General features: G+C 51.8%; 3 protein-coding genes, 1 long non-coding RNA gene and 1 other non-coding gene across 19 annotated transcripts; 2 read left to right on the top strand and 3 right to left on the bottom strand.

Moving 5' to 3' along the window:
• Positions 1-14,065: 14,065 nt before the first annotated feature.
• On the bottom strand, positions 14,066-14,614 carry LOC140597771 (uncharacterized). Its single transcript, XR_011999699.1, has 2 exons — positions 14,469-14,614; positions 14,066-14,320 (listed from the first exon to the last, which is right to left on the bottom strand). It is a non-coding gene; the product is annotated as an uncharacterized lncRNA (long non-coding RNA).
• Positions 14,615-17,418: 2,804 nt separating this feature from the next.
• PHOSPHO1 (phosphoethanolamine/phosphocholine phosphatase 1) lies at positions 17,419-24,633 on the top strand. Of its 11 annotated transcripts, none has more exons than XM_072747429.1 (6): positions 17,419-17,629; positions 18,103-18,203; positions 18,861-18,963; positions 21,088-21,198; positions 22,008-22,126; positions 22,820-24,633. In XM_072747429.1, the coding sequence occupies exons 4-6, from the start codon at positions 21,154-21,156 to the stop codon at positions 23,700-23,702; spliced, it is 1,047 nt and encodes a 348-aa protein (XP_072603530.1). In that variant the 5' UTR covers positions 17,419-17,629; positions 18,103-18,203; positions 18,861-18,963; positions 21,088-21,153; the 3' UTR covers positions 23,703-24,633. The 11 variants fall into 11 exon arrangements, with proteins under 11 accessions (XP_072603530.1, XP_025851632.1, XP_072603533.1 ...); XM_072747432.1 differs by having other exon boundaries at positions 17,491-17,629; positions 21,070-21,198; positions 22,820-23,910; XM_072747431.1 differs by having other exon boundaries at positions 17,600-17,738; positions 22,820-23,910.
• A 308-nt stretch (positions 24,634-24,941) lies between these two features.
• Positions 24,942-35,271, bottom strand: ABI3 (ABI family member 3). 3 transcript variants are annotated; one of them, XM_072747422.1, is made up of 8 exons: positions 35,003-35,271; positions 30,292-30,459; positions 28,640-28,816; positions 26,987-27,072; positions 26,756-26,851; positions 26,434-26,585; positions 25,792-25,929; positions 24,942-25,458 (listed from the first exon to the last, which is right to left on the bottom strand). In XM_072747422.1, the coding sequence occupies exons 1-8, from the start codon at positions 35,117-35,119 to the stop codon at positions 25,295-25,297; spliced, it is 1,098 nt and encodes a 365-aa protein (XP_072603523.1). In that variant the 5' UTR covers positions 35,120-35,271; the 3' UTR covers positions 24,942-25,294. The 3 variants fall into 3 exon arrangements, with proteins under 3 accessions (XP_072603523.1, XP_072603524.1, XP_072603525.1); XM_072747423.1 differs by having other exon boundaries at positions 26,434-26,582; XM_072747424.1 differs by lacking the exon at positions 25,792-25,929.
• Positions 35,272-35,281: 10 nt separating this feature from the next.
• GNGT2 (G protein subunit gamma transducin 2) lies at positions 35,282-38,957 on the top strand. Of its 3 annotated transcripts, XM_025995844.2 has the most exons (6): positions 35,282-35,404; positions 35,648-35,804; positions 35,906-35,944; positions 36,802-36,910; positions 37,776-37,873; positions 38,301-38,957. In XM_025995844.2, exons 5-6 carry the CDS (start codon positions 37,790-37,792, stop codon positions 38,424-38,426), a joined length of 210 nt encoding a protein of 69 aa, XP_025851629.1. In that variant the 5' UTR covers positions 35,282-35,404; positions 35,648-35,804; positions 35,906-35,944; positions 36,802-36,910; positions 37,776-37,789; the 3' UTR covers positions 38,427-38,957. The 3 variants fall into 3 exon arrangements, with proteins under 3 accessions (XP_025851629.1, XP_025851630.1, XP_072603535.1); XM_025995845.2 differs by lacking the exon at positions 35,648-35,804 and having other exon boundaries at positions 35,283-35,404; XM_072747434.1 differs by lacking the exons at positions 35,282-35,404; positions 35,906-35,944 and having other exon boundaries at positions 35,668-35,804.
• Positions 38,958-52,566: 13,609 nt separating this feature from the next.
• On the bottom strand, positions 52,567-52,638 carry TRNAQ-UUG (transfer RNA glutamine (anticodon UUG)). Its single transcript has one exon. It is a non-coding gene; the product is annotated as a tRNA-Gln (tRNA).
• Between the last annotated feature and the right edge of the window lie 8,310 nt (positions 52,639-60,948).

Below are 60,948 nucleotides of genomic sequence, written 5' to 3'. Positions count from 1 at the left end.
AGCCAAACCACTCTTGGCAAAAAGTCTGGCTGTCCTTAGCGCAAGGGTGGATTTGATTTAATTTGAAGCTGGGTGCCGGGTGTGGGAGAAAGGGCCCTAGGCGCGGCGACAAAGGTGTGGGCCAGGCGCTCGCTCACTCACAGCGGGGACCTTGAACGAGGCAGGGTCCCTCTGTGGGCCCGCCTGCACCCTCCCCCTCCGCCCCGGGGTGTCGTCCCGGTCCGAGGCAGGGAGACAGGCTCTCCGGCGGCCGGGCAGCGGAGGGAGGCCCCCCACCCCCCCACCCCCACCCCCCACCGCGGGGACAGCTCCCGCGCGGGGACGTGGCGCCCGCAGAGGCGTGCCCGGGGCCGGGGGAGTGGGGGAGGCGCTGCCCGCCGGGCGCCGGGTCCCCCGCCGCCGCCCGGCCAGTCCTTCCCGGACGTGACCTGCCCCGGGCTCCGGGCCGCACGCCAGGCAGCGGGGAACGCCCGGCGGGGAGCCGGATCCGAGCGCGGGGAGGAGCGGCCGCGGGCGCGGGCGCGGGCGGGGGCGGGGGCGGGGGTGTCCGTGCGACACGCGCCTTGCTCCGCCCCCCCCTCCCAGACTGGCCGGCTCGCTGCCGCTTGCAGACGCCCCTTGGGGACGGGCCCCGGGGGAGCGGGGAGGAGCCGGCCTGCGCGCTCCTCTCCTTTGATCCTCTTGGGCCACCCCGGCCCCGCGGCGGTGCGGCACCGACCGTGACCCCATTTTGGAGGTGGCAAAACTGAGGGGAGACGGGACGCGCGGCCAGAAACGCGGGACGAGAACTTAACGGAACAGAACTACCAGACGGGAGAGAAGGCCTAACCCTCCCCGTCACCTCCCCCAGGGTGAGGCTCTGGGCTCAGAAGCGGCCGGCCCAGCGCCCTCTTCCCCTGCCCGCACCCTCTGGGGGGGAAACGGCAGTGTTCAAGGGTCTCTACGCCTGAGGACGGAGGACCCAGGCCCCGGACCGCGTTCTGGGCTCCTCGCCTTCCTCCTGTAGGATGACACCACCCTTCCTCCACCCTCGCCCTCCTACCTGTCCCGGGGCTCCACCACTCCCTGCTTCCCTCTCTGAGAACCAATGCTCCCATGTTCTCATTAATAAATCCGATTACAGGCCACATGAGTGTTCTAACTTGTGAAATATGCCTGGATTCTTTCTCTGCAGGCGAGGGCCTGCCGTAAGGCGTTAAACGTTCTTCCTTTTTTCTGTGTCATACTTAGACTTGCCTGCCCAGCACCCATGCACACGGGAGTACACAATAAAAGGTCACTAAATAAGCATAAAGGTACGCCTTTGCCTGTCCCTCTCTCCTAAAAAATTCCTCATAATGCCCAAAGCAACAAGAGTAAATAAGTGTGGTGGGGGGACGCCTGGGTGGCTCAGTGGGTTAAGCATCGGCCTTCCGTTCAGGTCATGATCCCAGGGTCTTGGGATGGAGCCCCACGTCGGGCTCCTTGCTCAGTGGGGAGTCTGATTCTCCCTCTCCTTCTGCTGCTCCCCCTGCTTATATTCTCTTTCTCTCTGATTGATTTAAGTAAAATCTTAGAAAAAATAAGCGAGTTTATCAATGCTTTCCAAGTGTCGCCACATCACCTTGTGTGATATAAGGAGTGGTGGCCACCTCCCCAGGCTGATGGGGCTGTAGAAATATTCCAGTTCAGAAGCTGGTTTGAACTGGATCTCTGCCCCTCCCTTACCTCTTCCAACCACCACATCGCCTCTTTGAACCCCTGGATTCTCAGGTGTTCCCTGGCATGTGGCTAGATCAGAAACAACAGCTCCCCTTTTACAGATGACAGAACCAGAGAAGTGAAGTGACTTAGCCAAGAGCACACATTCGAGATGGTAGATGCAAGACCATTCCCTCATTTCTGGATGAAGGTGATAAGGCCTGCCTGGCAGGGTGACAGGAAGCCCAGCTGGAATGGAAAAGGCTGCATGTAAGCTGTCAGCTGCTGGGTGGCAGGTGCCATGGCTGCAGCACCACGAGGCCTGGGGAGGCCGCCGGGAGCCTTCTCAGGCACGTGCATGGGGCACAGGACGCAAGATACACGGGACCAACAAGACGTGGGCTGTGCTTTGGAGGAAATGACATTGGAGGTGGGCACTGGCCCAGCGCACAGGGTAGCAGGACACCTCAAGGCAGTTTCTATAAAGCCTACAGCCCAGCTCCGGTGGGAGGCAGCAACTCCCCTCCGGGTGTCCTGGCCTATTTGTTGGTTTGTTTTGTTGCTTTAACACCTCAACCGTCACTGGCAGCTCGCTCAAGGGAAACATGCATGCATAGCTCAGAACTCACCAGCCCTCTCGCCCATCTTTTGCTACACCTGAAGGAGACGCTGGTTGGGTGAGCTGGTTGGGTGACTCCCCCCGCGCCTTCTCTCAAGATCGCTGGGTCACCCTGTCCTCCCAAAGGCCTCAGGAACTAGTTGCTGGCTTTCCCTCTGGTTCCGCTTCAATCTGCAGTGGGAATAAAGGAGGGTTATATTTGGGGTGTTGGGTGGTTGTTGTTTTTTACCTTGTGCTTGAATAACACTTTAAACACTTTCAATGTATTTTTCTAATAAACTACCATTGATTTATACATGTAGGCGGTTCAACAACACACGCATGTGGCACAAAATTCACAGGGGACAAGAGAGAAGATGGTGGGGGTAAGTCTTCCTGCCTCCCCCACCTTCGAGCCTTCCAAACCACCCCTCCTCCCCCAGAGGTAACTGCCCTTACTAGGGCCTTACATATCCTTCTAGAAATCATGCTTTTTAGGAATTTCTGTAAAAGCCATGTTTGGCAAGACATGGCGTACGGATTACCTGAGTCAGAATCACCAGAGTATCTGCTCCCAGGTCACAAACATTGAAATCAGAAAATACTGTTCTGAGGAACGAGTCAGCTACCATCCTGTGCTTGGAGAAATATTGCTATATGTTCCTCCTATTTCTAGATGAGGAGGCTGAGGCCAGACCTGGTCAAATAATGTCAGCCCTAGAGCCAGGGGTTTTTATCACTTTCAGCTACGTGGATGTTTTGCAGAATCCGTGTGCGTGAGTGTGTGTGTGTGTGTGTGTGTGTGTGAGTGTCCTTAGAAGGAAATCCTCTTCTAAAATGAAACCATCCAGGGAAACACACATGCAAAAGAAATAAAAACAGAGTTCCTTCCCCTGTTGGAGTGAGAGTGGGGCAGAGGGAACTCACGGAGCCTCTCCTGCCTTACAGCTGCCCCTGTGGTACACCCTGGGAACCCGGGGGTTGAAAGACAACAGTCCCATCTTGCAGGACATCCTAGAAGTGACAGGAACTTGGTATGCAGATGGTCAAATCCATCCAAGGAGAGAGAAGGGAATCAGCAAAGCCAGCACAGCTTTCAGCACAGGTGTGAGCCCCCCAATACCTACCCCCCGAACCCACTCCTCCTTCCTCCAGCCCCCCTCATGTCCCTCAAGCCCACAGGAGTGCTGCTAGACATAGAAGCTGCCTGGAGCCCCTGTGTCCCCAAGAAGAGAATTGGCCTGCTTTGAGCATCCACATCCTAATCAATTCAGGCATATTTATGGAGACCTCTGTGCTGCCCAGTGCAATAAACTCCACACAGTTAAAAACTCTGTCCCGCTTGCCTGTGCTCTAGTGTAGCCAGAGAGAGAAGACATAGAGGTGGTAAGGATATTAGGCAGGTGTGTGCTAGGGGAGAGTAGAGGCAGGTGGGCAGGCATGTAGATCATCCTTGAATTCTTGGATGGGGGAGGTGGGAAGGGGGGGCAGGGGGACTGGGGTGGCGGGGAGGGGAGAGGCAGAAAGAAGGCAGGAGCTGGGCAGGAACTCAGGAAACACTGCCTTCCAGGGGAAGCTCAGCCACTCTCCCTGGAGATGGGAGATGAGGTCAGAGTCGAAGAAACAGCATATCAAGACTTGAACCCTTAGCCCACCTTAATTAAACTAACTAGCTTGAGAGACTTGAGATAGAATTTAGGAAAATCGGGATGCCTAGGTGGCTCAACAGTTGGGTGTCTGCCTTTGGCTCAGTGTGTGATCCTGGGATCCTAGATCAGGATCATGTCTCATGTCTGGCTCCCTGCAGGGTGCCTTCTTCTCCCTCTGCCTGCGTCTCTGCCTCTCTCTGTGTGTCTCTCATGAATAAATAAATAAATCTTTAAAAAAAAAAGTATTTAGGAAAATCTTCACAGCACTGAACTTCCATCCTTCAAACCTGCTTCTCCCTAGACAATACCTCTATCCTTCCAGCACCCCCACCCCTACCCCAGCTCGCTCTACTTCCTGCACACACTGGCCTCCTGCTGCTTGTTTGTTTGTTTGTTTGTTTTTAATTTAAAGGTTTTATTTATTTATTCACACAGAGAGAGGCAGAGACACAGGCAGAGGGAGAAGCAGGCTCCCTCCGGGGACCCCGATGCAGGACTCGATCCCGGGACCCCAGGATCACAATCTGAGCCAAAGGCAGATGCTCAACCACTGAGCCACCCAGGTGCCCCCTACTGCTGGTTCCCTATGCAGGAAGGCTCTTCCCCAGCTGTCTGCACCGCTGGCTCCCTTGTTGTGCCTCACACCTCATCAGTGAGGCTTCCGACTGCCCTTAAGGATCACCCATCCCTCCCTCCCTCTCAGTACCCTTCCCTGCTCAGAGTTCCCCAGAACACACATCACCTTCTGGCATTCCATATATTGACCGCTTGGTTGCTCCTCCCATTAGATCTGAGCTGGGAAAGGGCAAAACTCTCTGTGCCCCCGGGGCCTGGAATAGGTCCAGATACACGATAGATATGCAATAAACACTCATGCATGAATGAATGACTGCACGAGGGACTGTCTTGGTAATTCTCCACAGTAAGCTCCCCAGGATAGTCCGGGTGCTCGTGTCAGCCAGGAGCTGTGATTCTGTGGACAGCGGTAGGAGCCAGCTACACCTGGTGCAATTTCACCAGGCCGGGAGCAGTCTAACTGCTCTGATTATAAACGTCACAGGGGGCATAGCTGCCAAGTTGAAGCAGCCCCACAGGGCAGATGTCAAGCTCCTATGGGGAGAGGGGAGGACCTGACCTTGGAAGGGGACCCCACAAAGCTGGGGGTGAGCAGGTGGATGGGAGCAGAGCTGCTCCCTGCATGGTGTGTGAGACAGAGACATGGAGCCAGGGAGAGAGAGAGAGAGAGAGAGAGAGAGAGAGAGAGAGAGAGAGAGAGAGAAAGCAGCCAGGCAAGAGGGGAGTGTTGGGTTGGCTGCCAGACAAGGTATCACCTCTTTTTCCAGGACTCAGTCCCCTTACTCTGCCCTTGGCTCCCCAGATGAATCAGCAAGTTCCAGTCTCAGGTTCATTGCAGCACTTCCCCTGGGGCAGACCGGAGGATCTTGCACAACAGTTAAGTAAGCCACCTGGGAAGACAGGAGGCTCAGAAAGCCAGCAGTAGCCTGGGAACAAGGGTCATCCACCCCAAACCTATGTCTCCCTATTGAGACACCCCGGCCCAGGAAACACTTGGTGCTGGGAACTTGGGGATGGGGGGAGGGGGCGCAGTCCTCAGTCTCAACTGAAAATCAGTGCCTTGGGTACACCAGTTGAAGAAATACAGTCTCAAGGCAGCAAATCCTCATCAATAAATAAACATATACATACATAAGGAAATAATTTTTAAAAAAATTGTAAATGCAGGTGTGCCTTGCTTTAAGCTACAACTCATAGGAAAACTGAATATCTACCAGGGATAAACAAAGGTGGTGATTCCTCATTTTATTTTATTTTTTTAAGTTTTTATTTATTTATGTAATTTCTACACCCAACATGGGGCCTGAACTAACCACCAACAGATCAAGAGTCACATGCTGGGACACCTGGGTGGCTCGACGGTTGAGCATCTGCCTTTGGCCCAGGGTATGATCCCAGGATGCTAGACTGAGTCCCACATCGGGCTCCTTGTGGGGATCCTGCTTCTCCATCTGCCTGTGTCTCTGCCTCTCTCTCTCTCTCTGTCTCTCATGAATAAATAAATAAAATCTTTAAAAAAAATCATTCTCAGAAAATTGACTTAAAAAAAAGAGTCACAAGCTTCTCAGATTGCACCAAACAGGCATCTCTGATTCATCATCTTGTTCTTTTTTTTTTTTTAAAGATTTTATTTATTTATTCATGATAGAGAGAGAGAGAGAGAGAGGGAGGCAGAGACACAGGCAGAGGGAGAAGCAGGCTCCATGCAGGGAGCCTGACGTGGGATTCGATCCCGGGTCTCCAGGATCGCGCCCTGGGCCAAAGGCAGGCGCCAAACTGCTGCGCCACCCAGGGATCCCTCATCTTATTCTTTTTTAATATTTTATTTATTCGATAGAAAGAGAGAGAATGAGCAGGGGGAGGGGCAGAGGGAGAAGAGGAAGCAGACTCCCTGCTGAGCAGGGAGCCGGATGCGGGGCTTGATCCCAGGACTCTGGGATCATGACCTGATCCAAAGGCAGATACTTAACCAACTGAGCCACCCAGGTGCCCCATGATTCCCCATTTTAAGGAGGATGTTCCAAGGGTGCCTGGGTAGCTCAGCAGGTTCAGTGTCCAACTTTTGACTTCAGTTCTGGGCATGATTTCAGGGTCATGAGATTGAGCCCTGCATTGGGCTACAAGCTCAGTGCAGCATCAGCTCCCATCTTAATTCCTCGCTCACTAGCTCTATGGGGCACGTACTTGACCTCCATGGGCCTCGGTGTCCTCATCTATAAAATGGGGCTTCTAACCCCTACGTCAGGGGGACCCGGGAGAGTGACCCGCGCCGGTGTCTGTCATGGCTCCGAGCAGGGCCTGCCTGGCTGCCGTGATGATCCCTGCCGTGCTTGTCCCTGTACAGGCTCTCTCCCACTTCTGGGAAATATCCGCAGAGGTGTGTGCCGGGGCGTCTCTTCCAGGGGCCCGCAAGATGGCAGCCCCTCCCTCAGCCCAGCCTTGTCCTCCCCTCAGCACCCTCGCCCCTTCCAGAAGGTGACCCGGGGCTGGTTCTCTCCCAACCCCCAGGGGCCACGGCCTGGCTCCACCTCACCGCCACTGGCCCGTTGGCCACCCCGCCTCTGCCCACAGGCTGGAGCCGGACTCGCCTGGAGGGCCGCCAGCACTTCCCTGGTAGGATGCCCTGCCGCTCCCTGCGGGCCCCTCTATTCTGGGAGCTGTAATTTAGAGCCTTCCCCGCCCCACTATCTGTGGCAGCAGTCGCTGCCCCACAGGCCCTGCCCACCCCCTCCCAGGCTGCCTTTTCATAAACAGCTCCCAGGCAGCCCTGTTATCTTGGGTTCCACAGCTCTGGGGAGGAGGCCCTGCCACCCTGAAGATACAAATAACCCCTCAATCCGGGGTGAAGCCGGCCCAGTGTGGACAGAGGCGGGATGGAGCCCTCACCCACGAGAGCCCAATATAGCAGCCCTCCGAACCTCACCCCGAAGTCTGCTGAGGTGAGGTGGGGATGCAGAAAACAGAAGAGCCTGCCATTAAGCTCCGCCAGCACTCTGAGAACTGGGTTGGCCTGGGCTGTGGTCTCCTCACAGGCCCCTGCTCAGCCACAGGGCCATGAAAAGAAGGAGGCGCAGTCAATAACAGCGACAAAAGTGATCTTTTCAGAAACACAGCCATGATTGTGTCGATCCCTAGCTCCAAACTTTCTGTGGCTCCCAGTGGCTCTTAGGGATGAAGCTCACTAGACCCTCCATCTTCTGTTCTTTCTACCACCTGTCTTGCCTCAGGACCTTTGCACAAGCTCTCTCCCTGCCTGGACACAGTTCTCCTCTTCCTCTAAATCCTACTCATCCTGCAGGTTTTGGCTTAGAAGTCACTTCTTGGGGCTCCTGGATGACTCAGTTGGTTAAGTGTCTGCCTTTGGCTCAGGTCATGATCCCAGGGTCTGGGATCAAGCCCTGTGTCAGGCTCCCGGCTCAGCGGGGAGTCTGCTTCTCCCTCTCCCTCTGCTTCTCCCCACTGTTCATACTATCTCTCTCTCTCTCTCTCTCTCTCAAATGAATGAATAAAACCTTAAAAAAAAAAGTTCCTTCTCATAGAACCTTCCCCCTGACATCAACACACATATATATTCCTCTCTGGTCCTCCCCTTGAACTAGGATGGGCGTCCCTCCCATATTTGCCAGAATCACCAGGCCCCTGCTGATGCATCTGGCTGTCTCACCAGAAGACTATAAGCTCTCCCAGAGCAGGAACTCTTGCTTATATCGTTTCTCCAGCAACAAGCCCAGTCCTGGCATACAGTAGGTTCACGAAAAATTTGTTGAAAGAAGGCATGAATTAACAAATGAATAATTCCTCTGCCCCCCCAGGATGAGTGGGTCTCTTAGAGAGGTATTTGCTACTTTGTGCCGAGAAAGCCTCATCTTCAGGTCCTGTCCCTCTGTCCTCTACATATAACTTCAGGCTTGCTGCACTGGGCTGCCCACCCTGATCTGGAAAATACGGTTGCTATGGCCATGGGCCCACTTGTGGGGAGTCTTGAGGGGCTCTGAGGATGTGCTATAGGACAAGGCAGGCATCCCTGGGGTGAGAAGGAAGAGGCCCCAGAAAGAAGCAGTCCGGAAGAGGCCCCAGAAAGAAGCAGTCCTTGGGCCATGGGTCCCTTATAAGCAACAAATCTGTTATCAAGGAGCAAGGCAGGGACGCCTGGGTGGCTCAGCAGCTGAGCATCTGCCTTTGGCTCACGGTGTGATCCTGGAGTCCGGGATGAGTCCCACATTGGGCTTCCCTGCAGGGAGCCTGCTTCTCCCTCTGCCTGTGTCTCTGTGTCTCTCATGAATGAATAAATAAAATCTTAAAAAAAAAAAAAAAAAGGAAGAAGAAGAAGCAAGGCAGGTGTGCATATCAAATGGGCAGCCTTGGGCATTTCTACTGTGGCACAGAGACACACTTTGGATTTTGCTTGCTCCAAAAAAGTAAATGGCAAAGAATAACCTACAATTACAGCAACAGGCTTGAGTTCGATGATTCTACCAATTAGCCCTGTGCATTATTGGGGGACCTTTGAAATTGGAGTATTTCTGCATCCAAATTGTATTTCCTCCATCATTTCTCTTGTCCTACAGTCTCACTTGGATTTGCCCCACATCATGCTACTTCCATCTCCTGAGAACATGAGACCCACTCCCAGGAATATAGCCATGGAGCCAAGGCCAAGGGCCCAAGCCTTCCAGGGAGAAAACGAGAACAGTGGGGACTCAGTATGCCACCTCTCCACTCTTGGGGGCCATAGGATGAGATGGCCAAAGACAGGCCTAGTGAGGACAGTCAATCTAGTGGCCAAATATACAAAGTCTGTGCTCTGCGTGGGTCACATGATCTAAACATGCTCCCACCTCAGGGCCTTTGCACGTGCTGTTCGTGCTGCCTGACGTTCTTTCCCCCTCAGATTTCTATAAGGCTCACTCCCTCAGATCTTTGCTTAACTGGCCCTTTGTCCGTCAGACTTTCCTTGGCCACCCTATTTAAATCAAAGCTTCCCCCCGCCCTCCCCGCCATTTCCCTGCTTTATTTGTCTTCATAGTGCTTCCTGCTATCTGACATGCTGGGCTCTTTCCCTCTCCCCCCACTCCCTTCCTTCCTTCCTTCCACTGTCTGCCTCCTTCAATAGAATGTGAGAACCATGGCAATTGTGTTTACAGAGTATCTCTTGTTCTCTCTTGCTGTGTAACCGATCACCCTAAAAACTCAGCAGCTTCAAACTGTGTTTATTATCTCCATGGTGTCCGTGAGCCAAGAGCCAAGAGCCTCAAGATTGTAGTCATCTCCTGACTGGGGCTGGAGGGTCTGTGCCCAAACTCACTCATGTGGTTGTTGACAGGCTCAGGCCTACACTGGCTGCTGGCCCGAGGCTTCAGTTCCCTGCCTTGTGAGCTGCCCACAGGATGGCAGCTGGGTGAGTGACCCCCAAAAGGGGGCAGGCAAGAGAGTGAGAGGGCACCCAAGACAAAGCTCAGTCTGTCATAACCCACACTGGGAGAGCTGTGCCTTTGCTTCTGCCCAAAGCCACGGGTCACTCAGAACAACGCTGGTACCGTGTGTGAGGGGTCTGCAGGAGGGTGTGGACACCAGGATGTGGGCATCCTCGGAGCCATCTTGGAGGCCAGCTACCAATCCTCCACACAACCCCGGCACATAGAAGATGCTCGAGAAATTATAGAAAGAAAGAATGAAGGTAGGAATGATTCCAGCAGAATGGGCTTCATACCCATGGGGACCTAAGAGCCCTGACCGCTGCCCCATCCCCGAAGGATCTTAAGCACATTCAGCTTTCCTCAAACCCCACCCCATGCCCACCTCCACCTCTCCCCAGCTGAGTGACCTGGGACAAGTTCCTCAACCCAGAGACCTCCTGTGGAGATATAAAAAGATGAGAAGGATGTTAACTAACTAGAATTTAAATACAAATTAAAAAAAATAAAAGATGAAGGGCACATGGGTGGCCCAGTTGCTTAAGCATCTGCCTTCAGCTCAGGTCATGATCTCAGGGTCCTGGGATCGAGCCCCACATTGGACTCCCTGATCTGTGGGGAGCCTGCTTCATCCTCTCCCTCTGCCGCCCACCCCTCATGCCCCACTCATGCTTTCTTGCTCTTGCTCGCTCTTTTTCTCTCTCTCAAATAAATAAATAAAATCTTAAAAAAAAAAAAAAGAGGAGGTAGGCATCACAGAGTCTGACACACACAGGGCCTCAGTAAATGTCGCCATTGTGGGAAGTACTGTGTGTTACTAATATTGGAGGGAAAAACCAAAGTATCTCCCTGGAGTCAGAACAGTTTTAGAGCTGGGGGTGTTGTGTGTGCGCGCATGTATGTGTTTCTATAGGGTTCTCTCCCCAGAGCAGTGGCTGAGAGCAGCTGTCCCAGGTCGGCGGTGCCTCGAATGACTCATGTGGTCCAGACACCAGGTTTATCACTTGGGCCAGAGATGATCACGTGTCGGGGCCTTAGTCACGCAAACAGTCAGGACAGATTGATGGCACATGGGCTCCTGTCCATTTATACTGAGCATGTATCACACCAGTGTTCTTAAACTGTTTGCAGAGAGGGGAGGGAAGGATAGGTGGTGTCACGGAACCTTTTGAAAGTTTACACGAAAAATGCACACGTATATGTAAACACAAAAAAGTATCCATAATAAGCTCAGGCCATTCACAGACGGACCCCTGCTTCACGACGCTAGCTCTGGACTGTGGCCTTCGTGAAGGCAAGACCAGAGCCCATGCTGCCTGAACAAATGAATGCCTGCACTCATGCATGGGTGAATGAATAAGAAAAGACCAAAAGCGTCAAATAAGGGCCCTAAAGGCCAGAATCTTGGCATCTTTGCTGGCTGGCAGCACATCTTCTCTGAGCATACAACTGCCTCAGAAAACCTGGCTGGGGACGCCTGGGTGGCTCAGTGGTTAAGTGTGTCTGCCTTCGGCCCAGGGCCTGATCTTGGGGACCCAGGATCAAGTCCCACATCAGGCTCCCTGCAGGGAGCCTGCTTCTCCCTCTGCCTGTGTCTCTGCCTCTCTCTGTGTCTCTCATGAATAAATAAATAAAATCTTGGGATCCCTGGGTGGCGCAGCGGTTTGGCGCCTGCCTTTGGCCCAGGGCGCGATCCTGGAGACCCGGGATCGAATCCCACATCAGGCTCCCGGTGCATGGAACCTGCTTCTCCCTCCGCCTGTGTCTCTGCCTCTCTCTCTCTCTGTGTGTGACAATCATAAATAAATAAAAATTAAAAATAAATAAATAAATAAATAAATAAATAAATAAATAAATAAAATCTTAAAAAAAAAAAAAAAAAGCCTGGCTGGTTTCAAAAGACCTGCATTCAGGTTTCGCCTTGGACTTGTCACCTGGCCTCTTTCAGCTTCATTTTCCTCATCAGGAAAAGAATGTGCATTACAGACAGTGTTTTGTAAACTACGAAGCCTACTGAAAACACAAGGGACTCTGATTTTGAGGGTGTCCTATTCTGAAGGTGCATCCTGTCCAGCTCCCATCAGCACAGACCTGCCTTGGGGATAGAAGGTTCCTCTGTGGGGCTGTTTGCTCAGGGGAAGCTGTAAAAACACCTTGAGCTGCCTGCCCTTCTTTGTTAGCATACCCCCAGTCAGACAGCTCAGGTTAAGCCTGGAAGCCTGCTGTGCTGTCATTCCAGGCCTCAGGCCACACCCCACACAAGTAGCCTAGATTGAGAGGCTTACAATAATTCAGGCAACAAATGCTTTTTGAGCAGCTACTCCAGATCAAGGCTTGAGCTAGGTGCTGGGGACACCATGGTTCCTATACTCACCGAGCTGACAGTCTGATGGGTACAGATATTACTCAATCAGCTAGAAGCCCAGGGTGCTGTGGAGGTGTGTAAGAAGAAAGGGAGGGTAGGGTGTCTGGGCAGCTCAAGTTTCCTTTTAGAAGTGACAGATGGATGAGCATAACCCTGAACTCAGTGGGAAACCATGGATGTGGTGGGAAGTACTCTGGAAAGAGGCTACAGCAAGTGCAAAGGGCCTGTGGTAGCACATTTGAAAGCCAGAAAGAAGGCTGTTACACACTGTGAGTGGAAGAGGGATGCAAGAAGTAACCAGGGACACGAGGCAGGCAGAGGCAAAATCACTTTGTTCTCTTTAAGGTGACATTTGCAAAAAATGGAGGAAATGGAGTGGCAGATTTTAAGTCTCTGAAAGCCATTACACAGGAGGGTACCTTGGAAGACAAATGAGAGGAAATATTCCAGCAAGTGGGATTTGAGTCAGATCTCAAGGACTTCTTTGAGTCCCCAAAGGTGACCCCAGGGCAGGGAGGAGGTGACTTTCTGGACTTTCTCCACCAACTGCTGTGTCTGCCAGGCAATAGAAAGGATGTCTGCACATTTACTTCTCTCATTCCCTCTCTCTCTCTCTTTTTTTTTTAAGATTTTATTTATTTAAGAAATAGCAAGAGAGAATGAGAGAGTATGAGCGGGGGGGGGGGCGGGGGGGAGCGGGGGGGGGTGGATAGAGGCAGACTCCCCACTGAGCAGGGAGCCCAGTGCAGGGCTTGATCCCAGGACCCTGGAATCATGAGCGCAGCCTAAGGCAGACTGAACTAACTGAGCCACCCAGGCGCCCCTGCACCTCGTCTTTACCTGGTTCTCTCTGCCACATGACTCCCCATCCTTGCGGTTTACTGGAGGGGGACAGTGGACAGCTCTGTCTGGGTGAGTCTGTTGTGGGAGATGGGCTGGACTGGGGAAGGCAGGGAGGAAAAGATGCAGGGTGGGGAGAAAGTGGTTCTGGAGTGTCTCCAGGCTGGTCAGGGGGTGTAGAGGAAGAGGAGAGTGGAAGCCAGCAGCAGGCAGGACCAGAAGTTAGGGTGGGACAAGGAAGGAGAGTGGTCAGGATGGAGCATCTTGGCTGGAGGGGAACCCGACCCCTGAATTATGAGTCTCCTCCTTATCCCAGAGGTATCCCAGGTCCCAGCTGCTTTACCCGCTGAAGTCCAAGACAGAATTGCCCTGGTAGTCACAGGTACAGCAGATCTGCCCGCTGTTCGCTGTTCTCGGACACAGTTCTGGGAAGGCCCGTTCCCTTATCTGCGTCTCCTCTCTAGACTGGAAGTTCCCTGAGGGCAGGATCTGTGTCTTCTTCAAGATCTCATCTCCCAGCACCTGACACAGTTAATAGCTGTCGAATGAAAGAAAGTGCAAAGGAATACCGCATTGCAGGGCTGCCCAGGAGAGCAGGAGACTGTCCACAGCTACCGACGGGACACAGCTCTGAAAATCTGAACCTCCACCTATGTTATTGCCAGATTCTTCCAAGCACCAGGGTCGGGGTGGGGCAGCCAAGTCCTATCCACAGAGAAGGGCAACTCAAAACTCTGGAAACTTCTGAGGCCGGCCACGTGATATTCTGGTTAAAAATGAAACTCTGCTGCTGACTGCCTGGATTCAAATCTTGCTTCTGCCACTCCCAAGCTCTGGGACCTTGAACAAATTACATACATACTCTGTGCCTCCTTTTTCTCATCTGTAAAATGGAGGAACTAAGAGATCATACGGCTGATGTGAGAATGAAGAGAGTTGAGCCTTTATTTTTTTTTTAAGATTTTATTTATTTATTCATGAGAGACACAGAGAGAGAGAGAGGTAGAGACACAGGCAGAGGGAGAAGCAGGCTCCATCCAGGGAGCCCGATAGGGAACTCGATCCCAGGACTCCAGTATCACGCCCTGGGCCAAAGGCAGGCGCTAAACCACTGAGCCACCCAGGGATCCCCCGAGTTGAGCCTTTAGAACACTGCTTGGCACACAGTGAGCACTCCATCGACACTAGCGGCTGTTGTCTAGGAAGGAGAGGAGAGACTTGAAAGGGGATTTATTCAGCTCTGGTCCCTACGCCCCAGCACAAGGCCTTAGACCCAGAGCAATGACAATAGAACTTGTAGAACTGCCCGAACGGGGCAGTCCCCGTGGCGTCTTGCGCCAACCCACCTGTGTGGTCAACAGGTCCCTGAAGCCTCCTACAGAGAAGTCGTGACCCAAACATCTGGGCGGATCACCACTTGCTACACAGCGTCCTTGGGCAAGGCACTTTCTTAATGTCCCCACGCTTCTGCTTTTTCATTGGTATGAGAATACTAAAAAAAGAAAAAGAATACTAATACCATCTGCCAGGGTTGTTGTGGGGACTATGGACCAGATAGAAAATCGTCCTTCCCCAGGTGGAGTGTAGGGAGGAAGAAGGCCATCTGCCCCTCCTGCTTCAGCCTTGCACCCCCCACCCCCCACCAGGCCTGAGAGCCAGAGCCCCTAGTCCCAATTCCTGGCCTCCCCGGCTCTACACCAAAACCTTCACACCCTCTTTGTCAAGGCCAGCTTGAGAGCCCCATTCCTGGCCACCTGAATCAGGCTTCACTGGAGACTCCTGTCTCTGTCACCTCAGATGACCCCATAAGCTCTCTGCCAGAATGACTGCCTGGAGTTCTAAGGTGAACCCCACAGGAAGAGAGGAAGTTCTGCAGCTGAGTGCTGAGCAGAGGCCTCACCCTGCTGGGGGCCAGGAGGAGGTGGGGGGTCGGATTCCCCTTCCCTTCCTGTCCCTGTCTTTAGACATGTGGCTGATCACTCATCTTGTCCAACTGTCCAACTGTGTTCATTGGCACAACAAGAGGGGAAAGTTTAAGAGAGGTAGGATTAGGGACACCTAGGTGGCTTAGCAGTTGAGCATCTACACCTTTGGCTCAGAACGTGATCCTGGAGTCCCGGGATCGAGTCCCACATCGGGCTTCCTGCGTGGAGCCTGCTTCTCCTCTGTCTGTATCTCTGCCTCTCTGTGTGTCTCTCATGAATAAATAAATAAAATATTTTAAAAAAGAGAGATAGATAGAGAGAGGTAGGATTGTGTCCTGAAACAGTGTAGGGGGACCTGGGAGTTTCTAGATTTATTCCACAAAGGCACTTTGCACAAATATCCCGGTGAGCTTTGGTCCTCCCATGGCTGGAAGGCAAGAGGTGGATAGTAAGAACTGGCTTAGGCCGCCACAGAAAGTTACCTGCCCACCCCAGCCCCATTAGTGAATTTGGAAATAGCTGAAAGGATGTTAATCACCAGGATCTTGATTTGAATCTAGTGCCTCCTTGGGGACAAGGATGTCCCCAGGGATGACCTTGGACAACTCATCTGGTCTTTCTGAGCCTCAGTTTCCTTGTAGGAGAATGGGGATAACCCTGGAGTGCCCTGCTAGGTGAAATGAGGAGACACAGGGCACTAGGTTGAGCCAAACACAGCAGGCAACGTGCTTCACCACAACGAACATCTAAGGCCTACAGTGTGCCACAGTCTCTGTGCTGGGGGCCATGGGGTACACCACTCCATAAGACAAATGTGGTCCCTGACCCCTACTGCTGACAGGAGAGAAGGGGTAGCAGACACCGAACGAAGGGCATGGTGTGGGGTAAAGGCGAAGGCAACCAGGCTGGGAGCCCAGCTCTACCATTCACCTGCTGGGTGATCCTGGGCAAGCTCAACTGCTTGTGCCTTGATTGCCCAACAGCAAGAGACGCCACGTTTCATAGAGTGGTGCGGATTATCTTTACTGACACGTGAGAGTATACTGACAGCATTTACCACGTGCTTTGGTAGCACACAAGTGATCGGTGTAATAAAAGGAGCTTCAGAAAAAAAAAAAGGAGCTTCAGGATGTGTGACAGAGGTCGGGCTCACCCGGCAAACAGGGCAGGTGTGTTCCCGAGGAGGGAAGTCCCCAGGAAACATCACGTAAACGCTGTGAAGCATTCATTCTCCTTTGTACATGTGGAAACAGCACACACCTGTCCTGTTCTTTTTTTTTTTTTTTCTTTTTTCACCTGTCCTGTTCTTTAAGGGACCCCTAGGCCCTGCACAGAATTCCTTGCGGACCGCAGTTCCCTGTCTGGTTTTCAGCGCCAAGGGCTCCCAGATCATAGAGGGCCTTTCCACCCACTGGCTCTCTTGGAAGAGCGGGGCACGGGGAGATTTTGACCCAGGCCTGAGGGCGTCTAGGCTCTGCATCCGCAGCTCCTTTGTGACCCCATGGGCCAGGTGTGCCTAGGTTTGAACTCCAGGCAAATAACTGCCCCTTTGTGAATGAATATTCAACCATAAGTGCAGAGACCTAGTACCCTAGTGCCTGGTTCATAATAGGTTCTCGGTATATACAACTTTCCGCTCTCCGCTGTCGTCGAAGCATAAGCTTCTCCTCAACCCCTCAACCATGGGAGGGAGGGAGGGCAGATGGAGCTTGCGGTGGCCGCGGCTGGGCTGCTGGGGCGGGCGGGACGCAGGGGAGGGTGGCTCGGCACCAACTCTTAACCAAGCACAAGAGAAAGTGGGTTTTTTATTTACATCACTTGCAAAAGGCAAACAACTGGGTCCTTAAATCACTGCTCACGGGGCAGGGGAGTGGGCGAGCCCCTTTCTCGGCGCTCCCCTGTCACCTGTAAGGGAGGAAGGGTCCCAGGAGTGCCGCGACTCGGCGCGCAGGGCAGAGCTAGGCGCACGTGCGAGACGACGCGGTTCCCCGGCTGGGCCGACCGGCGCCTACCGCTCCGCGGAGGAGCGAAGAGGAGAATGGGGGCTGGCGGCAGGGGTGCATTTCTGCAAATCTCGGGGCTCGGCGCCCCGGAGGCACAGCCCCGACACTTCTGGGCGTGTAGGCAGGGACTCCGGCGGAGCCCCGCAGCCGCTCCAGCGAGGGTGCCCCCCACGCTGCTCCCGAGGGAGGCGCTCCACATCCCCTGTCCTCCCCTCTCCCCCCTGCGCGCCTCTCCACCTGCGCGGGCGCTCCGCGAGCCTGCGGGGCAGCCTGAAGGCGTGGCCCGCAGGCGGCCCGCCCCTTTGATGTGCGCCGGCGCCGCTGTGATTGGACAGTCGCTTGTGACGTGCGGGGACTGCGGTGGGCCCGGGTGCTGCGGCAGCCGCAGCGCCAGCCGCGGCTCGGGCTCCGGCTCCCGGGCATTTAAAGGGGACGCGGCGGCGGCCCGGGGGGATGGGGGGCAGGTGGAGGGGGCGGCCCAGACGCACATCATCCACGGGCCCTCGGGACTGGAGGGACTCGTGAGCCGGAGCCCAGAAATCCGGGGGTGGATAAGACACCGCGTCCCCTCCAATTCCCGTAAGCACCCCTTGCCCCATCCTGCGCCCAAATACCTCCGCTAGCCCCACTCCCCCACTCTTTACACTCCAAACTAAGCCGGGACAGACCTGCCGCCGCCGCTCCCCACGTGAGTCCTGGGCTTCCCGAGGCAGGGCGGGCTGGGGTCCCCGCGAGGGGTGGGGGCTGTGTGGAGTTCGAGGGCGCTCCTTCACGTGTGTCAGTGGGGGAGTCCCCTGGAGCGAGGACAGGAGTCCTCCTTTCTCCCACCCAGGAACGCGGTGCCCAGAGAGCCCTCTATCCCCGACTCGGACAAAGCGAAGGCATCAGTGCCCCCTTGCTCCCCGCCACCCACCGGTCCCCTGGGCTCCCCGAGCTGCGCGCCGCCCCCCCTGCCCCGCATTGGAGCGAAGCACCCGCCAGCTGGGGGTGTGCCAGAATGCCTGCTTTCCAGCCACCTCTAAAAATATCTCTCCCCCCCACTCCACCGGCAGCTGCCACCTCCCTGTCCACTGAGGATCCCCTTCCAGCTCATCCACCCAGGCAGGGCGAGCCCGGAGGGGACTCCTAATCCCAGCATCTTCACGGACACCAGGTCTGCAGGTCCTCGCGGCCAGCTAGCTACTCAGAGCCCAAGAGGGTCTCCAGGGCAAGAGGGGGAGCTCTGGCTGCAACTTTGCCTAGAGGCACCCGGGGACTCCTGAGTTCTAATCCCGCATCTGATTTTGTGCCCCCTCCCCCCCACCGGGATGTTAGCTTTACCTCCCTTCGCCTCTGTTTTTCCTATTTGCTGCTGGTGGTGGTGAGAAGGAAGAAACCATGGTGAAGTTGGGAATACCGTCCTGGGGAGGGAGAAAACTTCAGCTTAGTTGTGGGATCGGGTTCCTAGTGATTGCTACAAGAAGACCTGGTCTTGGGCAGGGGGATTATAACTGTGGTATCTACAAGTCCTGGTTCTCCATCCCCCACCCCTATCCTGAACATTTCCTGGGGAAAACTGCCCTAGAACTGTCCAGTGGGCTCCATTCCCCTCATTAAGGGGGGGGGGGGGGGGACTACAAACTGTTTCCCCTCCCCAGTCCCCATTCCTACAAATGTCTTCTGAAAACATTTTTTAAAAGGCGGGCGGAAACAAGGAGGAATCCAGTGATCTGATGTGGAATCGGGGAGGTGGGCACCGCATTTAGGTGGGACTAGAATATGGACTCCCTGCCACCCCAAAGAAACCCCTTTTCTCCTCTCTCTGCTCTAGCCATCTATCTGGAGAAGCTCAGAGATCCTGTCCCCCTTTTCTCCAAGGGACTCTTTTTTGTGACCACAAAAGGATTTGGTCACTTAGGACAAAGCTGCCAGAGGTGAGTAACCTTTCTGAACATCATGAAAACCACATGCCAATGTGGCCTGGGAACTGTGGGGTAAGGGTGGTGTGGCAGCACAGCCTTCTGTTCCTGGGGGAAGAAACTCAGGATGCCTGGCTTTCTGCTCTGGGGATTAAAAGAAACAAAGGGCAATTCACTAAACGATGAATGTGGAACTGATGTCCCTAAATATTGTTAGTTAAAAAAAATGTATGTCTTCTGCTCTAATGAATGATAATTTTTGCACATGATTGAAAATCAGTATAACATTCCACTTCAATTTTAAAAAGGAAAAAAAGAAACAAGGGCAAAACAAGGAGACCCTTTTCTGTGGGATGAAAGTTGGTCTCTGGGTGGCTGCTTGAAGAGCCTGTGTATCTACCTCCCGCTCTCTTCTCCCCAAGCCCGGTTCATTGTCTGTTTGGGCCCCTGCTTGCTTTTACCACAGAAGTGGGATCCCCTGACCTTTCTCCTCAAACTTGCTGGGCCCCAGGGGGTGGGGAGGGTGGGGATGGGCTGGACATATGATATCAGACAGGATCCTGGAAGTTTGGAACTCCCTCCAGATAGGGCCTGGGGGACAGCCCTCCCATTCTCCAGAACATGCCATTCCAGCATCCCCATGCTCTCCCATCTACTCTTTGATTCCTCCCCTGGCCCCCTCCTATTTTTGCCCCCACCCTCCCCCATGTGCCCCATTCAGCTCTGGCAATCTTTCCCAATTCCTAGATTAGATTAAGAGTTCTTACGGGAAAGGCTGAGACCCGCATCCATCCCTATCCAAAGGGCTTAAAGCATATCTGGTTAGGGAGTAGGGAGGGGTGAGGTAGCTCCAGGTGATAGAACCTCTCCTTCTGACCTATGCCCTATTCCTGGGATGTCCCAATCTGTCTCAGGGCCACAGCTTCTTCCTGATGTTCTGGGATGGTCTGGGGAGAGTGTCACCTTGACAAAGTCAGGGGTTTCCAGTATCATCCACTGTCACCACCAGAGGGCAGCAACCAGCCAGAACTTTGCTCCTTTCCCGGTCTAGTCTCCGGTTCTCAATATCTTTCCAGATCTGTCCCAGAGGCTTCTATTTTTTTTTTTTTTTTTTAATTTTTTTTTATTTATTTATGATAGTCACACAGAGAGAGAGAGAGAGGCAGAGACACAGGCAGAGGGAGAAGCAGGCTCCATGCACCGGGAGCCCGACGTGGGATTCGATCCCGGGTCTCCAGGATCGCGCCCTGGGCCAAAGGCAGGCGCCAAACCGCTGCGCCACCCAGGGATCCCCAGAGGCTTCTATTCTCTCATTCAACCACAAGATGAGAGGGGAGGAATGGGACGTGGGGAGGCCCTGGGAGCTGTAGGAGGTATCCTTTGTAGCTGAGTTGGTGAAGTCCCCACGGAGCCAAACCCTGTGCCCAAAGTCACACAGCAAAGCCACACAGAAATTTCAAACTGACTCCTGGCAGATTGCCAGCCTCTGAAAGCACCAGGGAGGCCAGTCCCAGATCATTGGTTATGCTCAGGGGTCCTGGCCCGCCGCTGTGGTACAATGAGCCTGGTCATCTGCCCCTTCCCTTTTAAGGGCAGAGAGTATACAAGGCTGTAGCCAGATGTTCATGAATCAGGCTCCCTGGGGAAACAAGCACACAGCCTCAGGCAAGTTAACCTCTCTGGGCCCTTCTCACCTGCTGAACTCATGGGACTGCACTGAGCAATGGGGAGAACATGAGTGCCGGTGACGGGTAAACCATGATGTGCCATACACAAGAAAGGTGCAAGGATCATACTGGAGAAAATTAAAGCACTGGTCTCAGACCCTAAGTTCCAGTCTTCAGACCTGTCTTTGGCACCACTCACAGTGGTGACCTTTGAGTAAGTTGGCTAACCTCTCTGGGTCTCCAGTTAATATCACTTGTAACCTCTCAAAGATCACAGGGGATTGGTAGGAGGATACCAAATGAGGGCTTTGTGGTCTGTGAGCCCTGTATTTGAGGGATTTTTATTGAGCCCCTGGGAGTGGGAGTGGTTGGTTCCCGGGGGCTCAGCAGACAGGACACAACCAGGTGGCCATTGGTGGTAGAAACAAAGCTAGCCTCTGGCCCTCTCCAACAGACCTTGTGTGGTTGTCAGGAGCTCTGGACAACGGCTGGAGGCCAACAGAATCCCTAAGGTGGTGCCCAGGGTGATGCACTGACAATGAGCGGGTGTTTTCCAGTTGCTGGCCTCCGATGCCTGTCTAGGGTAAGTGGGTCCCTCCAGGGGTCTCTTAGGCTGAGGCCTCAGTCCCCTTCCCATGATTAGGTGGAAGGAGCCCTATCCAGCCCCTTTTAGGCCTACCCTCATCTCTACCACTAATCCCTGGAAGCTTCCATCCCAGGCATGGGGTCCTGATGCTTTACATTCTCAACTTAAGGGATCTTGGTCCACTGAGACTCCCAGAAAGATGTTGGTGAGACCAGAGGGTGACTCTAGGCCGAGCTCAGGAAAACAGTTCTAGTACTGGAGGCAGAGAGCTGGGTCCACATCCCGGCTCTGAAATTAAATTAGGAGCTTGGACTCTGTTTCACAAGGTGTACCAGGCCATAAACACCACAGGACTATCAAGGGGCGAGTCAGGATGAAGCCAGGAGGAGAGTGCTTGGGTCTGGACTGATTAAGGTGGGAGGCCAGGAGGGAGAAAGGCAGTGTGGATATCCAGAAGCTGTACCTGGTTTGCTCTCTGCCCCTCGGCCATGCACAGCAGCCAGCAGGCAACAGTGGCAGAGACAGGCTACTGGGGGTTTCTGCGGTCCCCAAGTGCTTTGCCTTTGCACCTCACACTTGCACTGCTGTCCCCCACCCTCTCCCTTGTCCTCTGTAGGTGAGACTCTGGCCCCAGGGCTCCACCTCCTGGAGCCACCCTTCCCAGCCCCACTCTGTCTCAGGCTTCCCTAGCATGACGGCCTCCTCCCGGCCTTCTCCTTCCCCACCCTGTATCCACTCCCTGCTCCTTCCCCCTCTGCCTTTTCAGCCACCGCTGCTCTCTTTCCTCTCCCCTACCTATCTCCCAGGTATGTCGTGGCCTGGTGCGGGAAGCTCCTACCTCCCCAAGCCCCACTGCTTCTGCTGCCCGCTTACTTCGGACTCTGGCAGAAACCCCACCCGCTGACGTGTACCTCCCAGGGAATTGGCAAGTGATTAGTGATGAGCTGTTAGAACAGGGCCCAAAAACCTCCCTGGAGAAGCAGTGTCCCATCCTTGGACCCCTGCCAGGTGGGGTCCATGGGGCTGGAAGCAGCTCCCAGAGAGCCCTCCTGGGTTAACCCACCAACCTGGTTATTCCAAGAGCTTAGAATCCAGTCCTCTGGCCAATGCAGAGGCCCAGCCCTTAGCCACCAGCCAGGCCACAGGACCTAGCATTCACAGTCGCATGCCTCGGGCGATACCAGCAAGTGTTGCCTGGAGCCTGGCTCCTTACTGTCCACAGTCCCATCAGCTGGGCATGGCCCAAAAAGGGAATGAGGAGGCTGCTGCAGTTGGGTGAATGCCTGGTTTCCGTGGTCTTCGTTTCTTAGGGAAGAAGGGGGTGGAGAGGACGCCACACCGACAACAGGGGTCACTGGAAGTCTCCAGAACGGCCTCATCCATAAACCTCCCCCAAAGGGGTGCTCTTCCCCTCCTCTAAGCTGACCCCGTTAGGCCCCAATGGCCCCAGACAAGAGTAGCAGAGACAGGTGCCAAGGAAGCCCTTCTGGGTTAAACCCCAGCTCAGTTCACCGAGAGGGGCGAGCGGGGAGGGCGGGGAAGGCGGGGGCGGGGGCGGCGGCGGGGGCGGCGGCGGCGGGTCCTCCGCCCACCTTAACCTGCCTCGGGTCCTCCTCAGGTCTTGGACGAGCCAGCGCCTCTGGCCGTGGCCCGCTAACCAGCCTCTCCCCGGCCGGCTCGCGCCGCGCCCCCTCTCGCTTGCTCCCTCCTCCTCCTCCTGCTCCTCTCCCCCCCGCTCCCAGGACGGCGGGATGGCCGCGCAGGGCGCGCCGCGCTTCCTCCTGACCTTCGACTTTGACGAGACCATCGTGGACGAGAACAGCGACGACTCGATCGTGCGCGCCGCGCCGGGCCAGCGGCTGCCCGAGAGCCTGCGGGCCACCTACCGCGAGGGCTTCTACAACGAGTACATGCAGCGCGTCTTCCAGTACCTGGGCGAGCAGGGCGTGCGGCCGCGGGACCTGCGCGCCATCTACGAGGCCATCCCCCTGTCGCCGGGCATGAGCGACCTGCTGCAGTTCGTGGCCAAGCAGGGCTCCTGCTTCGAGGTCATCCTCATCTCGGATGCCAACACCTTCGGCGTGGAGAGCGCGCTGCGCGCCGCCGGCCACCACGGCCTGTTCCGCCGCATCCTCAGCAACCCGTCGGGGCCCGACGCGCGGGGGCTGCTGGCGCTGCGGCCCTTCCACACGCACAGCTGCGCACGCTGCCCCGCCAACATGTGCAAGCACAAGGTGCTCAGCGACTACCTGCGCGAGCGGGCTCACGACGGCGTGCACTTCGAGCGCCTTTTCTACGTGGGCGACGGCGCCAACGACTTCTGCCCCATGGGGCTGCTGGCGGGCGGCGACGTGGCCTTCCCGCGCCGGGGCTACCCCATGCACCGCCTTATCCAGGAGGCGCAGAAGGCCGAGCCCAGCTCCTTCCGCGCCAGCGTGGTGCCCTGGGAAACCGCCACCGACGTGCGCCTCCATCTGCAACAGGTGCTGAAGACGTGCTGAGGATGGTGGCCTGCAGGGGGCGCCCGGGCGCAGGAGGGGGACGCGTGGGGGGGGGGTGGGGGCGAACGGGAAAGACAAACCTAGTTTTACGACTCCCTTTTTCCCTTTCGCTTCGGTATGTCCCTCTGGGAGTTTCGGGAATTTTTCCGGGATCTGCCATGGGGGGGGGAGGGCTGGGGGAGGGGAGTTCGGAGCCGTCCCTATCTATGCAGTTAACCCAGCTCGGCTGCCTCCCCCCAGTTCCACGGCAACGTTAAAATCTGGAGCCTGGCTCCCCCGAGGTGGTGCGCATACCTGGGAAGGCAGCGGTGTTTCCAAAATCCGTGTCCTCCCAAGTGGGAGGAAAGGGTTCCCTGGCAGGGGAGAGAAGAACATCTTCCGCGGCTTTAACTGCTGCCTTGAGCCGCGGAACCTCCCCTCCCCCAGTCTTCCGTTAAGGGGACTCCCGTCCCGAAAGCCTCCCGGCTGCCCCGGAGTCCCAGCCGAGAGAAGTGAAGCTCTCCACCGACTGCCTCAGGCCTAGATCTTGCTTCATCTACCATGCCCTTCCCCCCACCCAGCCACTACACCCTTTTTCCTCCAGCCTCCCTTCCCGCGCCCCACCCCCACCCCTACCCCCGCCAGCATTCCCCAAAGGAAAAAAAGCCAGAGGGTACAGTCGCCTCCTGGTGGTGGAACGAGGTAGCACTGTTCGGCGCGGGTCCGTCCAGCCTGGGACCTCGCAGCGCGCGACCGTGGCTCCTCTCACCCCAGCCTCGTCTATGCAGCAAGAGACCAGGGACTTTACCAAAGTCGCCCCGCGGGCTGGGCCCTCTGCGCCCCCCCTCCCGTATGGAACAGAAAGCCATGATGTTTTAAAGCAGAGCCAGCGAAAGCCAAGCCCCTCCTCCCTCTTTGGTGTTTTAGAGCTATAAAGGAGGTGAAGGGGGAAGAGCTGACTTGAGATCTCTCGCGCCGATGTCTGAAGGGTGAGGGTGAGGCGATGTCGGCTCTCGGGGAGACCCATCTAAGGGTGGCAGGAGTTGGTCCCCACTCTGGGAAGAGTGCCCAGCTGGAGGCACCCAAGCCGAACTTCACACAGCAAACAACGGGCAAAAGAACAAGTCGTTGCGGAGGAGTCAGGGGTCTAGTGTCCAGGGCACACAGGACCGAAGGGACGGCAAGGGACTGCTGCGGGGGTGTGTGGGGGGGTGGGCGGCGCAGGCAGAGGGGGCTCAATAATTAGCAGGAGCCTTGCACTCCCTCCTCTCTCTCTGGCCCCCTAGCCTTGCAGGGCAATCACCAGGAGGTCATCAGAGTTTTATTCAAAGTTGGCACTTGCAGCTGGAGACCCCATCCTGCATGGAGTAGGGTGTCCTCTGTGGACAAGATCATCAAACTCTTTGGCTTCCAGTACTTTCCTGTCTGCAGCAGGCCTTTGGGTCCATCTTCTGTCTCTCCCCGGGACCCCTTCCCACCAAAAGGAGGGGAACGGATAGGCACAGCTCGCAGACCAAGAAGTGGGCAGCCCTAGTCTAGCCTTGACTGTGGGGCTGGCTTTGTACTGGAGCTCAAGGGGTGCCCGGATCGGGAGCCCAGAGAGCCCTCAGCTGTCAGCAGCTGGGCTCCACATAGTTCCCTGGGAAGAATCCAGTCCCGTCTGAGCTGACGCCCTCACACCAGCCATCTGAGTAGCGGCGTGTGATGCAGATGACGGTGCCCTTGGAGAAGGAGAGCTCGTTGTCTTTCTGGCGGGTGTATGGGTACAATGTCACCACTGCAGGATGGGAGGAGAGGTTGCCATGAGATGTGTCTCCTGTCCTACCATAAGGCCAGGGAACATCTAGGGGGATGGCTACAGGGAGTAGGGCAGGAGGTGCCTTCGCCAAAGCTCTTGGGACCGCCCCTGCTTCCCCACCTGGGTTAATAGTATTCAGTGCCAGGCCAGCTGCCTGTTTTTCCATCTTGGTCACCACTCCTGGAGGAACGTTTGGTCAGTTCATCAGGAAATAGGGAGGGGTGTGTGTGTGTATAATGGGCTCATACTCATACCGTTCCAGATTCTAGTGTAGAAGAGGAGAGGGGATCCCTAGTCCCAGGAATCAGGTACCTTTCTCCAAGTATGCAGCAGGGACCCAGCTAGGCTCTTCAGGCCCAAAGTCTGGTGGGGGCAGTGGTGGCAGCCCCAATTCATCAACATCCAGGGGTAGAGGAGGGGGCAGATCCAGGGGCGGGGGCAGCTCTGGTGCTGGGAGGGGAAGTAGAAAGCCTGCAGGGGTGGCACAGGAAACCCCCCTTCATCTGCCCCCAGGAAACTCCACTGTTCAAAATCCGGGCTCCAGCATCCACCCATTTATGTAATCTTTCTCCAGCCTGGGCCCATCAGGGTTCCCACCACAAGGCCTCTAGTAGGTTCTCAGTAAACACACAAATGTTGAGCGGTGTACGGTAGTCAGGCTCTGCCACTCAGCTGGGTAACCCGCAGGCAAGTCACTGAATTTAACCTGTCGGCCTCAACTTGCATCTGTGCAGAGTGTGAAGATCCTCTTAGGGTTTTTGAGTTAAGTGAAAAAAGAGACGAGGAGCTTGAACACAGAGCCTGGTGTAAAGCAGGCGCTAAATTAGCGCACTTCCTCTCCTGTTACCCCCTACCTAGGACGTCCACTGAGCTGGCCGATCGGATGGGCGGGGGGACCTGGGGGACGTGAGCAGCGACCCCACAGGGGAGCCTGGAGGGGGCGGAGCTCCTTACCCGGCGGGGGCAGGGATACTTCCTCCAGCGGAGGGGGAGGCAGGAAGACCTCCGGGGCCGGTGGCGGGGGTGGGGCCATGCCGGGGAGAGGTGGGGGTGGGGGTGCTGCCTGCCCCTTGGTCGTGGAGCCCCCACCGACACCTTCGGCGCTGCTGAGGACCAGAGAAAGAGGGCTCGGCTAAGTTGGGGGACCCCTTCCCTAACTCGGCATTACCCCCCCCCACCGGCCCCGCCCCTTCAGTCATCAGCCCAGGCCTGTGCTGCGAGTCGTCTCCACCCTAGTAGTCACCGTGACACCCCCACTTGGACTTGTGGGGCTCACCCTGCCGAGGCCAGGGAAGAGGCAGATGAGGCGGCGGAGAGTTTGCCCTCGGGCACCACTGGGAGCTGCACCGGCTCGGGGATCCGCGGCGGCCTCCTGGGGTGGGGGAGGGGTGGAGTTAGGGTGGGGAAGGAAGGCTTCCGGCCAGCGGGGTCAGGTGCGGGGAGGAGGAAGTTTGGCTCCTCTGCACTGAGGGTGGGGGAGGAGAGTTTCGGGATCTCGAGGCCTCACCCCAGGGTGGCGGAGGCGGGTGCCGCAGGCGCCTTGATGCTCTTTCGCGAAAGAGTCCCGGTCCGCGACAACTGCGTTGTCAGATCCTGCGGGGGAGCAGGGGGCGGGGTTGACGTCTATGGGGCTCCCCCTCCCCAGTAGCCCCCTGGTCCCAGAAGGGAAATGAGAGGCGGCCGCGAACTGGAAGGGAGCGCGCGGGGACAGCAAGTTCTACTTCCCAGCCCCCCACATCGCACCCCACCCCACAGCCACCCCCTCTTGCTGCTGCCTGGGCCCTGGGCCTCTGGTCGACCGCGGGCCCGACGGAAACCTGGAGCAGACGCGGTCTGAAGGCCACTTCCTCTGCACAGCCTAGCATCCGCACCTCGCACGCTCGCATGCTCGCAGAGCATCTCAGTGGCCAGCTTGGTGGGCTCTAATCCTCATAGACCCCAAGCAACCCCAGGCAGGGCTGAGGAGTTGGCAGGAAGGAGGGGGGAGAGGGGACCGTCACACCTAGAGGTATACCCCTGCCATTTTTAAAAAATGATTTTATTCATCTATTTGGCAGAGAGAGAGCACAAGTAGGGGAAGAAGCAGGCAGAGGGAGAGGGAGAAGCAGGCTCCCCGCTGAGCAGGGAGCTGGATGCCAGGCTGGATCCCAGGACCTTGGGATCGTGACCCCAGGGGAAGGCAGCCGCTTAACCCACTGAGCCACCCAGGTGCCCCCCACCTGTCATTTTGACTGGCCTGCAGAACCCGGCTTTGGGAAGCTCAGGACAGAGGGACAGAGCATTTAAAATGCACAAGTGGCAAGGGCGAGCCCACATGCCAGAGAGCGCTTCTGTCCCTGGCGGGGTGTCCCTGAGCTTGGGCACATGAGGGATGCTGTCCTCTGCTATACTCCGCTAGGTACAAGACAAGGGGGACTGAGCTGAGTCCAAAAGAATGGAAGCTGGGCAATGGGAACTCACTGGTGGGGAAGCCTGGTGACTGAGGGAGGGGAGTATATATAGTCTGTATGCTATGGTATGTTGAGGGTTTCAAGGGGTCGCTGAGATCCAGGGGAGCTTTAATCTCCCCTGGGATGTTGGCATGTGGGAACTGACTACATGGGGTTAGGGATGTGTGCTCTCCCACCTCTCAGGAGATGAGCGGAGAAGGAAATGCTAGTGGCATGCTCCCCATCTTCACCAGGCCCCCTCCCTTTTGAGTGGCTGCATCCCCACCCCTTCCCACCCAACAGCAAGCAGCTCTGGGGGGAGTACTCAGTGCCCTGACCTCAAACCTCCAGACAGAGGAAGTTACTGTTCTCATGTGGCTGGGGAGCAATTCTCATGTACACCCTGACGCCTTCCCTTCCTCTCTTCCCCTTCACACACACACCCAGCCCCCGTGGAAGGGGGTGCTCAGATGCACCCTCAGCCAACCATCTGAGGACAGAGTAAAGGCCAGTTATGGAGGGAGGGGTCAGGAAAGACTTTTAAGGAGGGAGGCTTGGAGAGGAGGGGTCCCCTAAGGGTGATGGCTTCAGGGAGTGAGGAAAGATCAGGGAACAAGACTGGATGGAACAAGAATGTGGATGTGGAAGAGAATGAGGAGGAGGCTGAGGAGAAGGGAACCCACGAAGCTGAGGGAGTGGGTTGTGGAAAAGAGGAGGGGCCCTCTCTCTACCTTAATCCCATGGCCAATGTCATCCAGGCAGCCGAAGTTGAGGGGTCTCCTGTAGTAAGGCGTGAGGGGAGGGAGGCTCTCGGGGGCGATGACTTTCTGGCCAGGGGGCAGCCGCTGGACGGTGGCTAAGGTGCCAATCTCCCTTCGGGCCACCTTCTCCATATGCATATTCACCATCTGCCATGACAGGGTTTGAGGTGACAGGGGGAGTCTCCATACAGTGCCCCACCTCTTATTTTGTTTTGGCTTGGGTTTTTTTAGATTTTTTCATGAGAGACTCAGAGAAAGGCAGAGACACAGGCAGAGGGAGAAGCAGGCTCCCTGCAGGGAGCCAGATGTGGGACTCCATCCCAGGACCCTGGGATCACAACCAACGGACCTGCCAGAGCCAAAGGCAGGCACTCAACCAGTGAGCCACCCAGGCACCCCCAGTACCCCTCCTCTTACAGGAGGAAGAAGATAGAGGCTTTGGAATGGGAGTCAGGACCATGGGAAGCGGTGAGGTCCAGAGAGAGAATAAATGTCCCCAGGGTCACACAGCATTTGGGAAAAGAGTTGCCAGGGGAGGATGGAGCCACTTTGGAGCAGCTTCCTGGTGGAAGAGAATGAGGGTTATTATTAGCTGATCAGGCGCCAGAGGAAAGGAGGAAACACGGCACCCCTGGGGCTGCTGGGAAGAGACCAGTGCACTCGGTTGGCTCGGAAGCAGAGGTGGATAATGCCTAGATGGTAGAGAACCGTGACTGGATCAACTTGTCTCTTTTAGGGGACAAAAATGTGAATTAAGTTCCTCTTGGAATGTTCAGCGGGGAAATTCAAGACACAGAGAGGGTGGGGACTCCGGTCTGCTGGGGTGAGAGTCACACCCTGCAGGGAACATGTGGGTGATGCACGGGCCAGGCTGCTGTGTGAGTGGATCTGTGCATGTGGTTGATGGGGCAGTTCCTCAGCCAAGGATCCAGGAAGGAAGGAGGGTGTGTATGCTAGATGGGCGGGAGGCACCATAGGGTGGTGGCAGCGCTCTCAGGGCTGAAGATGACCTTGCCAAGCAAACACTCTGGGAGGAGGACACTTATTAAGTCATTGCCTGTGTTTAGATGGAAACAAGTCCTCTTGCCTCTTTACCGTACGAGGCAGCCACCGTGATTGGTAAGCAAGTCCTGCTTGCTACCTGTGGGACAGAATTCAGATAGAATTCAGAAAGAAGGGATCCCTGGGTGGCGCAGCGGTTTAGCACCTGCCTTTGGCCCAGGGCGCAATCCTGGAGACCCGGGATCGAATCCCATGTCGGGCTCCCGGTGCATGGAGCCTGCTTCTCCCTCTGCCTATGTCTCTGCCTCTCTCTCTCTGTGTGTGTGACTATCACAAATAAATAAATTAAAAAAAAATAAAAACACTAATTAAAAAAAAAAAAAAGAATTCAGAAAGAAAAAGGACTGCCTTCAAGGAGTTCCTAGTCTGGTAGGGCAGCAAGCCCAGCCCTGAGACACACCCACAGAGATAGGGAGGTTTGAAACTCTTGGGAAGTGCCAAGCTTCCATGGCCAAGTGAGGCACTTGGAGGAAGGCGGGAGAGAGCTTTTGCTGGAGAAAATGTCTGAGTGGGGCCAAAGAATTGGAAGCCCACACAAGAAGCCCTCCCATACCCCTTACCTGGCCCAGTGTGTTCACACGCGCTTCCACCTGCCGTAGCGAGGCCGCCTGCAGGTCCAGCATACGCAGAGTATGTCCAGCCAGGTTGCCTACTTGGTAGGCCACACTGGCCAGTGCCTGGGTGGTAAAGGCCATGGTCTCTTCCAGTGCCTTCCTCTTGTCTGTGGCCTGTAATACACATAGCTCTGGTCTGAGGACGGCCCCTTCCACGGGATCCGTGGGTAGGATAGGAGAGGGCATAGGGATCACGGGAGAAAGCAGTAACTCAAGATGTTTGATGTGGTCTCCATGAGAAAGACACTGTAGTAAGAGGGACTCGGGGACATTAGGAAAGCAAATCTGTGGCCCCAAGGAATGGGTGCAAACGGAGGAGGAGATCTCCGTCCTCGAAGAGTCCAGCTGAAGATTGACCCCACCACCTTTGGAGGACCTTTGGAAATCAAGGGTGAAGAGTAGAAAGGAAAGAGGAAGGCAGTAATTTCAAACTTAAAAACCAACCCAATCGACATCAGGCCCCCTGTCCTAGACCTTCTTACTGGAATCTGGGAGTGAGGGGGAGTGAGGGGGAGTGAGGGTGATAAATCTGTGCCTTTAAGAGCTCCCCAGGTGACCCCTGTGCTCCTTTCTCCAGTCTGCAGAATAGTGTTTGGGTACCAATGATCTAGTCCATTTTATAGATAAGGAAATTGCAGCCCAGGGAAGAGGGACTTCATTCATTCCCTCCAGTAGCTTCCCAATACGTGAGAATAAAATCCAGACTTCCAATCATGGCCTGTATAGGGTCCCCACAAGGCTGACTCTGCTTTTCTCTCCCCATTCTCCTCCACCACTCCCTCTCACTTCCTCCCCTCCAGGCACATTTGCCTTTAGGTTCCTGTTCTCCATCAAGTTAAGATTGTTTCGAGCTCAGGGCCTATGCACTTGGTGTATTTCCTTCTAGAACCCTTATTATTAAATCTCAGCTCCCCAGAGACACATTTCATCACCACCCTAAGATTCCCCTAGCCTACATCTGTATTGGCTCTCTACTATACTTACCCTGTTCTCTTTTCCTCATAGTACTTAGGACTATCTATCAGAAGTGATTTATCTATTTACTTCATTATCTACCCCCCCATACTAAAATGTAAGCACGGTGAGGGCAGAAAGGCTGTCTGTTTTATTCTGTATCCTACCCTGGATTAGTGCCCAACACAGATAATACTTAATAAATATGCATTTGTGAGTTAATGAATGTGAAACCTATACTTTCTGGGCATCTCCTTACTGCATGCCAGGCACTGTGCCAGGCAGGGTCACACTGCCAGTCAGCAGTAAAAGGGTGGGAAAGAACAGCTAAAGACAGAAGAAGGGGTGTTTTTTTTCAGTTCCAGATCAGACTAAGGGCTAGAGCAAAAGTTCTCTGGCCATTTGGTTCCCTAGGCAGCTTCCTCATCTCAGGTCAGATCATGGAGCTGCTGCAATTTAGCCTGTAGCCTTCTCTAGAGGGGAGGGAGGAGCCCAGGGCAGGTCTGGGCCAGGCCCGGGCATGGGCAGACAAGGCTGCAAGCAGTGTCTTTGCAAAGACCCTGGGTGCTCCCTAGAGCCTGTCAGTGGAGAGCGGACCTAGAACCTATCAGAGCAGGGTGCTTCCATTGGAGCCTGAGCCAAGCTGAAGTCTAAAGGCAGGCCCCCAAAAATTAAATAAATAAATAAAAATAAAGGCAGGCCCAGAACCTTCTGGGCAGCCCTGCTCTGCTTTTCAGTTCCAACAGCTAGGTGCTCATTTGCATGCAATTTACATTTCATCAGCATATGTATCCAAAAGCTTTAGAAAAGGCAGAGAAATCAACCCAGGATGTTTGAACCAGAAAGGAGAACAGGTCTTATTCTAGTTCAAGACCATTCTTCTTCTTCCTTCTTCCTTCTTCTTTTTCTTCTTTCTTCTTTCTTCTTTCTTTTCTTCTTTCTTCTTCTTCTTCTTCTTCTTCTTCTTCTTCTTCTTCTTCTTCTTCTTCTTCTTCTTCTTCTTCTTCTTTTTTTAAGATTTTATTTATTTATTTATGAGAGACCCAGACATAGGCAGAGAGAGAAGCAGGCTACCTGCAGGGAGCCTGATGGGGGACTGGATCTCAGGATCACACCCTGAGCCAAAAGCAGACACTCAACCACTGAGCCACCCAGGTGTCCCTAGCTCAAGACCATTCTTTAATAGACAAGGAAAGGAAAGCCCAGAATGGGGTAGTGACTCCTCCTCCTTTGGTCTGCACCCAGACTTCCTAGCTTGCCTCATCAGTGCTGTCCCCTGGTTGGCCTGCCATGTGGAACTGTCAGCCCAGATGGTCCGCTTGGGCCCAGCTCCAGGAGCCTGGAGCTGGATACCTACTGACCCCTGGTTTGGGGCTTGGCCCAAAGTTAGGTCCAGAGGTACAAAAATATGAGATCCATTGTCAAAGCTGTCTGCTTATTCATCATGCAAATTACCTTGTCTGTAAACTCAATGGACTCTGACAGAGAGAACTCTGAAGTCAACCCCAGTCTGCCTCCCCCCATTCCCCATGGGCTTCCTGCACCTGACTGGGGTGAAGGGAGGGGCTGAGGGAAGGACAGGGGGCGTGGGAACCAGGCCTTCTTTAACGGCAGTTCTGAGAAGTCATCCAAACCCTTTGAAAGCATTTGCTCCCCAGACTGAAATCCTCCCCTGAGAGGCCAGGAAAGGTAACTAAGGTCAATTAATTAGTGTTCTGCATGAAGGAAGCAGGAGCCCGGGGACTCTGACCTGGGGCAGGGCTTTTGGTGATTTTGCAAGGGCAGCTTCACCTCACTAGAATTGACTTTCATTATCTTTCATCCTTCCGACAAATGATGATGATGATAGTAATGGTCATAGTTTCCATGTATGTATTCTGCCCTTCCTAAGTGACAGGCACTGGGCTAAGTGCTTTAACACATTTTCACATTTAACCCACGTGACTATGGTGAAGAGAGAGGTGTAAGAATCAGAGAGTCAGCTTGCCATGGGTCCTGTAGTTGGTTGGTGGCAGAGATGGAAATTGGACTGGGTCTTTGTAATCCTAAATCCTGTGTGCGCACACTGTGTGTGCAACAAACGAGAACCCATCTGGAAGAGCCTGGAGCTGTGCAGAGTTTACCCAAGAAATGGACAGAACTGCTTCTCTCCTTGTCTGTAGAAGGCTACCTTCCAGCACCACGAGAACCAGGCTGGTTTACAAGCCATAGTCCATCTCATCCACAAGCTGGTCGGTCATTCAGCATCTACACCAACAGCAACTATTCAACTAGAGGTTTGGGGGTGGGCTCTTGAGTCAGAGTTCTGGGTTTGAATTCAGACTCTGCCACTAGCTTAGGGACCTTGGGAAAGTGAGTCAATCTTTCTGAACCCCGGCCTCCTGCTGTGGAGTGGGAGTGCTTCCCCCCTCTCTGGCTTGGGGGAGAACTAAAAGAGGCCATGTGGGCAACAAGTCTGCTCAAAGGAAGGGTGCAGAGTGTTCTCACTGGTCTCATCACTGACTCCCTTTAATCTGCCATTTTCCCATAAGCACTTGCTACTTTCGTTATTTTTTTTCAACACTCTTACTGAGCCAGGAGGTCCCCCAGGGCCTGTCAGTGCAAATAAACTGTCTTTAAGTCACACGGCATGTCAGGCAAGAGGTAAAGAGGAGGAGAGGAGAGAACCGGCTTCGGAAGTCAGGAGGCTGATGCTTAGCTTTGCTACATCCAAGCCATGTGACCTTGGACAGTCACCTTGCCTCCCTGTGCTGCTGGTTCTTCATCTATGAAAGAGGAATAATACTTGTCTCATAAGGTGCTTATGAGGATTAATGGGAAAAACAACAACAACAAAAAAAAACAGGCGCTCAGTTGTTGAGTTTCCCTCCCCACTCTTCCCTTGATCTGGGAATCTATGTTCATGGTCCTGAAACCGCTACACAATTTAGGAAAGTTCTATAAAGTCTCAGTTGTCGGGGCATCTGGGTGGCTCAGTCGTTAAACATCTGCCTTTGGCTTGGGTCGTGGTCCTGGGGTCCTGGGGTCCTGGAATCGAGTCCCCATCGGGCTCCCCACGGGGAGCCTGCTTATCCCTCTGCCTATGTCCCTGACTCTCTCTGTGTGTCCCTCATGAGTAAATAAATAAAATATTTAAAAATAATAATAATAATAATAATAATAATAAAGCACAGCTGTCATCTTTTTGTTGGTAGACAGCTCCCAGCAGTCACGTTGTCCATCCCCCTGCCTCTGTGCCTGACCCAGCTTAGTCTGATGTCTGTCCACTCTCGCTCAAATATCAGGGAAAGGAATCTCCCCCTGGTCCCTCTCAAGTTCATGACACTGTCCAGGAAGTTCAGAAGGCCCACCTAGAGTCGGCCTGCAGATGCAGTAATGATGCCACTATTTGTTTGGGGACAAGTCTGGATCTGAGCAGGACCTGGGAGGGAGACAAAGATAGAGTGAGGAGCGCTAACGGGATGGAGGTGTGAGGCTCCAGGAGAGGCAGGGGGGCATGGTAGGGCTGGGTGGCATGGGGTCAGGGCTGAAGTTTGAGGGGAACAGAACGAAGCCGAGGCCTGGGGTGGAGACTTTCCCATCCGCACCCGGGCCGAGCACCTGTCAGGGTGGCTCCCACAGTCCTGCCTTGGAGGTGGGCTCTGGGCCTCTCGGGGCGGTGGTGGGAGGCAAGGGTGTCGGGGCCTGTGCCCACTCTGCCTACCTGCACATAATTGTCCACGCAGTAGTCCGCGACCCGCAGCAGGGAGCTGTGGTTGCCCCGCAGAGCCTCTCGGCCCGTGGGGATCTCGAACTCCTGTAGCTGCTGCAGCTCTGCCATGGCCCCCAGCCTCTGGCTGACTCCCCAGGGAGCCCGCTGATTTTGTGCCTCACCCAGCCGTTGATTGGTCGCTCTGCCTTACCCCCGCCTCACTGCTTTTGGTTTCCTCTCCGTGAGAGACCCAAACCTGCTTGCAAAGGGCAGGCAGGCTCATTCTGGGACAAGAGGAAGTCAGTCCCTGCACCGTGGGCCTGTGCCTCTCTGGCCCCTGCCCAGAGGAAGGGGGAAGCCAGGGGCACCTCTGGGGGCCCAGCCCCCCAATCCCTCCCAGCAGAGGAAGCCAAGGTCGGGGCGCTGTGATTGCTCATGGGCTTGGAAAGGAAACTGTTGGGGGGGTTGGGAGGGAGACAGAGGAGGAAGGGGACTGGCCTGCTCTGGGTGGGGGGTGGGGGTGGATTTTCCACTCATGGAAGGGGAGGAAAGGGCAGAGGGTGGGGGCTTCCTTGGGAAGCTCAGGGATGAGTCACCAAGGGCCTGGGGAGTGGAGGGTGGGTAGGATGTGGAGACCAGTCATGCTGGGGGCTGTAGGGCGGCGCAGCAACAATGGAAACCAGCCAATTCAGCAGCAAGAGGAATCAGCTCAGACACCAGGAAGACATCCAGAGGTCCCCTGAGAAGTGTAACCAAGCCTCTGAAGGGTTCCACGTAAAGAAGCCCTAGTCTACACGCTCTGTGCCTGATGGAGGTAAGACCAGCTGTAGCATGTGGGATTCCGATTAGACAATAGGAAGGAATTGGCTTTGAGAAACACCACATTCAAGTTTCTGATTAACCTGTTGGTTTTAGGAAGCAGCAGTGCATGGAGCACCAAGCTGTTCTCAAAAGGTATGTGCTCTATGTCCTGTATTCATAGGCAGTTGGCCTAGAGACTTCCAGGCTCTTGTCCTGATCCTAAAGTCTTAGCACTCCTGGCTGTGAGTGGGACTCAGACCCCAGAGCGAGGCAGTCAGGATGGACTCCAGGCCTCCTTTCAGCCAGACAAAAACAGGATCCTTTATTGACCATATTAATTATCTTAAGCATTTGCTTCTCGAGGGGGTCCCCTTGTCATGGGACAGGTGTCAGCCTGAGCAAGAGCTCAGTATCTATTAAACAGCACAGCCCTTGGATGGTCCTGGAAGGAGACCAAGAGAAATTTCAGGATGCAGGCCCTGTGCTCAGCAACTGGTGAGGGAGACCCACACTCAAGGCTCAGAAGGAGGCATGGAAGCCAAGAACATGGACACGGGCATTAGAGGTGGCCATGGCCCCACGTGTTGATAGGCACAGCATCCTAAGTGAGGAGTCCGTTTTTATTGAGTAAGTGAAGGAAGACTGAGCTTAGGAGAACCTTGCACGGTGTAATCGTGGGGCTCCGATGGGAGACACAATGGCTTCTTGGGTGAGGGAAGTTAGGAGCTGGTCCAGGACTTGAGTCACTGAGAAGGCCAATCTCAGAGCTGACTCAGAGGTAGCGGAGGGGAGGGCTTAGAAGAGAAGGCACAGGGAGGAGAGAGCAAAGAGGGGGATGTGTTGAATTGGAGGGTGAGAACTGGCTCTAAGCCCGAAGGGTCACTAAAGGAGCAAGGCTGGGGGCAGGTGTCTGCTCCAGTGGCAGGGAGGGCTTGGAGGCTCAGGCCAGTGGATGGGCTTAGAACCTTGAGCCCATGATCAGCTTAAGCATCAGAGATTTTGGCTTCCAGACCATCTGCTTTATCTGAAGACTTTGAGCCGCTGAAGAGCTGGGACGCTCGAACACCATCTTACCTGAGTCCGGGACAAGTGACTTGAATACACGCTATTTCTTGGCAGGTAAGAGGGGCTGAGGTTGCACTGGGCTGGGATTTAGTCTTAGAATTACTAAAGTTGGGCACTTGGCAGGCCTTCCTGATAATCCTGTCCTGATGATGTTGATATCAGTAACTATAATATTAATAGTAAATATATTATTCATTATGTGCCAGACAGAGGGTTAAAATATTTTACATGCATTATTTTCTGAGGACTTACAAAAAACTCACACAAGGTAGGTATTGTTCTTTTTTTTTTTTTTTTGACACCCAAATCTCTTTTATTAGAGGACACTGGGGCGGGGGGGGGGGGGGGGGGGGGGGGCAGGGCCCAGGTACTGTTCTTATACTAATTTTGCAAATGGGGACACTAAGCCTCAAGGAGGTTGAGTGACTTGCCTAACTAAGCCTCACAGCTTGGAAGTAGCTGGGAAGAACCCGGATCAGAACTGGAGGCTGGCAGGCTCCAGAGCCTTTCTCTTAACCACTAGGGTACACTCTCCCCTGGCAGGACCTGCTGTTTCCTAAAAAATGTCTACCTGTGCCATTATGTGGAACAATAACTTGGCTTCCCAAATCTGATTCACTGAAAGAAACTCCTTTTCTCTCCCTTCTCCATGCTCTGATTCCTGCTTCATCCCTGGGCAGCTCCTTCTCCAAGGGCACAGCCTGTGCCTCCCCCACCAGTCTGGGGGCATCCTCTCCTCCAGAGTCTGGACTCCTGATGGGGTCGGGGTGGAAGTGAATCTATGGTGTGAATATGCAGAGTCTGAAGGAGGGGCTGCACAGAGAAGGGGGTGGAAGTTGAGGTGTGAAGGGTGCAGGAGGGAGCTGCGGGGAGCCCAGGGCATTTGTCATCCCAGCTGCGGAATCCTGTCTGGGAGCAGGTCTCTGGGACAGGATGGCCCAGGAGCTCAGCGAGAAGGAGCTACTGAAGATGGAGGTGGAACAGCTGAAGAAGGAAGTGAGGAACCCAAGAGCTCTGGTGAGCCTCCTCCTCCCTTCCCTGCTCCTCTTCTCCATCGCATCCTGGTCCTTACCAAGCCGAGACCCCAAGGGAAAGGGACAGGCCCTCAGGGTGGTGGGCCTCTCCAGACTGGCAGAAGGAGCAGGAGCAGGAGGTGCCTCTGGGACAAGGGAGGAGGCAGAGGGAGGCCAGGGCTTACCTCCATGGAGAGCACACCCCATCGCGCAGCCTGGAGGGCATATCAGGTGCCTGGCCCAGCACCCCAGCGCCCTTAGACGTAAGAACTCACCCCCCAACTCCTGCCTGTCCCTTTCTCTCTCTCCTCTCCAACTTCGGTCCCATCCTGTCCAGGACCTGTTTTTTTGTTTGTTTGTTTTTTGTTTTTGTTTTTTTTTTGATCCCGACAGACAATCAAGGGCTGGAACAACCCTTTGTTTTCTCATAGATTTCCAAGACAGGAAAGGAAATCAAGGATTATGTGGAGGCTGAAGCAGGAAACGACCCTCTCCTCAAAGGCATCCCTGAAGACAAGAATCCCTTCAAGGAAAAAGGTGGTTGTATGATAAGCTGATGGCCCTGGAGCCCCTCCCCTTGGACATCTGTCCCTGCTCAGCCCCCCCTCTGCACCAGGAACTGAGCTTCCCGGGGACACCTAGGGACCCAGGGAATCATCGCCTTCTCTCAGCCACAGCTATGGCATGAGCAGACCCCTGGCCCATGCCCTGGGATCCACTCCCCACTCCTACCTTCGGCTCTCCTCTACTCCACCTGCTGGGTCACCACTGGCCCCACTGGGAGGACAGCTTCCCTGCCTCAGCAGCTGGCACCTTGTATGCTGGGATTCGAAGAGCCCCGAGACCCCAGATGGCAATCCTTAGAGACATTTACTCCTCCCTGAAGCCGGGCCATCTTTCCCTCTGCACTCTTCCTAGGACCCAGTCTCTTATTCAGAATAGTTTGGGTTGAGGCCCAGATTTGGGGGGTCTTTTTGTCCCTCATCTGCAGGTCCAATCCTGTGGTCATCCTCTAAAGTCACTTAGATCACCCCAGAGGGCCTGAGGCCAAAAGAGTCTATAAAGTTACAATGTCATGATTGATTTAATATTATGGAGTGTCTGTTCCTTGCTGGGTACTAGGACGAGAAGAGTGGCAACACAAACATGGCTCGTGTCATATTGTTTAGCAGAGAAAAATATGGAGCAAAATAAGTGCCACTCTGCGGAGAGGACCATCCAGGGTGGTGTGGAGCCCTGGGGCGAGGTCCCTGTGAATTGCTGCAGGCCAGTGGGCCATGGGGTGGAACCGGGCAGACAGAGGCCCAAAAGGAAGATGGAGTGAAGACTTAAAGCACCCAGTGAGCTCAGCTAAGGACTCTGTTCTGCACTGGTTGCAAGGGGGAGCCCAGGAGGGGGTGAAGCAGCCAAGGGACAGACGGGATTTGACCAGCGGGAGGGAAGCCAGATCCTGCTAAGGAGGGCGCTGATTCCTGGGCCTTGTTAGCAAGCAGATTATAGTCTTACAGAACCTCAGAAGTGATGAGGGAGCAGAAGGCAAGCTAAGGACAAAGCACTAGCTGACATCCCGCCACTCTCAGGTGGGATGTGTGTGACATTCCTCAGGCACTCCTGGCTGCCCTAAAGCTAAGGGAACGAAAAACCAATTGTTAATTTATAGAGATTACAGTCCTGCAAGACAAAATGTCTTAGTGATTTACCAGGGGAAAAATAACCCTTCTGAAAGTTAGGTTACTGATAACCTAACTTCCAGAAGGAAACTCCCAACTATCTTACTGTTAATGCTTTACTAGAGGGAAAAACCATCTGAACTTGATGATGGCAAGGCATCTAGTATCTATCTTGTAGGCCCTCTTTAGCATACAAAAATTCTTTTGAAAACCTCCCTTTTTCCTTACCCCCAGCTCCCAAGTATATAATCAGTCACCTTTCACGACCCCCTGAAGTTGGGCACCTGGCAGCTCTTTCTGCCTACGGGTCCTGTCCCTGTGTTTGAATAAAACCATTTTGCATCAAGGACGTCTCCAGGATTTTTTCTTGGCCATTGGCTCCGGACCTCACCCCACCAAACCTCACCTAGATCCCAAAACTACATCACAAGGACTCACTTGATACAATGTGTTCAGTGCAAAGTCTGTGGGGAGGATGAGGAGGACCCAAAGGAGGGGAGCCTAATCCAGCTGAATGGATGAGTTGCATCCTAGAGGGAAAAACCGATAAAAGCCTCTAGAAGAAGGTGATATCCAGAGCTGAATCGTAAACATTTCAGTTGTAAATGGGCCGATACATGGCAAATCTGGTTGAAGTGGCTTAGACATGAGAAGGGGAAAGAGTAGGAACCAGGGTTTGAATACACACACCTACCAGGCTGGAGTGGAAATGTCCTAGGAGGGGCCAAGATCTTTGGAATTCACTTCTAGAGGTGGGGTTGGAGGGGAACAGAGGGGTCTTCGTGTAATCCACCTTCACCTGCTGGGAGTGACCTGGCAATGTTTGCATTAGTGCACCTGGATGGCTCCATGGTTGTGTCTGCCTTTGGCTCAGGTCGTGATCCGGGGGTCCTGGGATCCAGTGCCACAACGGGCTCCCTGCGAGGAGCCTGCTTCTCCCTCTGCCTGTCTCTGCCTCTCTCCCTGTGTCTCTCATGAATAAATAAATAAATAAACTACAAAAAAAAAAAAAAGGAAACTGAATTCTGACAAGATTAAAAGGAGAAAGAACGAAGGCAGACAATTAAGGAGATGATCATTAGATTGAGGGAATGGCCTTCTTAAATGTAGAGTGGGAGGTGGGGTGAGAAGTTCTTTGGGAAATAAAGTTTTCAGATCTTGACATCTCGCTGAATGATGGGTGAGGGAGAGGGAGTCGTCTAGGATGAAGAGTTTCTGGTTTGGGAGATGACTAGATAGACTGAACCCAAGCATGTGAAAATAAACCTAACACAATGCAGTGATCCACTAGAGCTGCCAACTCGCCGCAGGTCCCAGTCCAAGGGCATGCCCAGGCCTACTGAGAGGTCATGGGCCCCTGGTGAGAATCCAGGCTCTTCTGGGGAGTGTCCAATGCTTTCCCAATTCCCTCCTGAAAATGCCATCCTGACCCCAACTCATTCTGCAATCTCGAATAAATTCAGCCAATCTCATTATCCTTGGGAAGGAAAAGAAGAATGAGGAAGAGATTTATTTATTTATTTTTAAATTAAGATTTTATTTATTCATGAGAGACACAGAGAGAGAGGCAGAGACATAGGCAGAGGGAGAAGCAGGCTCCATGCAGGGAGCCACCCAACGTGGGACTTGATTCCGGGTCTCCAGGATCACGCCCTGGGCGGAAGGCAGCCGCTCAACCGCTGAGCCACCCAGGGATCCCGGAAGAAAAGATTTAAACAATGTGGGAAATAAAGGCAGAAGAGAAATTATTAAATTTCCTTACTACCTACAGCCCATTGACAAGTCCTTGAAACAGGCTAAGTGACATTCCTCTAGGGACTCAACTGCCTGGATGTTGACACTTTGCTAAAAGGCAATAGTCAAACCTAGCCTGACCCATCCTCTCGCCCCCTCATCCCCCCCCCTCCCCCAGGATCCTGTAAGGCTACTTTAATGTATATACAAATTTTTTTAGAAATTTCCTTTTTTCTATTCACCCCCCAGGATACACGTTGGCAGTCATCTCCCAAGCATATGGCCCACTGATTATATATAATCAGAAGGGCCTCATGATTAGGATTTTATTAGATGGTAATAAATGAGCCTTTCCCAACAATAGCCAGCCCCCTCAAGGTCCTGGAAACCCTGCTTCCAAAATTCCTTAGAGACTCACGTTATCTCTAAACTCCTCCCAACTTGAAAGTATATAATGGGTCACTCCTCATGACCCCAAGGCAACTCTTTCTGCCTACAGGTCCTGTCCTGTGCTTTCATAAAACCATTTTTTGCGCCAAAGAGGTCTCAAAAATTCTCGGCTGTCAGTTTCGAACCCTAACGTCTTTCCTACATTTTTAAATACAATAAATCTTTTTTTAAAAAATAGGGAAGGGTAAACATTCCTTCTGGCTCTAGCAGTAAGAAAGGAAAAGCAGGTGTGGGCCACAGCCCTCAGTGCCTGGCCACGTGGCTATGGCTTCCTTCCACCCATCCAGGTTCTTGTTCTGTGACCTTCAGGTGGAATCTCAGTGATTGCGTTGTTTGGCCCAGCGGAGACCCTGACCTGACCATTATTCCTGAGGTGTTTGAATCCTGGACAGGGCTCTGCCTACAGTAGCAGCTTCTGCTCACCTTTTCTCAGGGCACAGTGCAGATGCTCGGGGTGTTTTGATGAAGGAGCAGAAGGCAAGTTGAGGACAAAGCACCAGCTGACTCTGCATGACCCGCCCCACCCCTCAACTCCCAGGTGGAACCTATAGGACTTCCTCAGCCACTCCTGGCTGCCCTAAAGCTAAGCGAAGGAAAAACAAGTGCTTAACTTCTAGAGATTACAGTCCTGTAACTCCCTCAGTTTACGAACGTTTTAGCGATTCACAAGAAAAAAAGTGTTATCAATAACACAACTTCCTGAAGGAAATGTAGGTAAAATTAAATGTCCTTATAACTTGCAGCCCATTGACAAATACTTGAGGCAGGCAGAGTATAATGTTCCTCCAGGAAGCTCCCAACTATCTTAATGTTAATGCTTTACTAGAGGGAAAACGATCCGAACCTGACAATGGCAAGGCCTCCGGTATCTTGCAGGCCCTCTTTAGCATATGAAAGTTCTTTTGAAAATTTCCCTTTTCCTTACCACCCCCAACTCCTAAGTATAAAATCTGCCACCCCTCACAACTCTTGGGGCAGCAGCTCGTTTTGCCCATGGGTCCTGTCCCCATGCTTTCATAAAACCACCATTTTGCACCAAGGATGTCTCCAGAATTCTTTTTTTTTTTTTTTTTTTTTTTTTTAAGATTTTGTTTATTTATTCATGATAGACACAGAGAGAGGCAGAGACAGAAGCAGGCTCCATGCAGGGAGCCCGATGCGGGACTCGATCCCAGGACTCCAGGATCATGCCTGGACCGAAGGCAGGCGCCAAACCGCTGAGCCACCCAGGGATTCCCCCTCCAGAATTCTTTCTTGGCATTGGTTCCAAACTTCACCCCACCAAACCTCATCTACATTCCAAAACTATATCCTTCCTATACCTTTTCTGTCCACCCCAAGGTGTGATAACAATCACAGGACCCCTAAGCCTCAAGTCAGTCATCGACCCAAAGCTCTGAACCCCTCATCTGTTTACCTAGTACCCAAAGGAGCCTCAAATGGCCCAGGGCAATCTCAGCTTCCACCTCAAAGGAATTATTTTGTGCCCCAATGGCCGCATTCCTTCCCTGCACGCCCAGACCTTCACATTAGCAAATAGAGGGGATGAGCATGATAATCCTGAGGGCTGGTCGAGGGTGTGATCTAAGCCTACCTGTCCCCCGCCTCTGTCTCATAGATCCTGGGGGTTCATACTACCAAAGAAAAGCACCATGTGTTGTTACTGGTTCACTTCAGAGCACATACAGCCAGCTGTATGACAGTTTCTCCCAGTTGGCACCAAACCAGGGCTTTACCAAGCCAGTCCTTTGCTCCGTAAAGCCAGCAGTTTCCAGATGATGGACATGTGGTGAGGTCAGCAAATCCTGTCCGTATTCACCCCTTGCCTTAGATTTACAGAAGACTTGCAAAGGCTAATACAGCAGGTTCCCATGTGCCCCTCAGCCAAATTCCCCTAATATTAACGTCTTCCGTAAACCTGATCCTTGTAGTAGCACTAACAAATTAACATTGGGAAGATTCTATGAGCTAAACTACAGACTGTACCTTGGATTTCCCTAACTTTTCCACTAGAGTCATTATTCTGTTCCAGGACCTACATTCCACTTAGTGTCTTATCTATTTTTTTTTTTAAGATTTTATTTATGTATTCATGAGAGACACACACACAGAGAGGGAGAGAGAGAGGCAGAGACACAGGCAAAGGGAGAAGCAAGCTCCATGCAGGGAGCCCGGCGCCGGACTCGATCCCGGGTCCCCAGGATCATGCCCTGGGCTGAAGGCGGCACTAAACTGCTGAGCCACCCGGGCTGCCCTGTCTTACCTATTTTTTCAAGGAAGGGCTTTCTTTTTTTTTTTTTTTTTTAAAGATTTTATTTTATTTATGAGAGAATGAGTGGGGGGAGGGGCAGAGGGACAAGCAGACTCCCTGCTCATGAGGGAGCCCCACGCAGGGCCCCATCCCATCTAAGGACGCTGAAATTGTGCCCTGATCCAAAATCAGTTGCTCCAGCAACTGAGCCACCCAGGCACCCCTAGGGAAGGGCTCCTACATGGGAAATACTATGGTCTAGGATATCGTGGTCATCTAGAAGACGTTTCATAAGTTCATAGACAGTAGCATTGGCAGAGACATGACAAGCAGGGAATACAAACTTGATTCCTGAATAAAATGCCTATTCCAATGACTCTCTGTACACTCCATTGACCTGCCACCAGAGAACTGGCTGGTTGCCTTGAGGCCTGGGATCCTATTAGGGGCTCAGGGTTGCCATTGGTGGAGCTGTGCTGGTCTTGCTGAAGGAAAGCCCTTACTGTTCTACTCACCCAGAACCTCTGTTCCTGCCTCTCTGGGGCTTTATTTTGCGAGCGCCAGTCCACCCAGTAGTCACCCTGTCTAGGTGGTTATAAAGAGCCGCTTCCACATGGGCAGACTTCTGGTAAACCTCTTCATAACCCTGGAATATTTTCAGTCTCAAACTCCCCCTATGGGGACCAGCCACATAACTCTCCCCAGATATCCTTGTTTCCAGGTTTTTCAGTTGGGTCCTAAGACCTTGATCCTCTGACCAGAACCTTAATTCCTCCCTGGGAATCAGAAGGAGGAATTCCCTTCCCGATTGACTTTTGGGGTCAGCCCAAGGAGGGTGGTTCCCAGACAGAGGAGAATCACTGGGTGCAGATGCTCAGATGTGATCAGGGCCTGAACTGGGGAAGTGCAATAAGAAAGGGAGAGGAGGTGATGAATTGGTGAAATAATTAGGAAGCAATATTTCAAGGCTTAGAGATTGTGTGAATGTTGGCAGGATGGCAAGGAAATGTCACTCGTGACTTCAAGTTTCTTTCTGGCACGACTGAGCAAATGGGGTGTCACCATTCAGAAGGCCCTTCTCACCAGGTGCTTCTACGTGACTCCCCTTGGCTTCTTCTCCCTCTTCTTGTGCCCTGTTGAAAACCACTTCGAGGTGACAGCTGATAATATGGAAGCACGTGAGTCCATGCAGGATGGCTGTGTGGTTCAGGATGGGAAGAGCCCAATGATAGAGCTCAGAGAAGACAGTGACTCAGATGAAGTGGAGGAGGAAGGGCCATGGAAAGCCAAGCAGGGAGGATCATGGTGTGAGGAGGCCAAGCAGAAAGCAGTCCATCGAAATCTGATGTTCCTAAACAAAAAAGAAAAAAAGAAATCTGATGATCCTGAGCAATAAAATGAGGCCAAGTCGGGAAAGGGGCTCCTGATTTCTTGGTCAACTAATGTCAAGCCAAATAATTCTTAAATTCTCTGTCACCTTCCTTCCACACTCTTTCACCAGATTCCCAGGGTGGGATCCCTAGGCCTCAGAACTCAGAGGGGAGGGGAAGAGGAGAACAGCCAAATTTGACTAGTTAATTCGGGGCTCAGTGCCTGAGGCTGGCTGCAGCCCTAGTGCATCAGGCAGCCCAGCCCCTCCCACCCACCTGTCCTGGATTTCACCCTTGCTACCTGGAGTTGTGGGTGGGAGGAAATGGGCTCTTGTCTGCTTGATATTTTGGTGCCTTAGGCAGAGGATGATTACCCAGCCGTGACCTCGGGGCCTCTAGGAAAATTGGTCAGAGCCCCCCTGGCCTGCCCCTACCCCAATTCCCTACCTGAGCTTGAGGCCCGGGAACAAGACCAGCTTTTCATGGGTACATTTGACATGTGCTGTCACATAGGGCCTCCGACTGAAAGGAGCCCTGTGCTTGTTTTGTTTTTGTTTTTGTAAGATTTTAATTATTTATTCATGAGAGACAGAGAGAGAGGCAGAGACATAAGCAGAGGGACTCCCCTCAGGGAGTCCAATGTGGGACTAGATCCCAGAACCCTGAGATCATGCCCTGGGCCAAAGGAAGACACTCAACCACTGAGCCACCCACCACTTTACCATTCTTTTTTTTTTTTTTTTTTTTTTAAAGATTGTATTTATTTATTCATTAGAGACAGAGAGAAAGAGGCAGAGACATAGGCAGAAGGAGAAGCAGGCTCCCTCAGGGAGCCCGATGTGGGACTTGATCCCTGAACTCCATGATCATGCCCTGAGATGAAAGCAGAGCTTAACCGCTGAGCCAACCAGGCATCCCTCACTTTACCATCCTTTTTTTTTTTTTTTTAAAGATTTTATTTATTTATTCATGAGAGACACACAGAGAGAGGCAGACACACAGGCAGAGGGTGAAGCAGGTTCCCTGCAGGGAGCCTGAGGTGGTACTGGATCCGGGGACTCCAGGATTAGGCCCTGGGCTAAAGGTGGCGCTAAACTGCTGAGCCACCCGGGCTGCCCATCACTTTACCGTTATTTTCTTTTTTCCACTTTACCATTCTTCTTCTTCTTTTTAATATTTACTCTTTATTTTTAAGGTTTTGTTTATTCATGAGAGACACAGGCAGAGGGAGAAGCAGGCTCCATGCAGGAGCCTGATGTGGGACTCGATTTGGGGACTCCAGGATCACGCCCTAGGCCAAAGGCAGGCACTAAACCACTGAACCACCCAGGGATCCCCTTCACTTTACCATTCTTGATTGGAAGCTTGCTTTGTCATTTTTCTAGCTGCTGCTCTGAACTTACATGCTCAGATTGCCACTGGATAGGCGACCCCTTGTGCTTGGTTTAGCACTCTGCTTGAAATTCTTAATTTTTTTTTAAATTTTTATTTATTTATGATAGTCACAGAGAGAGAGAGAGGCAGAGACACAGGTGGAGGAAGAAGCAGGCTCCATGCACCGGGAGCCTGATGTGGGATTCGATCCCAGGTCTCCAGGATCGCGCCCTGGGCCAAAGGCAGGCGCCAAACCGCTGCGCCACCCAGGGATCCCTCTGCTTGAAATTCTTAATAATTTTTGAACAGGAGCCCCACATTTTCATTTTGCCCTAGTCCCCACATATTCCTTATCTGGTCCTGTGTAGGGAGACAGAGGCTCCAGCCCAGTGGAGGAGGCAGGATGCTTACCAAGAAGCAGAGTATAAGGTGGGGTTCCAAATGACACCGTCAGGGGCGCCTGGGTGGCTCAGGGATAGAGGATTTGCCTTTGCCTCAGGTTGTGATCCTGGGGTCCTGGAATCAAGTCCTGCATCGGGCTCCCTACAGGGAGCCTGCTTCTCCCTCTGCCTGTGTCTCTGCCTCTCTGTGTCTTTTATGAATAAATAAATCTTAAAAAAAAAAAACAAAAACAAACACGACACCCTCACCCTCCTACTCCCTGCCCTCCTTCACGGTCTCTGAGGATTAGAAGCTGAGGTAGGAGAGGTGACTCTGAAGTAGCTTCTCAACATCCCTTTGGCCCCTCTGGTCACCCTCTTCCCTAGTGTGTCCACCCACACCCCCGCCCCCAGCCCACTGCTTTTGATTTTATGCTCTACTTTAGTCCTTAATTTATCAGCCCAAATTTTAAGCATCTTGAGACTAGAAGTGGAGTCTTTGCTTTTTGTGTTTCCAACACCTTGGACATGGTAGGTGCCCAACAAATGGGTGTTAAATGACTGTGCATGTCTCATAATTTACAGACTTTCTATGTGCCAGGCATTGTGATAAGTATTGTACACACATGATCCCATGCACAAATGAACAGACAAAGATAATACATCGACAACCCCTGGAACTGAGTGAGCATAAGGCATAAGCGGCAGACCTGGCTTCCCTGGTGGCCTGATGCTCTGCCCTCTTCTGGTGACTCTGGTCAAGGACAACATATGACTGCTGCTACCTTCTGAAAATTGCTGCCTTTGCGGGGACCTTCCTGGGAATAAAATCCTTGGGAGGGGCCCTTCTTAGACTGTTGGAGGTGAGGAAGGTTCCTTCCTGTGCTGGGAGGGATGGAAAGAGAAGGAAATGTGGAGAAGCTCTCAGAAAGTCTGGAGCCGGGAGGGAAAGGACGCAGTGGGGTGGGGTGGCGGTGGCCAGTTCATAAATGTTTTACTGACTGTGGGTTAAGAGCCATCAGTGAGTTATGAAATCAGTTTAGTAGATCGGGACCAACTTTGAGAAATCTTCCCACCTCTGCAGGTGACAAAGACCTTCGAGTGCCCCCAGGAGACTGCCAGGCATGAGAAGCTCACAACTAAAAAAACTTAAAAAAAAAAAAAAAAAAAAAAAAAAAAAAAAAAAAAAAAAGAGAAGCTCACAACTTCTCAAGCTCCGTTCTGTGGATGGACAGTGAGAATTGTTAGAAAGTTCTTCCAGAAAAAAAAAGAAAAAGAAAAAGAAAAAAAAAGCAAGAAAGTTCTTCCAGTTACCCCTCTAACTTCTGCCCACGGGTTCTCTGTCTCTGCCACTGTTGCTACCCTTCAAGTTTTGTTTTCCTCTCCATATAAGCATGTGTTCCTTTCTCAAAAGTCTTAGCTTCTATAGTCCTCCCTATTCTAAAGGTCTTTCTAGCAATTATCATTATAGGGCTTATTTTGGCTCAGATGCCCAGAAAAGGACTTTTGTTTACTATTTTACTAGTCTTTGCCACACTGCTATGAAAAAGACACTGTTGTCCCTTTTCCTTTACAAGTGAGGCTTTGAATATTTTTTTATGGATTAGTTGAGATGTAATTGACATGCATGATTGTATAAGTTTAAGGTGTACAACACAAGGATTCGTTATACGCGTGTACTGTGGAATGATTATGGCAATAAGTGTACTAACACAGGCATCGCCTCATATAGTTACAATTTTGGAACATTTTTTTTTTTAAAGATTTTATTTATTTATTCATGAGAGACACACAGAGAGAGGCAGAGACACAGGCAGAGGGAGAAGCAGGCTCCCTGTGGGGAGCCCACTGCAAGACTCGATCCCAGGACCCCAGGATCACGACCTGAGCCTAAGGCAGACACTCAGCCACTGAGCCACTCAGGTGCCCCCAATTTTGGAACATTTAAATTGCTCACCCAGATGTACCCAGACAGTTAGTGGCAGGGCGAAAATGTTCTCCTGCAATGCCTAGAATTAAATTTGATCCTTTGAATGCCCTTGGGCTGGCTCAGAGTAGAGGATCTCTATCCTGATTCCCCAGTCTGTGGGCAAACTCTTCATTTCAGATTTCCTCATTTGTGACCGGACAGAAACATGTCTCTAAATAGGTATTTTCACTTCTCATGTTGAAAAAATACCACATACATTCAGAATAATATAATAATGAATACAACATAATATGCATTTTAACAAATTTTTGTTGTGAACAAGCTATGTGACCTCCACCAAGGACAAGAAATAGGATAACACCAGTATCAGGGTATCTGACCGGTTCAGTTGATAGAGCACATGACTCTTAATTTTGGAATCGTGAGTTCAAGGCCCACATTGGGCAGAGAGATTACTTTAAAAAATAATAATTGGGACGCCTGGGCGGTGCAGCCGTTGGGCATCTGCCTTCAGCTCAGGGCGTGATCCTGGTCTGGGGATCGAGTCCCGCATCAGTCTCCCTGCGAGGAGCCTGCTTCTCCCTCTGCCTGTGTCTCTGTCTCTCTCTGTGTGTCTCTCATGAATAAATAAATACAATCTTTAAAAAAAATTTTTTTTAAATAATAATACCACTACCCCCAGAAGACTTGTTGCTGGCCCCTTTCCAATCATGGCCCTCTCTGTTCCCCTGGGTATCCTCACTTACATGGGAATTTTTGCTTTGCTTGATAGTTTTACCATCTAAGTTTGCAGCTCTAAACAATATACAGTAGTTATTTTTGCCTGTTTAGTAATTTTATATAAATGGAGTCATTTATTCTTTATTTGCCTTCTTTTGTTCAATACTTTTTAAAAAAGACTCATCCATTTTGTTGCTGTATAATATTCCATTCTATGGCCTTACTGTAAGTTATTTATCCATTCTACTATTAGACATTTGAGTCCTTTCCAGTTTTTGGCTATCATGTGGCAAAAACACTCTTATGCATGTCTCAAATGCCCACATTTCTGCGGATATGCATACAAGAGTGAAATTGCTAGATCACAGGGTAGGAGTGTCTTCAGCTTCAGTAGTTAATGTAAAATTAGTTTCTACCAGTTTATTATTATTTTTAAAGATTTTATTTATTTATTCATGAGAGACACAGAGAGAGAGAAGCAGGCTCCATGCAAGGAGACTGATGCAGGGGCAGCTCCGGTGGCTCAGTGGTTTAGTGCCTGCCTTTGGCCTAGGGTGTGAACTCTTGGAGTCCTAGGATGGGGTCCTGCATCGGGCTCCCTGCATGGAGCCTGTTTCTCCCTCTGCCTATGTCTCTCTGTCATGAATAAATAAATAAAATCTTTAAAAAGGAGCCCGATGCGGAATCCCGATCCCAGGACTCCAGGATCACACCCTGGACTGAAGGCAGGCACCAAACTGCTGAGCCACTCAGGGATCCCCTAGTTTCTACCAGTTTACACTAAATCTCACAACCTTGAGACAAAACCAAGAGTATGAGGCTTAACAGACTGAACCACCCAGACACCTCTTAAGATTCTATTTTTAAGTAACCTCTACACCCAACTTGGGGCTTGACCTCAAGGTCAAGAGTTATATACTCTACCTACTGAGCCAGCCAGGTGCCCCTATATCCGTTATTTTGGATTTTCTTTTTTTGGTGTAGTACCAGTTCAAGTACTTTGCTATTCTTCTCTTAGGTTGTCTTTATTCTAATTGATTTTTAGAATTTTAATTTTATATTCTTATTGATTGTGAGTTCTTTAAGTAATCTACAATTTCTTTGCCAGTTATGCATTACAAATATTTTTTTCTTATTTTGTGGCTTAACTTTTCACTTTCTTATGGGTTTTTTTTTTTTTTGAAAGATTTTATCTATTCATGAGAGACACAGAGAAAGGCAGAGAGGTAGGCAGAGGGAGAAGCAGGCTCCCTGTGGGGAGCTCGATGTAGGACTTGACCCCAGGATCCTGACAGACGCTCGACCACCGAGTTACCCAGGTGTCCCTTATTGGGGATTTTTGATAGGAAGAACATGGAGTATTACATGAATATGGTGACATATACTAAGCTTTTAGAATTTTTTGTCTTGTTTAAGAGGATATTCTCCAATGTTCTCTTCCAAAAGCTTTATTGCTTTTCCTTTCCCATGAAGGTCCATGATTCACATGGAATATATTGCTGTGTTTAGTGTAAGCTGGGAGGAATTTGATTTCATATTTTTCCAATTGGACACCCAGAATAGTTTATTGAAAAGTAGATCCTTTCCCCTCCTGCTCTGTTGCGCTACCTTTGTCATGAATCACTTGCCCAAATACGTGTGGGGCTGTTATCTGGGCCTTCTGTTACATTCCACTGGCATGTTTGTCTACCCTGCTGCACCAGCACCACACTACCTTAATTCCTACAGTTTATAGTTGATACTAAGGTTTAATATCTGGGAGAACAACCCCTCCCACCTCTCATGCCTACGCATTTTCAGGCTGGGATGGTTCATACACACAGATCCATTCAAACGTTTACGCAGTGTGTGGGTGGGGTGGGGAGGAGGGGTGCTCAGGGGAAAGCCGAGAGAGGATCCTGTTTCCATGGCATCCTCCCAAAGGGCGGGCACGTAGGGCCACGGTGCCAATCACCCTGTAGGGAGATCACAAATGCGTCAACGGGCTCCCTCGTCACTCATACCAGAGGGCCCGCAGCTCTCAAAACCCAGAAAGGCCTCAAAGAAGACAACACTCCAGGCGCGCCTCTTCCCCCGCATCCAAGACACACGGTTCCTGCGCATCGCGCGCGCCTGGCCAGCACCCGGCGCCAGTCCCGGACAGGCTGGCTAACACGTGCTCGACCCCGTGGGCGAGCCCCACGCACACTCCTACCCGCCTCCGCGGGCCGGGAAACCGCGGGCGAGACACGCTGAGCGGCTGGCACGGCCCGACGGGCACGGGCGACCTCTGCCTACTGCCCGAGGGCCGGACAACCGACAGACCACCCGACTGTCCGACCCGCGGACTCAGGCGGAGCGGAGCGGCCGCCGGCGCGCACCCTTCTGCCCAGCCCGTTGCCGTTTCCCGCGCCCCGTGGCTCCGCCCAGCCGCTCACTCCCGGTGTCTGGAGCAGTCCTGGAGCGCGCTCTGCACGTTGGCCAATAGGAAGAAAGGTGCCCAGGTGGGGGTGGGGGGGAGGAGGCGTCCCAGACCCGAAGGCCGCGGTCCGGAGCAGGCTCCCTGGGGTCCCTCGGGCTCCCTCGCCAGCCCCTCCGAGGTAAAATCATTCTTTCTCTCTCTCTCTGTCTCTCTTTCTCCCTCTCCCCCTCCACCAGCACTTTTCCGTCCGGACTCTCACGCATGCGCGCTGCGACTTTCAGGCCGGCCCTGAAACGAGAGAGGGGGAGGGACCCTAAACCGCGATCCCCTAGGTCACTGGGGTAACGACACAGCTCGAAGTGGCCGCCGCCGCCAGCGGTCCTCAAAACAGGAATTGCAGCACCAAAAGATTTGAAGAGGTCCCACCGAGATTTGAACTCGGATCGCTGGATTCAAAGTCCAGAGTGCTAACCATTACACCATGGGACCTGCTGGCTGCTTTAGGCGGCCGGGAGGCTTCTCAAGCCACGTGGCGCGCGGAGCTGCCTCCCCCGAGCGGCGGCGGAGGCCCGGTTCTCCCCGCCCCGGCCCCGGCGTTCTGCGCCCGAGGCCGCCCGTGCCGGCGCCCGCGGCCCCGACGGTGGCAGTCCCGGCTGGTGTCTCTTGCCGCCGCTCTTCCTGCTCTCCTGCCCGGGTCCTGAGCCGCGCCCCGGGAGGCCGGGGGGGGACGGCGCTGGGGGGGCGGAGCAGGCCGGCGGCGGCCCCCGGCGGAGCAGGGAAGGCTCGGCGCGCGCCGCCTGGGCTTCGGCCTTGTTTATTTATTTATTTCCACGAGGCGCTCGGTGCGCGGGCCCTGTGGCCGAGCGGGGAGGGAAGCGGCTTGGCACGTGGGGGACGGCGGTTCAAAGCCCCGGCGCCCCCCAGGCGCGGAGGACCGGCGCGTGGGCCCGAAGTCACGCTCCTCGACCGAGGCCGACCCTGCTTCCGCGTCCCGCTTTATGGGCGGCTTGTTGTGGGTGGTTTGTTGCAGCCTGTAGGTGTCGGTCAGCGAGAGACAGACTCCCTCTTGGGGTTTTCCAGGTCGACTTATTTAATAATAACCTTTAGAACACCTGACTCAGCGGTTTCGCTTTAGTAACTTTATCCTAAAAGACCGTGCCAGGTGTTCAAGGTTGTTCTCAGCTGTGATGTTCACAGTGGTAAAGATCAGAGTATAAATATCCATCAAGCGAAGATCGATTTAGTATATGTTGACAGTATCCACAGGATGAATATGCAGTAATTGAGGGGATGAGTTTTTATTGTATTGACATTATTTTGTTTTTTGTTTTTTTTTTCATTTTGATTTATAGCATTACATTGATGTATTGACATGAAAAGAGCAATAAGCCTAACCAGAACAACACCAAACATCTACTTACCAGTTTGTATGTATAATAAAATCCCACTTACATACACAAACTGTTTACGTGTGTCATAGTCGTTTGCCATTTATTTGCCCTGTGACATCTGACTGCTTTTCTTAAGGGATCCAGCATGGTGTGGGTCTGGGTGACAGCAGGGCTGGGCTCCAAGGCGGATGCACTCTCCAGAGTGACGGTGTCCCTTAGCTTGGCCAACAGGACTAAGAATCCAAAGCAACTGATGCCCAGAAACAGGGATGTTTTAGAACCTGTTCTGCTGCTGGTGTAGTTGTGTCACCCAGTGTCTCAGGCGCAGTGATAGCAGCTGGTGTAGTTGTGTCACCCAGTGTCTCAGGCGCAGTGATAGCAGCCATGCCAAGTCCACTGGCAGCAGAAGTTGTGTCCTAACCAGTGTACCCTGGATCTTGACCATGGCTGGGTTTCTGGTTGCCCAGCTCCCCCTCCTTCTTGTCCATTTTCTTAAATTTGCTTTTCTTAAGTTTTCTTAAGTCTGATGCTATGAGCTATCTGACTTCCTTCCAAGAAGTACTGTTCCTGTGTAAGTTACCCAGAATCTGTTTCTCTTGCCGTGGACCAAAACCCTGCTTAGCTCAAATCCAAAAAGGTCTGCTGTTGACAGATATCCCTGGGGAGGGATCCCTGGGTGGCGCAGCGGTTTGGCGCCTGCCTTTGGCCCAGGGCGCGATCCTGGAGATCCGGGATCGAATCCCACGTCGGGCTCCCGGTGCATGGAGCCTGCTTCTCCCTCTGCCTATGTCTCTGCCTCTCTCTCTCTCTCACTGTGTTCCTATCATAAATAAATAATAAAAAAAAAGATATCCCTGGGGAATCAATTTATGAGGCCCCCTTTCTCATAGTTTGTGATTTGCTGTATTGCTTGGAAAAACATTTTATGATTCTTGTATATTGTCAGAAGAAACATTAAGGATTTTCCATTGCGAGGAATGAACCAAACTCCCACTGACTTTCTATGGTGGGATGTGGGTGTCTCTGTATTGGGCTGGAGTAACAAGATTGAATTGACGTAAATGGTTTTAGCCTCTCTGGTTTCCCATCTCTTTCTTGTTTTTTGTTTGTTTGTTTTGTTTTAAGATTTTATTTATTTATTCATGAGAGACAGAGAGAGAAGCAGAGACATAGGCAGAGGGAGAAGCAGGCTTCTCACAGGAAGCCCGATGTGAGACTCGATTCCAGATCCCGGGATCACGCCCTGGGCCAAAGGCGGATGTTCAACTGCGGAGCCACCCAGATATCCCAATAAATAAAATCTTAAAAAAAAAAAAACAAGTCTGAGATCAGAGAATTTTAAGGTATTCTCTCAAATTTCTTGTGAGCCTATAAATGGCCAGCCAATGGAACAACAGATGCAGGGAGGTTTTGAGTGAAGTGGAAATTATTCACGTTCACTGTCAAGTCCAAGTCAGTTTCCCTTATCTGAGCTGACGCTGCTCACAGCTGGCTGCCATAGAATCAGCTTTGCTCTGTGTCCTTGCCGCCCAGGACAGGTGACATTGAGCCACAGATGCCCTACTTTGCCTTGGGAACCCCAGCTATGCCAGTAAGTCCTAAGTGCCACCTTGTGCAGGGTGACAGGTGATGCCCTGAGTCTCTGGGCCTGGCATTCCAGAGGCTCTGACCGGGGAAATCAGGGGAAATCGGCTGCTCACTTTCTTTGAACAAAGCAGCACCCACATTTTATCCTTTTCTTGAATGCTTTCACGTTCTCTTTTTAAAATAATTATTTTATCTTTTCAGAATATAAAGCATTGTTAGGGAAAATGTAGAAAATGCAGTGAAGTAGAAAGATTTTTAAATAACTATAATTCCAACAAGCACTTTTTTTTTAATTATTATTATTTATTTACGATAGTCACAGAGAGAGAGAGGCAGAGACACAGGCAGAGGGAGAAGCAGGCTCCATGCACCAGGAGCCCGATGTGGGATTCGATCCCGGGTCTCCAGGATCGCGCCCTGGGCCAAAGGCGGGCGCCGAACCGCTGCGCCACCCAGGGATCCCCAACAAACACTTTTTTAAAAAAGTTCATTTTCTTTAGCAATCTCTCCACCCACGCTGGGCTCAAACCCAAGACCCGGAGATGAAGAGTCCCATGTTCTTCCGACTGAGCCAGTCAGGTGCTCCCCAAAAGCACCTTTGACACTTGATTTTTTTCCACTTCCTGTTTTAAAATGCGTTTTCACATAGTCTTCACTGTATAGTTTTGTGTTCTGCTTTTGCGTTTAATATAATGACATGTTACTTAAAAATCTTGTTTCTTCTTTCCTTAAAAAGTTTAAAATATGTGGGTAATACATCAGCACAATACAAAATTCACAAGGTATAAAAGGAAATGTGCAGATGCATAAAACTTCCTGACTATAATTTTCTGCTTTCAGAAGCTGTTTCTGATGCTCTCCTTTTAGAGATATTTTATTATACAAATATATATGTATATGCATACTCTTTTTTTCTTCTTTTCTTTTCTTTCTTTTTTTTTTTTAAGTAAGCTTTATACCCAGTATGGGGATTGAACTCACAACCTCGAGATCAAGAGTCACCTGTTCCACCAACTGTACCAGCCAGGTGTCCCATATTCCTTTTCCTTTAAAAACTGAAAATACTGTTCTGCACCTTGTTTTACTCATTTAGTACCATATCTTGAGGATTGTTCCATAATAGTACATACATCTAATTCTTTTAAGTGATATTTTATTGATATATTATTTATATGAAGTAAAACGCACAAACCTTAACTGAAGAAATCAGGTTTTTTTCCAAGTATATATACACACATGTGTGACTATCACCTAGATCAAGATATAGAATATTTCCATCTCCCCAGAAAATTCCCTGGTACCCTTTCTCAGTCATTCCCTATCCTGCTCCCCTGAAATCACTACTCTGGTTTCCCTATCACTGAAAGATTAGTTTTGCCTATTCTATATCTATATTAAGAACATACCGCAGAACGATATCTTTTGCTCAACATAGTATTTTCAAGATATATCCACATCACTTCATATTTCAATGGCATGTTTTTTTTGTTTGTTTTTTTCGATTGTCAAGTAATATTCCATTGTATGAATACAGAATATGTTAGTCCAATTGATGGACATCTGATTGTTTCCAGTTTGGGGCTAATACATGCAAAGCTACCATGGCTATTCTTGTGCAAACTTGTTTTGGTCTTGGGTATATACCTAGAATGGGATTGCTGGCTCTTAGGGTAAGTGGACATTTATATTTATATTTACTGGAACTGCCAAACAGCTTTCCAAAGTGGTTGTACAAGTGGCTTAGTAGTTTAGCGCTGCCTTCAGCCCAGGGTGTGATCCTGGAGACCCGGATTGAGTCCCACGTCGGCCTCCCTGCATGGAGCCTGCTTCTCCCTCTGCCTGTGTCTCTGCCTCTCTCTGTGTGTCTCTCATGAATAAATATATGAAATCTTTAAAACAAAACAAAGTGGTTGTACTGTACTGTTTTACCCTCCCAGCAGCAGTGTATGAGAGAGTTTCAGGTGCTTCACATCTTAGTAAAGAGGTGCTATTGTTTGTCTTTTAAATTCAGCCAATCCAGTGGGTATGCAAGATTTCTGCTTATAGTTTTATTTATTTTATTTATTCATGAGACACACACACACACACACACACAGAAAGGCAGAGACATAGGCAGAGGAAGAAGCAGGCTCCTCATGGGGAGCCCAATGTGGAACTCAATCCTGGACCCCAGAATCATGCCCTGAGCCACCCAGGTGTACCTATAGGAATTCTTTATATATCTGGGATACGAATCCTTTGCTAAATGTTTGTATTACAGATTTTTTTCCCAGTCTGGTTTTTCTTTTCACTTTCTTAAGTGTCCTTTGATTAGCAGAAGGGTTTGATTTCAGTCAAATCAAATGTGTCTTTTTTGGGGGGACACTTTGGTGGCTCAGTTGGTTTATCGGCTGCTTTCATCTCAGGTCATGATCCCAGGTCCTGGGGTCGAGCCCTGCATCGGGCTGCTTGCTGGGCGAGGAGTCTGCTTCTCCCTCTCCCGCTCCCCCTACTTGTGCTCTCTTACTCTCTGTCAAATAGAGGGATAGAATCTTTAAACAACAACAACAAAACAGTACCTCTTTCTTTATCTTTTATGATTCATGCCTTCGGTGTCCTTGCAGGCAGAGAGCTGGGATCTTATGCCAAGCGCATGGGATAGGAGAGGGACAGATTATTGAGTTACATAATTAAAACTTTGATAAACTCTCGGTAAAATTTCAAGGAATAAGAGACATAGATTTTTGTAAGGGAGACTTGTTTGAAGCCAGAGCAAGAAGGCTGGTAGGCATGAGGGCCAGGAGCATCCAGGCAAAGGATTAAGAAAAAGAAGAGCCGTACTCAGTGATGAATCCTCTGTGAAGGTCATTTGATGTAAGGCTGAGTGGAAGAAATGGGGTAGAGACAGCGACCATCGGGGAAACTGGTGATCCTGAAACTCGCTGGTGTCTGGAGCACAGACTATGTGCTTATCAAGACTCTAGAATATGAAGAAAGGGAACTGGTAGGAAAGATCAGCAAGTGGGCATGTATTTGTTTACTTTTGAGAGACATAGAGGCAGAGACAGGAGAAACAGGCTCCATGCAAGGAGCCAGATATAGAATCCGGTTCTGGGACCCCAGGATTACGCTCTGAGCCCAAGACAGACACTCAACCACTGAGCCACCCAGGCATCCCTGAAGGTGTCCTGTTTTAAAGCAGGTATAATATGGTTCTTTTTTTTTTTTTTAAAGAATTTTATTTTATTTTATTTATGACTATCATAAATAGTGGGATTCGATCCCGGGTCTCCAGGATCGCGCCCTGGGCCAACGGAAGGCGCCAAACCGCTGCGCCACCCAGGGATCCCTAATATGGTTCTTTAAGAATGGCTTGCAATTCGGGGTGCTGGGGGGCTCAGTGGTTGAGCGTCTGCCTTTTGCTTGGGTGGTGGTCCCAGGGTCTTGGGATCGAGTCCTGCATCGGGCTCCCTGCATGGAGCCTGCTTCTCCCTCGGCCTGTGTCTCTGCCTCTCTCTCTTTCTCTGTGTCTCATGAATAAATAAATAAAATCTTAAAAAAATATAAAGCTTAAAAAAAAAAGAAAAACATTTGGGGAGGGATCTTCCTAAGGGTGGAGGAGGGCATCCAGAAGAAAGCGGATTCCAGTGCCATTTCCACTTCAGCCACCTGGAACAGCCACACCCACACATGCAAGAGGCCAGTAGCCTGGTGGCCAAGGGATTGCTGTTGGCTGAAAGTCGCAGCAGCCCTTTTCCTTTCCTGAGCAGGGGGTGGGGAGGAAGTGGGTAGAGGGGAGACAGAACCGGCTCGAGCTCCCCCTGGGGGCTCACGCGATTATTTACACCCACTGTTCTTGGAATTTGAGGTTTAGCAGAAGTCTCCGCAAAGATGACCTTGCCACCTTCATTGCCCTTCGCTGTCACCTCCCCGTGAGGGATACTTCCCTGACCTGCAGTGTCCTGCAAGGAAACCTCTGTCATCGCTCTGATCCAGGCTGCTTGATTGTGTCTGAAATTCGAGGCTGTGTGGCTGTTATTGTCTGTGACCCGATTTTTGCTTCCAAACCACCCAAAGAGAAAACTTTTTAGTTATGCTTTTCTGTTTTGAAAACAGGCAGACACACAGAATGGTTGTATTATCCAGGACACTGTGGTTATAAGTAACAGGAGCCAACTCAAATTAGGTTAGGCAAAAGGAAGGATTATAAGGGTATAGCATTTCACAAAATCCCAGGGTAGGACTGTAGCCAGACCTCAGGAAAGAACCAGAAGCCTGTCAGGAAGCTCTTGTTTCAGCTCCTCTTTGTGCATATGTTGCTTTTTTTTTTTTTTTTTTTTCTGGCTGAAGGCTGGCCGTCCACAGAGCTTCGCTTTGCAGACCCAATTCGAGTTCTAAGACAGTCTGATTGGTCTTTGGTGCAGGAGCCTGCCTCTCTTGGTCCTGTGCATTTTCACCAGGGAGTGGGGTTGTCACAGTCTCTGGGTAGTGGACCAGCCTGGAGAATTGGCCTGAAGTTTAGGCAAACACCCCACAAGAGCTCCATTTTAACTACTCCTCCCTGCTGGAGTAGAAGGTTCCAGATCTTGGAACAGGGAAGAAAATGTATCTGGAACATACTGGTGATAAGCATGTCAAAATGGTCCCTCCTCGGGGACATTGGTGAATGCTCTAATTGCCATGAAAGCACACCACTGTGTCCTCCTAGATCACGAATGCAATATTTAATCAGTGAGGCAGACCTTTTTGTGGAACCAGGCCTGAGACAAGTCAGATATATCTGGCTAAATATTTAAAATATTTTATTTATGTCTTAATTATTAAAATATTTCAGTATTTAAAAGCTATAACAACTGAAGCTGGCAAACTGTTGAAATACATTCTCTATCCTCTTACCTTGACAAATATATCTTTATAATGGAAAAATAAAAAATACTGGCAAGCCGTGGTTTCCGTATGACTAAAAGTTGGCAACATACCAAAGCAATGGAATTTAATCATCATTGTGCATGTTTGGTTGTTTAGTTGATGCACTTGTGACATTTGGATAAGAAAAAAAAATAGATGATGGATATAATTTATATTTTATCATATATTTATTCCATATAATTTAATTTTCTTTTGTTTCAGCAAAATCACTAATTATGTTTTTATAATCAAGGTTTTTCACAAAATTTGTAGCCAGTGACAGTTTGGGTTTTTTTTTTGTGAGATTTTATGTTTGTTTTTATATTCAATGACTATATTTTATAGTCAATGACTATATATATATACACATATATATATTTCTTAAGATTTTATTTATTTATTCATGAGAGTCACACAGAGAGAGGCAGAGACACAGGCAGAGGGAGAAGCAGGCTCCATGCAGGGAGCCGGACGTGGGACTCGATCTCGGGTCTCCAGGATCACACCCTGAGCGGAAGGCAGACGCTCAACCGCTGAGCCACCTAGGCGTCCCAATATATATATATATATATTTACAATTTATTTATTTATTCATGGGAAACAGAGAGAGGCAAAGACCTCAGCCGATCGAGAAGCAGGCTCAATGCAGGGAGCCCGATGCGGGACTGGACCCCAGGACCCCGGGATCATGACCTGGGCTGAAGGCAGACACTCAACCACTGAGCCACCTAGGCGTCCCTGCCAATGACATTATTAATCTGTCAACAAACTATATCCCATGGGCCAAAGGCAGCCTATGGCTTGGTTTTTGCTGCACAGGCTCAGAATCATTTTTACGTTTTACTTATTTTTTATTTTTTTAGGAGAACAAGTTTATTATTTATTTCAGAGAGCATGGGGGGGTGGGGGGGGAGGGAGGGGCGGGGAGGAGCAA

Source organism: Vulpes vulpes, chromosome 2 (assembly GCF_048418805.1).
Source record: "Vulpes vulpes isolate BD-2025 chromosome 2, VulVul3, whole genome shotgun sequence".
Lineage (NCBI taxonomy): Eukaryota > Metazoa > Chordata > Mammalia > Carnivora > Canidae > Vulpes > Vulpes vulpes.
This window is presented reverse-complemented; position numbering and strand designations above follow the sequence as displayed.

What these genes read in the sequence shown, in the direction of transcription:
- ABI3 (XM_072747422.1), bottom strand. Translation starts at nt 35,119, where the DNA reads ATGGCAGAGCTGCAGCAGCTACAGGAGTTCGAGATCCCCACGGGCCGA. An exon ending in GCGTGGACAATTATGTGCAG is followed by an intron (nt 30,460 to 35,002) that starts GTAGGCAGAGTG and finishes TGTGTATTACAG; the next exon opens with GCCACAGACAAGAGGAAGGC. An exon ending in AGTATCCCTGCCCCCGCCGG is followed by an intron (nt 25,930 to 26,433) that starts GTAAGGAGCTCC and finishes TTCCCCTCCCAG; the next exon opens with CACCAGAGCTGCCCCCGCCC.
- GNGT2 (XM_025995844.2), top strand. Translation starts at nt 37,790, where the DNA reads ATGGCCCAGGAGCTCAGCGAGAAGGAGCTACTGAAGATGGAGGTGGAA. An exon ending in TGAGGAACCCAAGAGCTCTG is followed by an intron (nt 37,874 to 38,300) that starts GTGAGCCTCCTC and finishes GTTTTCTCATAG; the next exon opens with ATTTCCAAGACAGGAAAGGA.
- PHOSPHO1 (XM_072747429.1), top strand. Translation starts at nt 21,154, where the DNA reads ATGAGCGGGTGTTTTCCAGTTGCTGGCCTCCGATGCCTGTCTAGG. An exon ending in GCCTCCGATGCCTGTCTAGG is followed by an intron (nt 21,199 to 22,007) that starts GTAAGTGGGTCC and finishes CCTATCTCCCAG; the next exon opens with GTATGTCGTGGCCTGGTGCG. An exon ending in GTGTACCTCCCAGGGAATTG is followed by an intron (nt 22,127 to 22,819) that starts GCAAGTGATTAG and finishes GGTCCTCCTCAG; the next exon opens with GTCTTGGACGAGCCAGCGCC.